This window comes from Haliotis rubra, unplaced genomic scaffold (assembly GCF_003918875.1).
Source record: "Haliotis rubra isolate DU_JTF1 unplaced genomic scaffold, ASM391887v1 Scf813, whole genome shotgun sequence".
NCBI classification, from domain to species: Eukaryota; Metazoa; Mollusca; class Gastropoda; order Lepetellida; family Haliotidae; genus Haliotis; species Haliotis rubra.
In genome coordinates, this window is record NW_025767539.1 from 384,187 (window position 1) to 456,275 (window position 72,089).

The 72,089-nt window shown below is 41.7% G+C and overlaps 1 protein-coding gene across 2 annotated transcripts; it reads right to left on the reverse strand.

The window, feature by feature from the left end:
• Window positions 1–2,961: 2,961 nt before the first annotated feature.
• LOC124261881 (synaptic vesicle glycoprotein 2C-like) lies at window positions 2,962–39,884 on the reverse strand. 2 transcript variants are annotated; one of them, XM_046696249.1, is made up of 12 exons: window positions 39,688–39,884; window positions 23,530–23,598; window positions 22,345–22,506; window positions 17,835–17,997; window positions 16,953–17,074; window positions 15,325–15,485; window positions 13,794–13,868; window positions 12,778–12,876; window positions 10,205–10,293; window positions 7,951–8,201; window positions 4,913–5,072; window positions 2,962–3,771 (listed from the first exon to the last, which is right to left on the reverse strand). In XM_046696249.1, the coding sequence occupies exons 1-12, from the start codon at window positions 39,827–39,829 to the stop codon at window positions 3,588–3,590; spliced, it is 1,677 nt and encodes a 558-aa protein (XP_046552205.1). In that variant the 5' UTR covers window positions 39,830–39,884; the 3' UTR covers window positions 2,962–3,587. The 2 variants fall into 2 exon arrangements, with proteins under 2 accessions (XP_046552205.1, XP_046552206.1); XM_046696250.1 differs by lacking the exon at window positions 39,688–39,884 and adding an exon at window positions 25,226–25,406.
• Between the last annotated feature and the right edge of the window lie 32,205 nt (window positions 39,885–72,089).

Sequence of the window (72,089 nt, forward strand, 5' to 3'; positions counted from 1 at the left end):
CCTACTTGCATTATGTGATGTAATGTGAACAGACAGTATGTTATACGGGGCCTACTTGCATTATGTGATGTAATGTGAACAGAGAGTATGTGATACGGGCCTACTTGCATTATGTGATGTAACGTGAACAGAGAGTATGTGATACGGGGCCTACTTGCATTATGTGATGTAACGGGAACAGACAGTACGTGATATGGGGCCTACTTGCATTATGTGATGTAACTGAACAGAGAGTATGTGATACGGGGCCTACTTGCATTATGGGATGTAACGCGAACAGAGAGTATGTGATACGGGGCCTACTTGCATTATGTGATGTAACGTGAACAGACAGTACGTGATACGGGGCCTACTTGCATTATGTGATGTAACGTGAACAGAGAGTATGTGATAGGGGGCCTACTTGCAGTTTGGGATCGGTCTAGTCAGGAAGGGACAATCCAGTGATTGACGTTATTAGCGGCCATCAGTTGGGACACGAATACATGAACCAACCAAGTCAGCAGGTCCATCGATCCCGTTTGTTTCATCTTACCACAAACAGTTAACTCCAGTCGAGCTGGTTGGAGGCACCAGTTGTGTAGAGCAGTAAGGATGTGGATGTAAGGACGAGGGGTGTAAGGATGAGGGGTGTATGGACAAGGGGTGTAAGGATGAGAGGTGGATGGACAAGGGGTGTAAGGACGAGGGGTGTAAGGACGAGGGGTGTATGGACGAGGGGTGTAAGGACGAGTGGTGTATGGACGAGGGGTGTATGGACGAGGGGTGTAAGGACGAGGGGTGTAAAGACGAGGGGTGTATGGACGAGGGGTGTATAGAGAAGGGGTGTAAGGACGAGGAGAATAAGGATGAGGGGAGTAAGGATGGGGTGTAGAGGCGAGGGGTGTAAGGACGAGGGGTGTAAGGACGAGGGTGTATGGACGAGGGGTGTAAGGACGAGGGTGTATGGACGAGGGGTGTAAGGACGAGGGATGTAAATACAAGGGGTGTATGGACGAGGGGTGTAAGGACGAGGGGTGTAAAGACGAGGGGTGTATGGACGAGGGGTGTATAGAGAAGGGGTGTAAGGACGAGGAGAATAAGGATGAGGGGAGTAAGGATGGGGTGTAAGGTCGAGGGAAGTAGTGATGGGGTCAAGGAGGGGAGTAAGGACGTGTTCAGTAGAGACAACGGGCGTAGGGACGAGGGAAATGCTCAGGGTTCAAATCCAGCTGCAAGGTTTAACTTGGGGAAACCCAGATATACAAATACTATCTTCCTACAACTGAATGTCAGTAATGTCAGCTTGTCACAACTCATTCCATCACAGTAAAACAAGATCCTGTTAATTCTGGCAGTAATATCCAGTGAAATCACATCTATTTACATTTCTGAATTAATGCCTCATATTTATGAAATAATGTCATGAACAAAATATATGGATATTCCTTGTAGTAGTTGTCAAGGAAACAGTATTCAAAATCTGCATGTTGTCAGCGTACAACAGATCATATTCATGACAATCCACTCCCATGAAATAGGTCAAGGATAACACACAAGTAAGCTTTCATTCTTTACAAATTATGTACAAACTAGGACACACTTTACTATTATCTGACATTGTCAGACTTTAAACACAACCTGAGAGTTAAAATATTAAAATTGAAACGAAATACCCTAACCCGAAGTATGAAATTTTCATGTTTCATGTGTCCTTTTTGGTAACCTATGTTTCAAGGTTACCTCTTCACGAGGGAGTGAGGGATTTATTTTACACTGCTTTTAGAAATATTCCCGCAATATCACAGCGGGGGGACACCAGAAACAGGCTCCACACATTGTACCCATGTGGGGAATCGAACCCGGGTCTTCGGCGTGACGAGCGAACGCTTTAACCACTAGGCTACCCCACCCGCCCCTGTCTTCAGGTGAATGATATAGAGTGGTTATATATACTCTTGGAATTCTTTGAGTGGCATTTTAGAAGTTGGGAAGTACAATATAGAACAAACTTTATGGATAACAACTTCTTTTTATTCGTGAGTGCGACGTTTCGATACAGATTCTTGTACCGTTGTCAAGCATAATGTAACAAAGAAAACAACATAATTAACATAATTGGCTAGGCAGAAAGCTGATGAAGCCAGAGAGTAGACAGAGGACAGACGTGGAAGCCAATGACGTACAAATAATATGAGATGTTTATACAGCAGAGTTTATACAGTAGATTGGGCTTGGTGGATGAGTGCATCATAAGCGGATGGAATGAAGTATCCTTGGTCTCTGTTGATGGTGGGCTTTTGGCGTTTGATGTGGATGGCTCACGAATAAAAAGAAGTTGTTATCCATAAAGTTTGTTCTATATTATACTCTTGGAAAATTATTTGGCTTATTCGCCTACTAAATTCTTCTTGTTTATTGCTATTATCAGTGTAGGAAACTTAACAGAAAATTCTACCAGACACAAGGACTGGTAACTCTGAAACCTTACCAGCCCGTCCAAAAAGTTGCCAGACCAACTTTAATTTCACATTTCAGCTCAGCAATAATAAAAGAAAACTATTAAGTATATTTGCTTTCATATTTATTTAAAAATGCCCATAAAGAGAAACAGTTTTATCACAGTGCTTTCTGCTGGCAATCCGAGAAATAGGGGCAACATGTTACACAGCCACTTTACAGGGCGCAGCCATTTTACATTACTGCCGCTGTTCCAAGCCTTGCTACGATTGACTCACTCACTAACACTGACCAATAGACGTTCGCCTTACATCAGTGTCATCAACTTGACACGAATTCCACGAAATTGAACCAGCTTGACACGAATCTCGGCTAATACATCTCAAGTGTTTTTGTTACAAAAACAGTCTCACATCTAAGATTCTCATGATGCCATCCCTCCGTAGAATTAACCTGTCTCGGGCGTTCGGGTGGGCAGTAGTTTCCTACACTGTTATTTTCCATTGTTTTAAAAAAATTTTGGCTTGTGTACATTGCTCAGAGAGTATATCTATGTATATATACATATATATATCCATATCAGCTCTGTGTCATTCAACTGAAGAAGGAGTTTTTGTTTTGACAAGTTTGTTTCTTGTTAAACGCCACACTCAGCAATATTCCAGCTATTTCGTGATGGTCTGTAAATAATCCAGTCTGGACCAGACCATTCGATGACTGACATCACGAGCATCGATCTAAGCAATTAGGATATGATGTGACCTGTGTCTACCAGGCGTGACCCGTTAATCACCTTTTACGACAAGCATGGGTTGTTGAAGATCAATTCTAACCCAGATCTTGAAAAAGGGGTAAGACTCTGAAACGTTACAAAATCAAAACATTAACATCCAAAAATATTTTTGACTCATCATTTCTAAGGATGCTCCTTAAATTATTCTGAGCTGTAAAATACCTTGTGGACAGTAGGCATCAAGAAAACAGTATTCCTGATTTATAGGGTTTCCCTGAAGAAACGAAAACCTTACACATGACTACTCTAAAAAAAATAGCGCTTGCAAAAAGCTCCGTACAGAGTCTCTGAACACTGTCCCAATGCAATCCCTGTACACAGATGTGGAGTATGTGATGTTGGGAGATTCTGCACATCAATGAATGTCAATGCCGGTGGTGTTTGGGAGTTTGATGGCCGTCAGGCCACCCAAACACAGCAGCACGGCCACCATGATCATTGGTACCGCGAAGTGGATGTCTACCAGTTCACCGAACACCACGTTGCCGAGGATAGCGCCGATACGAGCCATGCCCGTTTGGACACCGAATGCTGTAGTTCTGTAATGCAGATTTAGGCAGTTTGGATCATGGTGTATTCCACAAAGAGTGAGACAGTGAGTTTAGTTTTACGCCACTTATAGTAATATTCCTGTTATATTACAGCGGAGTACATCAGAAATGGGCTTCACATATTGTACCCATGTAAGGAATCAAACCTAGGGATTCAGCATGATGGGCAGATACTTTAACCATTAGGCCACCACACCACCATCCAATGCTTTTTCTGGTCCTTAAAATTCGGCCTATCTGTGGTCATATACAGTACATAAAGTGGGTTCAAAAATCCCATCGGCCGACGCCCTCTACAAATCATTTTTTATTTTGGGCGATCAAATAATGGTATCTTACTGGTCCGTGGGCTACCAGATAATTTCTGGAATGTTTACGGTTCCAAACTGAAAATAAACTCGGATTTCATTTCATATCTGCTCAAAATGTAGCTATTAAAACTTCACACGTTATAATAAAGAAATGAAGTAACTTTCACAATGATAATAATCTTCAGTTATCTTTCTTTGCTATTTATCACTCCTCGATCGGGGCCTCACAGTAAAGCTATAGAAACCAAAGCAAGCATTTCTATAAATAACTGACCAATCATTGACGAGAAAGCCGGCATGCACTCGCGTCGACAGTGAGGCTGAGACAGATTAGCTGACGACTGAGTTTCACATTTTGTTGTTAGAAAAATGTCACAAAAACTCATCAACAGCCTTTTACAATCAGTCAGTTACATTCTTCTAACCATTATTCATCACAACATAACTTTATTTTTCACTTTGGGTGTAAAACTATTTGAAGTTTTTGACCTCAAGTTGGACATATCCAAAAGAGTACAATAATGTAATTCAAATCTAACTTATTGAATGTACTTTCAGTAGAATTTGATTGGTTGGTTTGTTGTTTAATGCCGCATTCAGCAATATTCCAGCTATATGGCGGCGTTATGTAAATAATCAAGTCTGGACTAGGCAATCCAGTGATCAACAGCATGAGCAATCAACGCAATTAGGATATGATAACATGTGTCAACCAAGCCAGCAAGTCTGAACAACTGATCCCGTTAGTCGCCTTTTGCGACAAGCATGGGTTACTGAAGACCACGGGTTTTTTTTGGAAGAGCTGGAGTACAACATACCTGACGTTGGTTGGAAAGAGCTCTGTGGAGAGAACGTCAAGTGCGTTCCAGCCGACGGTGGAGACGGCTCCGAACACGCACGATATTGCTACATTCTGTACCCTGGTTTGTACGAACCATATGAAGAACACCGCCAGCCCTGATATACACATGCTGGATGCTGTAAGAACAGAGAAGAGTCAACAAGGGGAGGTAACCATGAACACCGCCAGTCCTGATATACACATGCTGGATGCTGCAATAACAGAGAAGAGTCAACAAGGGGAGGTAACCATGAACACCGCCAGCCCTGATATACACATGCTGGATGCTGCAAGAACAGAGAAGAGTCAACAAGGGGAGGTAACCATGAACACCGCCAGCCCTGATATACACATGCTGGATGCTGCAATAACAGAGAAGAGTCAACAAGGGGAGGTAACCATGAACACCGCCAGCCCTGATATACACATGCTGGATGCTGCAATAACAGAGAAGAGTCAACAAGGGGAGGTAACCATGAACACCGCCAGCCCTGATATACACATGCTGGATGCTGCAAGAACAGAGAAGAGTCAACAAGGAGGTAACCATGAACACCGCCAGTCCTGATATACACATGCTGGATGCTGCAATAACAGAGAAGAGTCAACAAGGAGGTAACCATGAACACCGCCAGCCCTGATATACACATGCTGGATGCTGCAATAACAGAGAAGAGTCAACAAGGGAGGTAACCATGAACACCGCCAGTCCTGATATACACATGCTGGATGCTGCAAGAACAGAGAAGAGTCAACAAGGGGAGGTAACCATGAACACCGCCAGCCCTGATATACACATGCTGGATGCTGCAAGAACAGAGAAGAGTCAACAAGGGAGGTAACCATGAACACCGCCAGCCCTGATATACACATGCTGGATGCTGCAATAACAGAGAAGAGTCAACAAGGGAGGTAACCATGAACACCGCCAGTCCTGATATACACATGCTGGATGCTGCAAGAACAGAGAAGAGTCAACAAGGGAGGTAACCATGAACACCGCCAGCCCTGATATACACATGCTGGATGCTGCAAGAACAGAGAAGAGTCAACAAGGGGAGGTAACCATGAACACCGCCAGCCCTGATATACACATGCTGGATGCTGCAATAACAGAGAAGAGTCAACAAGGGGAGGTAACCATGAACACCGCCAGCCCTGATATACACATGCTGGATGCTGCAAGAACAGAGAAGAGTCAACAAGGGGAGGTAACCATGAACACCGCCAGTCCTGATATACACATGCTGGATGCTGTAAGAACAGAGAAGAGTCAACAAGGGGAGGTAACCATGAACACCGCCAGCCCTGATATACACATGCTGGATGCTGCAATAACAGAGAAGAGTCAACAAGGGAGGTAACCATGAACACCGCCAGTCCTGATATACACATGCTGGATGCTGCAATAACAGAGAAGAGTCAACAAGGGAGGTAACCATGAACACCGCCAGCCCTGATATACACATGCTGGATGCTGCAAGAACAGAGAAGAGTCAACAAGGGGAGGTAACCATGAACACAGCCAGCCCTGATATACACATGCTGGATGCTGCAAGAACAGAGAAGAGTCAGCAAGGGGAGGTAACCATGAACACCGCCAGTCCTGATATACACATGCTGGATGCTGCAAGAACAGAGAAGAGTCAACAAGGGGAGGTAACCATGAACACCGCCAGCCCTGATATACACATGCTGGATGCTGTAAGAACAGAGAAGAGTCAACAAGGGGAGGTAACCATGAACACCACCAGCCCTGATATACACATGCTGGATGCTGCAAGAACAGAGAAGAGTCAACAAGGGGAGGTAACCATGAACACCGCCAGTCCTGTTATACACATGCTGGATGCTGTAAGAACAGAGAAGAGTCAACAAGGGGAGGTAACCATGAACACCGCCAGTCCTGATATACACATGCTGGATGCTGCAAGAACAGAGAAGAGTCAACAAGGAGGTAACCATGAACACCGCCAGCCCTGATATACACATGCTGGATGCTGTAAGAACAGAGAAGAGTCAACAAGGGGAGGTAACCATGAACACCACCAGCCCTGATATACACATGCTGGATGCTGCAAGAACAGAGAAGAGTCAACAAGGGGAGGTAACCATGAACACCGCCAGTCCTGTTATACACATGCTGGATGCTGCAAGAACAGAGAAGAGTCAGCAAGGGGAGGTAACCATGAACACAGCCAGCCCTGATATACACATGCTGGATGCTGTAAGAACAGAGAAGAGTCAACAAGGGGAGGTAACCATGAACACCGCCAGTCCTGATATACACATGCTGGATGCTGCAAGAACAGGGGAAGGGGAGGTAACCAAAAGCCGCGGTGTGGTGTGGTGTGATGAGGCATGGTGCGGTTGTGGTGTAATAATGTGTGGTGTGGCTTGGTGTGACATGGTGTGGTGCAGGTGGCGTGGTGACATGGGACATGGTGCAGCTGCGTGGTGTGGTGCGCTTGCGATGCGGGCGCAGTGTGGAGCGGTGTGGAGTGGCGTGGCGTGGCGTGGTTTGTTTGGATGGTGTCTGGCTTGGCTTCGTGTTCCTTCAGTCATTTATTAAGCTGTTCATCAGAATTTACTTGCAAAATGCTAACCGACATCCATCAATGAACTAACAAGTCTATATCAAATCATATAGAGCGAGCAGCAAAGACATACATGTGTGCATGCAGGCACAAAAGAGGTGGTGTCATGAATCAAAAGGAAGTATGGCTTTAGGCGTGATATTTTGGAAACAATATTCCCGTTATATCCGCTCCTGTCAACTTGAGGGAGAGGATTATCACTATTTACATCCTACAGGAGGGTAGGACTCGAACTTGAGACCATCACAGAGTCACAGGTTACTGGCACACCAAAGGGAGATAACTCTACACAGCAATAATGCTGCCATAGATGACCAGGCCCCTTGCATGACATTTTGTTTGGCATTTTTTAAATAAATAAGAACATTACTATTATGATCATTAATATGAATTCCATCTTCTCACAAAAGACACTCACAAAGAAGTAGTTTTCTTCCAAGTCTGTCCATAAGGAAAATGGTGAACAAGTTTCCAGGAAGGTTGGATGCTGCTGTTAGGAAACCTTCCAAAAAGATGGTGTTACTCGGCGACTCACACATGGTCGAGTTGCTTTGGTCGTCGGTGGAGTTGCTGATAGTTGTGTTGACGGGGCCGGGATCGCATGGTGTCCCTCCGAACTTCTCAATCCGACTGAACAGCTCGGGGAACCACATGAACAATCCGTAGTACCTGGTGGGGAGAGAGCAGGGAGTGAAGGTTGAACAACTCAAAGGTATTGAGGGACGAGGAGGAAGACAGGGAGGTAGGAGGGTGTTGAATGATGGAGGTAGGGAGGGAGAGTAGGAGGGTGCTGAATGATGGAGAAAGGCAGGGAGAGGAGGATGTTGAATGATGGAGGTAGGGAGGGAGACAGAGAAGGAAGGAGGGTGTTGAATGATGGAGAAAGGCAGGGCGAGGAGGGTGTTGAATGATGGAGGTAGGGAGTGAGACAGGGAAGGAAGGAGGGTGTTGAATGATGGAGGTAGGGAGGGAGACAGGGAGGAAGGAGGGTGGTGAATGATGGAGGGAGAGGAGGGTGTTGAATGATGGAGAAAGGCAGGGAGAGGAGGGTGTTGAATGATGGAGGAAGGCAGGGAGAGGAGGGTGTTGAATGATGGAGGAAGGCAGGGAGAGGAGGGTGTTGAATGATGGAGGAAGGGAGGGAGAGTAGGAGGGTGCTGAATGATGGAGAAAGGCAGGGAGAGGAGGGTGTTGAATGATGGAGGAAGGCAGGGAGAGGAGGGTGTTGAATGATGGAGGTAGGGAGGGAGACAGGGAAGGTAGGAGGGTGTTGAATGATGGAGGTAGGGAGGGAGACAGGGAAGACAGGAGGGTGGTGAATGATGGAGGTATGGAGGGAGACAGGGAGGAAGGAGTGTGTTGAATGATGGAGGGAGGGAGAGGGTGTTGAATGATGGAAGAAGGCAGGGAGAGGAGGGTGTTGAATTATGGAGGAAGGCAGGGAGAGGAAGGTGTTGAAATGATGGAGTAGGGATGAGACAGGGAAGGTAGGAGGGTGTCGAATGATGGAGGGAGGGAGACAGGGAAGGTAGGAGAGTGTTGAATGACGGAGGTATGGAGGGAGACAGGAGGGAGGGTGTTGAATCATGGAGTGAGGGAGGGAGACAGGGAGGGTGTTGAATAATGGAGGGAGGGTGTTGAATGTTGGAGGGAGGGAGGGAGACAGGGAGGGTGTTCAATGATGGAGGGAGGGAGGGAGACAGGAAGGAAGAGTGCGAGGAATGATGGAGGGAGGGAGGGAGACAGGAAGGAAAGAGTGTGTTGAATGATGGAGGGAGGGAGGGAGACAGGAAGGAAGAGTGTGTTGAATGATGGAGGTAGGGAGAGGAGACAGGAAGGAAGAGTGTGTTGAATGATGGAGGTAGGCAGGGAGACAGCGAAGGAAGGAGGGTGTTCAATGTTGGAGCGAGGGAGGGTGTTCAATGATGGAGGGAGGGAGGGAGGGAGACAGGAAGGAAGAGGGTGTTGAATGATGGGGGAAGGGAGGGAGACAGGGAGGGTGTTGAATAATTGAGGGAGGGTGTTGAATGTTGGAGCGGGAAGGGAGGCAAGGAGGGTGTTGAATGATGGAGGGACGGAGACAGGGAGGGTGTTGAATGATGGAGGGACGGAGACAGGGATGGTGTTGAATGATTGAGGGAGGGAGACAGGGAGGGTGTTGAATGATGGAAAGAGGGAGGGCAGGTGAGTGAAGCAGAGAAGGTGATCTGAGGAGGGAGTTGAGTGAAGGGAAGAGAAGGAGATACAAATTATTGTCCCCTGCTTTACTTTGTCAGTGTTTTACCTTCACTTACAGAGGTGATTGCTGCTAATTGCTGCTAACTGCTGTAAAGTATTGAATTTTAGTGATGTGTACTGTACGTTCAGATAATTACTTCAAAGCCTGGCATGAATCAGTGGTCATGTGGACAGTGGTCATGACTGATAGGTGAAATATGTGACACAGATAACTACTCCTTCAGACACTGTATTTTGAGTTTCTGCATCCATTCTCCACATTTGTGCGAACAGAATGCAGATTTGTGCACCACGTAAAACCCTGCTTTGTGCATGTTGTACACAAGGAAAGAAAACAAACGTCTTTTAGTTCTGACCTAACTTACATGGAAAGGATATTGATATTACTCCTGGTATTTGTCTCACAGGACTCAAAGTAACTAACAACAACTTACCCAAACGCAAGCGTGAAGTTGATCACAAGTAGGACGACATTACTTCTGAGCAGCGGGGGACGGAACAGCGCCACAGTAGTGTCCAGCAGCTGTAACAGTGGTCAGTGAGGGAGTCAATGTTGGATTGTATACTCCTCAAGGAGTTGAGAATGAAAATTAAGTACTAGGGCAATGACAGGAGTAAAAAGTTGAATTCAGTGGATCAGAACCTACATTCAACAAGTGAATGTATTTAGTACGTTCCAAGTCTCAGTAACTCTTTACATTACCCATAGTCCTTTCTCCGAAACAAATCTGAGCATCCTGCTCAGAAGTGGAGACATCTGCTTAGTCCCTGGATGAACATCGTACCATCAAATAATTCTTACATCACGAGTGAGGGAGTTTAGATTTATGCCAAATTTTAGTAACATTCCAGTGATATCACATCGGGGGACACGATATATGTGGGGCTGTAATGATGCATCAATATGTGACTATTAGTGGTGTTCCGATTAATTGAAATAATCGAAGATTGGTCGCAGTGACCAAACGACCAAGCAATCGATCACATTTTCTCATAATCGAACATAAACGATTTTGGAACTACTGTTTTAGTCTTTGAAATACTTGAGAATGGAACATATCGTAGAAGTTGTCAGGGCCTGAATACGTGTTTATTTCTTAGAAAACGCACTTCGCTAACTGAAAAGCCATGACTGAATATATATTTTGAAGACTCCGGGAAGTTTATGTTCATGATATATTAGTCATCACTATAAAGTAGCAAGTTGCAACATGTTATACATATCTGCAATAACAACCTGGATAGGAAAATCTGAAAAATGAAGCTAACCAATTTTTTATGATGATTGTTCGTTGGTAATGAAGCAATCATCAATTGTGATATTTCAACCAATTCCCAACACTAGCGACTATACACAGTTTAGTAATCTACTTCGGTTGATAAATGTGCAGCCCAAAGTACAGGAAGTACCAGATTTGTTCACTTTATAGGAGCTAGAGAAACCAATTTAACACTAAAGTAGTTGAATACTCATGAGGTTGGTTAAATGTGGGACTGACCATCAGAGGGAGATAACTCTCTGCCACATCGCTGCACGAGGAAAGTTTTACTTTGTGATGGACATTAATTAACTCCCACTGTCATTGCAAGGTATGCTTCATTATGTAAATCATAACTTGACAAGTTTTGCTAAATGTGGGATCTTTTTAGGGCAAATAAATGGGGATTAGAGCCGTTTGTAAGGCTAAAACAAATTTAGGGCCTTTTAAGAGTCAAATGTCCAAATTTCAGACTTTTTAAAGCGTGGGCAAACCCTGTCAAAGGAGAAGTTGAGTCGCATGGTTATTTTGCTGTACGCTAGGACCCGCGAAGATCCAGGTTAGAATTGAACTTCAGTAACCCGTGCTTGGCGTAAGAGGCAAGTTGAAGGGTGGTCAGTCTCGCTGACTTGGTTGACACGTCATCATATCCCAATTGTGTGGATCGATGCTCATGCTGTTGATCACTGAACTGTCTGGTCAAGATCTGATTATTTATGGACTGCTACAATATAGCCGGAATACTGCTGTAACTAAACTCACTCACTCACTCAGGACTGTACACAAGGAGCAATGACAACACTGGGATCATCGTTGGTCCAACAACAACCTGGACACATGAGGGTTTCGATCTCAGAACTTTGTGCTTGCAAGCCTGGAGTGTTACGTAAAGGATCAAAACCGACTCCGAGGTTTTGTTTGGAAAAGTAAGCCCGTGGCAGAAGGAAATTGGGGAGGATCGACAGGCCTGACCCGATTTCCCGAGCCCGAGGGCTTACTTTTTCAAACAAAACCGAGGAGGAGGTTTTGATCCAATTTATGAACCGAACACAGATAAACTTAGATATAATTTTAATATTTGGTATTTATTGTTTAAATCATCTGGGATGCGACTGGCATCCGACACCTTGCCTTGCACGCGCAATGCACGTGTTCAGCACACGCTACCCGTGTTCTGCACATCTGCGGCACGGACTACCCGTCTTGTGAGGAACACATGGTTCATACTGACAAACAATCTTATTCTTCACAGCGATCCTTCGTAGCCTAGTGGATAAAACCGTCAACCTAGTAAGCGACTGGTTGTACGTTCGAAACCAGGTATCGGCAATATATGTTTTCAATAATGTGATAATTCATGAATCTGTTCAATGATAGCAAGACGAAGTTATATCAATCATCAAAACAAGTAATAATTCAAAGTCAAGGGATTTCATGGAGAATGTCCACGAAACTGCCTGTAGAGGTTTACTCGGTAAAAGGAGAACCTGGCGAGACAACAACTTGGGGTTTAAACTACTTGCTCACATGTAAATTAAGTGAGTATGGTTTGATGCCAATGGAAGCAATATTCCAGCAATATTCCAGCAATATCACGTCGGGAGACACCAGATATGGTCATCATGCATTGTACCCATTTAGGAATCAAACCCAGGTTTTCAGCATGATGAGCTAACCCTAGCCACTGGGCTACCCAACCATCCCCATAGGTATAACAGAAAGGATTCCAAATCACGTGACATACATACATGGGCACACTTGGCCTTCATGGTTTGAACCTTGTGCTGGCTGTCAGAAACAGACGTGTGGCCATGTTTCTCCTCCTCGGACAGCACCAGCGCTTCCACCTAAGGGAGATAACCACGGCAGGTCAAGTCAATATCTGGATCAAGTCCAATCACATCAAAGGCCAATATTATTTCAAGGTGCATGGAGTGATCTAGGAAAATATTAAGAGAGTGAGTCTAGTTTTACGCTACTTTTTGCATTATTCCTCTGAAGGATATCACAAAGGTGTTTCACATATTGTACCCATGTGGGAAATCGGACCCCGAGCCTTCAGCGTGATGAGTGAACACTTTAACCACCAGCCTACCCCACTGCCCTGAATATATAAGCAGACATATGATACAATCACTTAATTTCCAAAATGTCTCTATACAAATATATAAGTGTGTAGCACTTACTATTTCATCTAGATTACTATTACAGCAGGGCTCAATGTAAGAGATGTTAACCCACTTGCACAAGGTGCAATGTAAGATAAAAACTAGTTGCACCAGTCAAATTCCAGTTGTACAGTTTTTATTGCAATATGTAATATCAGAAATATGCTATTGAATTATTGAGATGTTTTATTCAGAATTTTCCCTCTCAAAAATTTACTTGCACCTGGTGCAAGTTAGACTAACAACTAGGTTGCACTTTGTAATATTGGGTTGCACCAGTGCAGGTAACAAAGCACTAAATTGAGCCCTGTTACAACTTTGTAAAAAAGATTAAGAAAATAAGTCTGCATTTGCATTCCAGCGCCTTGAGCATGCACTAGTGTGTGGATATGTGCGCTATGTAAATATCCAATAATAATAAAATAATAAAAAATAAATTTTATGAAACATAAAGCAGTCTTTGAATTTTTATACTTCCAATGCAGAATCTGTGAAATAATTTTTAAAATGCTGTCGCAAACATTATGAAACCATATTAAGTATGATCATTATGATTATTACTTGTTACAGCAATGTTTCATTTATATTCGGCTTACCTTAAAAGGTTCTCTTTCTCTGTTTCTCTCGTGGACTTGCTTAAGGACGTAGATAGCATCTGTCTCTCGCCGAACCTGTAGTCAAACAATAGTCAAACATCACACAGATAGTAGCTATCTATCTCTTATGCTGCAGTCAAACAACAGTCAAACATCACACAGATAGTACCTATCTATCTCTTATGCTGCAGTCAAACAACAGTCAAACATTACACAGATAGTACCTATCTATCTCTTATGGTGTAGTCAAACAACAGTCAAATACTCAAAACACCCAATCAACCAATCACCATCCTGGACACCCAATCAACCAATCACCATCCCGACCTCCCAATCAACCCAACCAGATCAACCTGAGCACCCAATCAATCAAGCACCAATTTGGACCACCCAATCAACCCAACCAGATCAACCTGACCACCCAATCAAACAAGCACCAATTTGGACCACCCAATCAACCCAACCAGATCAACCTCAGCACCCAACCAATCAAGCACCCAACCAATTTGGACCACCCAATCAACCCAACCAGATCAACCTGACCACCCAATCAATCAAGCACCAATTTGGACCACCCAATCAACCCAACCAGATCAACCTGACCACCCAATCAATCAAGCACCAATTTGGACCACCCAATCAACCCAACCAGATCAACCTGACCACCCAATCAAACAAGCACCAATTTGGACCACCCAATCAACCCAACCAGATCAACCTCAGCACCCAACCAATCAAGCACCCAACCAATTTGGACCACCCAATCAACCCAACCAGATCAACCTGACCACCCAATCAATCAAGCACCAATTTGGACCACCCAATCAACCCAACCAGATCAACCTGACCACCCAATCAATCAAGCACCAATTTGGACCACCCAATCAACCCAACCAGATCAACCTGACCACCCCATCAACCAATTCACATCCCGACCACTCAATCAAACTGGGGCCCACTCTACTTGACTTGGATTCTTAACATGACATGTTATACTCAGCAATATGGCGTCAGTCTGTAGAGGAGTCTGTACCAGGTAATCCAGTGATCAACATCATCATCATTAATCTAAGCATGACACAGCAGGGGACACCAGAAATGGGCTTCACACATTGTACCCATGTGGGGAATCGAACCCAGGTCTTCAGCATGACGAGCGAATGCTTTAACCACTTGGCTACCAACCGCCCCTCTGCCCAGTGACCCCTAAGGGCTGCATGCTTCATTGTGAGCAGGCCACAGAGGATGTTACCGTGAGCACGCTACACAGAGGATGTTACCGTGAGCACGCTACACAGAGGATGTTACCGTGAGCACGCTACACAGAGGATGTTACCCTGAGCACGATACACAGGGGATGTGACCGTAAGCACGCTACACAGAGGATGTGACTGTGAGCACGCTACACAGAGGATGTTACAGTGGGCATGGTACACAAAGGATGTTACCGTGAGCACACTACACAGAAGATGTTACCGTGAGCACGCTACACAGGGATGTTACCGTAAGCACGCTACACAAAGGATGTTACCGTGAGCAGGTACTTGGGGCTCTCAGGCATCAGGAAGAAAAGAACGGCAGAAGACAGCGCAGGGATGGTGCAGACAGCGATGAAGATACGCCAGCTGGAGTAGGTGAACTCGGGGGAGAAGTAGCCCCACATCTCCTGGGGGATGATGATCCATGCCAGCCCTGCAACAACAGCAGCAGCAGCAACATCACATACACGGCAGCACAGACATAGTGTACCAGTATATCAGCATGTACCAGTATATCGGTGTGTACCAGTATATCAGTGTGTACCAGTATATCGGTGTGTACCAGTATATCAGTGTGTACCTGTATATCGGTGTGTACCAGTATATCGGTGTGTACCAGTATATCAGTGTTTACCAGTATATCAGCCTGTACCAGTATATCAGCCTGTACCAGTATACCAGTGTGTACCAGTATATCAGCATGTACCAGTATATCAGCCTGTACCAGCATATCAGCATGTACCAGTATATCAGCCTGTACCAGTATATCAGTGTGTACCAGTATATCAGTATGTACCAGTATATCAGTGTGTACCAGTATATCAGTGTGTACCAGTATGTCAGTGTGTACCAGTATATCAGCATGTAACAGTGCATCAGTATGTACCAGTATACCAGTGTGTACCAGTATGTCAGCCTGTACCAGTATATCAGCCTGTACCAGTATATCAGTATGTACCAGTATATCAGCATGTACCAGTATATCAGCCTGTACCAGCATATCAGCCTGTACCAGTATATCAGCCTGTACCAGTATATCAGCCTGTACCAGCATATCAGCCTGTACCAGCATATCAGTGTACCAGTATACCAGCGTGTACCAGTATGTCAGCCTGTACCAGTATATCAGTATGTACCAGTATATCAGCATGTACCAGTATATCAGCCTGTACCAGTATATCAGCCTGTACCAGTATATCAGTATGTACCAGTATATCAGCATGTACCAGTATATCAGCCTGTACCAGCATATCAGCCTGTACCAGTATATCAGCCTGTACCAGTATATCAGCCTGTACCAGCATATCAGCATGTACCAGTATACCAGTGTGTACCAGTATGTCAGCCTGTACCAGTATATCAGTATGTACCAGTATATCAGCATGTACCAGTATATCAGCCTGTACCAGTATATCAGCCTGTACCAGTATATCAGTATGTACCAGTATATCAGCATGTACCAGTATATCAGCATGTACCAGTATATCAGCCTGTACCAGTATATCAGCCTGTACCAGTATATCAGCCTGTACCAGTATATCAGCCTGTACCAGCATATCAGCATGTACCAGTATACCAGTGTGTACCAGTATGTCAGCCTGTACCAGTATATCAGTATGTACCAGTATATCAGCATGTACCAGTATATCAGCCTGTACCAGTATATCAGTGTGTACCAGTATATCAGTATGTACCAGTATATCAGCATGTACCAGTATATCAGCATGTACCAGTATTTCAGCATGTACCAGTATATCAGTATGTACCAGTATATCAGCATGTACCAGTATATCAGCATGTACCAGTATATCAGCATGTACCAGTATTTCAGCATGTACCAGTATATCAGTATGTACCAGTATATCAGCATGTAACAGCAATGATTAACAGTAATGATTACCTGCGGCCAGTATGTTGCCTCCCATCCAGAATGTTGCCAGGACTGAGATCATGGAGCCTCGCCGGTCCTTGGGTTGAAACTCACAGAAGTAGGAGAAGATGACTGGCATACTGCCGCCAACACTGAAACATTCGCACTAACGTTTAAGAAAAGTTAAATGTACAATCTGTTGCTCTCTTTTCAATACCAACGATGAACAGGATACAAGACACAACACAGAGTCACCCAACACCGCTGATAAAGGGGAGACAACTACAACACAGAGTCACCCAACAACACTGATAAAGGAGAGACAACTACAACACAGACTCACCCAACACCACTGATAAAGGGGAGACAACTACAACACAGACTCACCCAACACCACTGATAAAGGGGAGACAACTACAACACTGACTCACTAAACACCGCTGATGAAGGGGAGACAACTACAACACAGACTCAACCAACACCGCTGATAAAGGGGAGACAACTACAACACTGACTCACCCCACACCACTGATAAGGGGAGACAACTACAACACAGACTCACTAAACACCGCTGATGAAGGGGAGACAACTACAACACAGACTCACTAAACACCGCTGATGAAGGGGAGACAACTACAACACAGACTCACCCAACATCGCTGATAAAGGGGAGACAACTACAACACAGACTCACCCAACACCGCTGATAAGGGGAGACAACTACAACACTGACTCACCCCACACCACTGATAAGGGGAGACAACTACAACACAGACTCAACCAACACCACTGATAAAGGAGAGACAACTACAACACTGACTCACCCCACACCACTGATAAAGGGGAGACAACTACAACACCGACTCACCCCACACCACTGATGAAGGGGAGACAAGTACAACACCGACTTACCCAACACCACTGATGAAGCGCATGAGGAGGAAGAGCCAGAAGACTTGGGACACACTGGACAGCAGCCCTCCGATACCGTTGACCATCAGTGACCACAGCAGGATCGAACGACGTCCACCCTTGTCGGCCAGGGAGCCCCAGAAATAGCCACCAACCATCATACCTGAAACACGTGAGTGAGTGAGTGAGTGAGTGAGTGAGTGAGTGAGTGAGAGTGAGTGAGTGAGTGAGTGAGTGAGTGAGTGAGTGAGTGAGTGAGTGAGTGAGTGAGTGAGTGAGTGAATACCCAATTGTACCAATTGAATACCTCAGTTGAGATGTTTGGATCAGTTTAACTGAAGCTTATGACAACACATGAGTATATTGGTATTGGAATTCTAATCAAAACCGACCTTTCCAGTACACATAATATCCCATATAACACACCATGTTGTACCAAACATTAAAAAAACACACATAACCCTAAAGAAGAAAACAATATAAACCATCCCAAACTCCTGGCAAATATTGAAACAATGAATTAATGCAAAAACAAAAAAATGAAATATACAGCCCTCACTTTTCAGTAATAATCAGCCCCTGTTCAATCTAACACTAAATGGCCTGGCCCTGATTTCTCGAGAAGTTTTTATTCAAATTTCAAACTGAGTTTGACAGTTTGAAACAGCTGAATTTTAACTCAGCTGCATTTTTAAAATAAAAAAGCCCAAACAACATAAGTAATCTATCCACCAAACTAAAATTGTCTATACTACGCCTGAGTTTAATATCGATTTTATTTTATTATGAGAAATGTGTTTTCTCCAATTTCAGTAAAAACTTTAAGTCAAAACTCAGACTTAACTTTGTTTTGAGAAATCAGGGCCTGATGGGATTGCACATGAAATATGCTTGGTCTTGGAAAGTGCACATAAAACTCCAAATCATCATCGACAGTTAAAGGTGGTGCTATTATCAAGCCCTGAAATTTCAGCCTATTTAGGCAAGGGAGGAAACTTGACTTGGGTTACCTCCCTTGCATCAGGAACATGCAAAATACCCCAAAACATCAACACAATGATCTCAAGCCAAAACATCACCCTTAGCTGCTACAGGTGATTCAAGCCTGGTAAACAAAGGGAGGTAACCAGTATTGAGTTAACTCCCTTGCATAAGGAACCTCAAAAACTATGCAGTGATCTCAAGCTAAGTCATTTATCCACTTGAGACAGAGATGTAAATAACAAAGATGTGTGACTGACATGCCCTGCATTGAAAAAACACTGTGATCTTATTCATTATAGATTAGATATTGAAGAGCATTGTTTTCCTGTTAACCACAGATGTTTTCAGTGAAGTGTATTTCAAAGCGCTGTTGTCAGTGTCCAGTGGAGCGTGACAAATGACTGAACAGATGTAGATAAACTCACAATACCCTCACTGTTCTGTGTTGCTGAATTCATTGACGGCTTTTGTCAAATGCTGTTTGTGTACACAATACACAATCACAACAAGTTCGATGGGGAAGGTGAAATCTGGGGTGTGGGTGGGGAGTTGATGGGGAAGGTGAATGGAGGTCTGGGGTGGTGATGGGGACTGGCAGTTGAGGGTGGTGGCGAGGCCAGGGGAGGTGAATGGAGGTCTGGGGTGGCGATGGGGACTGACAGTTGAGGGTGGTGGCGAGGCCAGGGGAGGTGAAATGGAGGTCTGGGGTGGTGATGGGGACTGGCAGTTGAGGGTGGTGGCGAGGCCAGGGGGAGGTGAATGGAGGTCTGGGGGGTGGCGATGGGGACTGACAGTTGAGGGTGTCAGCGAGGCCAGGGGAGGTGAAATGGAGGTCTGGGGTGGTGATGGGGGACTGGCAGTTGAGGGTGTCAGCAAGGCGAGGGGGGAAGGTGAATGGAGGTCTGGGGTGGCGATGGGGGACTGGCAGTTGAGGGCGGTGGCGAGGCCAGGGGGGGAGGTGAATGGTGGTTAGTAGGGCTGCAACGATTCACCCAAACCGCTATTCATTTCGATTTTCGATATTGGACCCTCGACTCGATCATTTTCGATTCGATTCGTCATACAAATAAAAACATCAGATTTCATTTAACTCTGGTCTTTTTTAGCATGAAATCCATCGTCAACTTGGCGATGTCTACTAACAACAATTCTCATTGGAGAATTCGCCCAGCATCAACCAATTAGTTTCGCCTTATTTCAGTGCTCGATACTGCTCGAGTTGGAGTCAAAATTACGTTCTCGCTTTTTGGAAATAATCTAAATAGGTATTCAAATATCGAATCGAATTAGTGATATTGGTTATCGAAAATCGAAACTAAGGTGTCACTTTTGATTTTCGATGAATCGAATCGAATCGTGGCAGCCATAGTGGTTAGGGTGGTGATGGGGGAGAGGCAGCTGGGGAGGGTGTTGACCATGGGGGAGCGGCGATTGGAGGTATTGGGGAGGTGATAGGAAGGTGATGGCGAAGGTGAAATGGTGGATTGGGCAATGGTGGATTGTAATGGGAGTGGTGTATGAGATGGGGTGTTGGCAATGGGGGAGTGGTGCATGAGATGGGGTGTTGGCAATGGGGGAGTGGTGCATGAGATGGGGTGTTGGCAATGGGGGAGTGGTGCATGAGATGTATACTATGTTAAAAGCAATGTATTCAAATGTAAAATCTTGTGTACGATGTGGTTCTGGTGTAACAGATTATTTTGACTGCCCAATGGGACTACGACAAGGATGCATTGTAAGTCCGATTTTGTTCTCATTCTTCATAAACAAATTTTATTATGAGGTTATGCAAAAGGTTAAACATTGTGTACAGATGTTCCCAGATATGACAGAACTGTTTATGCTCCTATTTGCAGACGATGTCATTTTGACATCTGAAACTATTATTGGTTTGCAAAATCAGCTAAATATTCTTGAAAGTTATTCTGAAAACTGGAAACTATCCATAAATTTAGACAAAACTAAAATAGTCATATTCAGGAGGGGTGGCGCTGTTGCATCTAAGGAGAAATGGTTTCTTCACGGAAAATCTGTTGCTATTGTTAATCAATATAAATATCTGGGGATAATTTTTTCAAATACGATGAGTTTAAAAAGTTGTGTCTATGACTTGTTCCTACGTGCAAAGAAAGCAATGATTTCAATTTTATCTATCTCACATGAATGTGGAATTTTAACTCCAAATATATTTTTCAAACTGTTTGATGCCCAGATACAACCCATTTTTTTATATGGATCGGAAGTGTGGGGATTTCAACGCTACGATTACTTGGAGAGATTACATCTTATGGCTTGCAAGAAGTTTTTATGTGTTGGATCCGCTACTCCAAATTGTATGGTTTACGGTGAATGCGGGAGATATCCTGTGTACATTAATTCGCAAATATGATGCCTTAAATATTGGTTTAAGATTCTGCTAATGCATAAAAGTTGTCTACCAAATATGTCTTATAATATGATGGTTCATCTAGATAATATGGGTAAAATATCTTGGGCATCACATATTAGAAATCTTTTGTTTTCTCATGGATATGGGTATATGGATAAGCCAGGGTGTGGGCGATGTCCTAATGTTTTTAAAAGAATTTCGTGATCGAGCGGTAAATATGTTTCATCATTTCACTCTAGAAAGTAGATCTCGTTACGAATTATATAGAACATTTAAAACTCTATTACAACCTGAACTGTATTTATCTAAACTTACTTTAAGTGTAACAGAAATATATTTGGAGGCCGAAAACTGTCCATCCCAAAATCTGAAAGATCTTGTCCTCCATGTAAATCTTCAGTACAAGATGAACTACATTTTACCCTTGACTGTCCATTTTATGAAGATTTACGTTACATGCATATCCCAGAAGGTTATCTGTCAGAACCACCACTGATAGGTTTTACCAGTATATTAACAGCTAATAATGAATCCACCCTACCCAATCTAGCTCTCTATGTTAAATATACATTTATTCGTCGTAACGAGCACTTACAGTTAACCATGTCTTAATGTATGTAACTCGCTTGTATAAGGGCCGGTGACCTAAAATACAATAAACAATTGTCTTGTCTTGTCTTGCATGAGATGGGGTGTTGGCAATGGGGGAGTGGTGCATGAGATGGGGTGTTGGCAATGGGGAGGGTGCATGAGATGGGGTGTTGGCAATGGGGGAGGGTGCATGAGATGGGGTGTTGGCAATGGGGGAGAGGCTATTGGGGAGCAATGGGGTGGTAATGGGGAGTGGGGCGACTTCAGATGACACTTGTCAATGTGGGGTTGGAGATGAGGATGGGGTAATTGGGGGTGGGGTGGCAATGGGGTAGAAGCGATTTAGGGGTTAGGGGGTCAGGGGTGGATATGGAGTAGTTCAAGCAGGGTAGGGACTGGTAAGTGGGGAGCCGTGATTGGGGGTGATGGTGATTGTCTGTCTCTTATACAATGTCCTATCCCACACAATTGGCTTCTTGCCTGGGTGTCATCCCCTTGGTGACATCCCCTGTTCTGATGTTCTGATGGTTACATCTGGCAACTCACCAACAAATACTATAGCACTAAGCCAGCCTTTGTGTGACGATGTCATCTTGAGCTCGCAGGAAGCGGACGGCAGCAGGAACGACACTGACAACACCTCCACAGCATCACTGGACACTGCCCAGCCACACAGCAGCAGCAGGATGATGTGGAACCTGCCATAGCCTGAAACATCATCATCACCATCACCATCACCATCACCACCATCATCACCATCACCATCATCATCATCATCATCATCACCATCATCATCACCATCATCGTCATCATCATCATCATCATCATCATCATCACCGTCATCATGTAACCATCATCATCATTAGTATTCAACAGGTGGCATTGGACCACACGAACAAGCATTCAACAGGAGGCATTAGACCACACAAACAAGTATTCAACAGGTGGCATTAGACCACACGAACAAGCATTCAACAGGAAGCACTGGACCACACAAACAAGTATTCAACAGGTGGCATTAGACCACACAAACAAGTATTCAACAGGGGGCTATAGACCACACAAACAAGTATTCAACAGGGGGCTATAGACCACACAAACAAGTATTCAACAGGGGGCATTAGACCACACAAACAAGTATTCAAGAGGGGGCATTAGACCACACAAACAAGTATTCAAGAGGGGGCATTAGACCACACAAACAAGTATTCAACAGGGGGCATTAGACCACACAAACAAGCATTCAACAGGGGGCATTAGACCACACAAACAAATATTCAAGAGGGGGCATTACACCACACAAACAAGTATTCAACAGGAGGCATTAGACCACACGATCAAGCATTCAAGAGGGGGCATTAGACCACACAAACAAGTATTCAAGAGGTGGCATTAGACCAAACGAACAAGCATTCAACAGGGGGCATTAGACCACACAAACAAGCATTCAACAGGTGGCATTGGACCACACAAACAAGTATTCAACAGGTGGTGTTACAATACACAAACAAGCATTCAACAGATGGTGTTACAACAAGAGTGAGTGAGTGGGTTGGGTTTTACGCCGCTTTTTGCAATATCCCAGCAATCTCACAGCGGGGACACCAAAAATGGGCTTTACACATTGTACCCATGTGGGGAATCGAACCCGAGTCTTTGGCGTTATGAACGAACGCTTTAACCACTAGGCTACCCCAACGCCCCGTTACAAGAAGAGGCATTGCTACCTACCAATACATTTGACAGCCTCTTCATATGTGAAGACATTCTTCCTGTTCTCTGCTGGGGTACGCTCACCGTCTGCAAACAAACACCTGGTGTTATTTCTGCCAATACCAAACACATGTTGTTATTCCTGCCAATACCAAACAAGTCAAGTAATCAACAGCTTGAGCACCCATCTATGTGTTTAAGATACAAGATACAATGATCACCTCTTCTGACAAGCATGGGTTACTGAAGATCAATTCTAACCCAGATCTTCATGGGTCGCAAAAAGGGAGAGAATACGAACTAAGGAAATATAAGTTCTGTATCAGAATATGCACCCATAATATTAGGATACATCTTGTATCACTGCCTCACGGTATCGCTACCTCATGAAATTCTGCAATCTACTTTGAAAGTGAATGGTTGAGTTTTTGGAACTTGTACCAGTAATTAAAAGAGGACAAGTGCCAGTATTGGGAAGAGGACAATGAGGATGAGTGCCAGTAATAGAATAAGGACGAGTGCCAGTTATGTGAACAGGACGAGTGCCAGTATTGGGAAGAGGACAATGAGGATGAGTGCCAGTAATAGAATAAGGACGAGTGCCAGTTATGTGAACAGGACAAGTGCCAGTATTGGGAAGAGGACAATGAGGATGAGTGCCAGTAATAGAATAAGGACGAGTGCCAGTTATGTGAACAGGACGAGTGCCAGTATTGGGAAGAGGACAATGAGGATGACTGCCAGTAATAGAATGAGGGCGAGTGCCAGTTATATGAACAGGACGAGTGCCAGTATTGGGAAGAGGACAATGAGGACGAGTGTCAGAAATAGAATGAGGACGAGTGCTAGCAATAGCACTCCCCCGAAAAACTTTCCCTGAGGAGTGTTTCACCCTAATCTTTGGACTTAATGACTTATATGCATCCCCCTTCTCCAAAATCCTGTATCCAGCCTTGTGCTGCATCAAACTGTGCTACAAATCTGGACATGATCATCAAAGAGCTAATGACAGGTTGGATCAAATAAAACTGAATTGTACATTCATGTCCGTCCAAAAAACAATGCTATGACAGTGAGTATTCACCGACATCACAATAGAAGTTGTAGCACTGTGGTGACGGGTATACCGGGTTGTATGTGCTTGGAGCGTGCACCTTGTGGATGGATACAGCGCTTCATAAATACTCATTATTATTATTATATGCATCACGTGTTAGGTTTTATCCACCGAGCCAGAGGCAAGGTGAATAAAACCTAACGAGGGGTGCATACAACCCTGTATACCCCTCATCACAATGCTACAACAAATTATCTTACCAAATGTTTAAATCTCTCATTATGTAAATATAACATTAAAACAAACAGAAATTCAATCATATATTTTACAATCATGGTATTGACTAGTCGATCCGAACCATTGCTTCACGGTTCACTGACTGCCGTAGATGCATGCTTTTTCCATGGGTGGGGTTTAAATTATTTATTCTCCCTCGCACAGATTTGTACTGCTCTTGGGTTGTGTACGGCCGTACACCAGGCATACATGGTAATTTGTTCAAAGTCACGTGAACCAATCAGAGATGGACATTCTTACATGAGATAGGATAAAACAGGTCAAACCTTGTGTCGTGCAAACTGACCGAAATGGGTCCGAAAAATTCTTTCTACTGACAGTGGTAATGGCTGCTCTAACTCACATGAACAGAGAACATACCTGTTAAATATAAATGTTCATGGCTACCCAGCTCCGATAACTGATCATATTCCACAGTTGGCATAGTCACCAAAGACTCATTCCAAAAAATGGTTCTCACTCATATTCCACTGTCAGAATTGAACACATATTGATAGATACAGAATTATTTTGTAATGCAAGCTTTCACTTTGGCATGACAATACTGAGGTCCTCATTGCTATGTAAACAAAACAGCCAACCTGTTGCAGTCGGTCAATACCACCTCACTATAAAGTTCAGTTTAGAGATCATGCCTCAGTATAACGTGGAATTTAAACTTTGTATGTAAACAAGACCACAAATCAGCACTAATCGTTCATGCGTGACATGGTTGTATCAAGCATCCAGTAATACCATAACGTACAGATTTGTAATTGTTAAAATGGAAAATTATACCTGGGGAATGGAATTGGAGTCTTTTCGACTATTTAAGCAAATTACATGTTGACGGACAATGAACAGAATGAATGCATAAAACATACTTTTAACTGATCAATAACTGGAAAATGGTTACTGAGTAATAATAATGGGACATTGTTACTGTTATTATGAGTATTTAGTCGTTAGTTTCTTCCATGTTACACTGACCCATGAAGATTGGTAAGAATTGATCTTCACTAACCCATGCTTGTCTTAAAGGTGACTAACGGGATCGAGTGGTCAGGCTCACTGACTTGGTTGACACATGTCATTGGTTCCCAGTTGCGTAGATTGATGCTCATGCTGTTGATCACTGGATTGTCTGGTCCAGACTCGATTATTTGCAGACCACCACCATAGCTGGAATATTGCTGAGTGTGTCCTAAAACTAAACTCACTCACTCACTCACTTCCATGTTAATGTGGGTGAAACTGTTTTGTTGGCGGCCATGGTGCAGCCTTCTTGGGTTTGCATCCTACTGGCGAAATGTGTCTTTTTTGTGAAACATTTCTGCCATGTATGAGTGTGGGGATTAAACTTTCACATCGGCAAACAGTTCAACATGGTGGTTGGGTAGCTGGTTGGGTGGGTGGTTGGTTGGGTGGGTGAGTGAGGAGAGGCAAAGCTCACTCACCATAGTTGGGAAAAAAGGATTCACATTTCGAATTTAACTCAGATTCACATATTGTACCCAGATTCACATATCGTAATCAGATTCACATATTGTACCCAGATTCACATATTGTACTCATGTGTGAAATTGAACATGATGAGCATGTCGTAACCACTTGGGAGAGTAATCCATTCTTTTTAATGGTTTTGTTTGGGTTTTTTTGTTTTGTATTGTTTTTTGTTTGTTGTTTGTTTGGGTTTTGGAGGGTGTTTGGGAAGGGGGAGGAGGGGTGTTGATTGGTAGATTTGGGGTTGGGTGGGGTGGGGGGTGGGGGTGGGGGTGGGGGTGTTGTTTAGGTGTTATCAGTGTATGAAATAAGCCAAAAAGCCTGCCAGACATTAGGCTGGTAACCTCAAAATGTTCCCAGGCCAAAATGGATTTAACCAGACGAGACAATTCAAAGAAAATAACTCAATGTTTAGTTACAATGAATAATTTAATAAACCTGAGACGTGTGTATTTACCCGACCATCGATAGGTGTCGCTGTTTTAGTGACAATATATGTCAACACAGTGTTTTGAACTTGCCATACGATAGTTCAATGTTCAAACAGTAATTCGACTAACGTGATCGGGTGGTCAGGCTCGCTGTCTTGGTTGACACATGTCATAGGTTCCCAATTGCGCAGATCGATGCTCATGCTGTTGATCACTGGATTGTCTGGTCCAGACTCGATAATTTACAGACCGCCGCCATATTATTGGAATATTGCTGAGTGTGGCGTAAATCTAAACTCACTCACTCACTCACTCAAACAGTAATTGTCAAGTCTAAATGTAACGCTCAATGTGAAAATTAGATTTTATGATATAGTGAATTTACTCAGATGTATGGAACATGTTATCTAAAATGTTTACCAGACCATCGGGCTGGCTGGTGGTAAATTTAGACCGTCCGTCAGAAATATAGCCCGTCGAGGGCGGTCAGACGGGCCTTATTTCATACACTGGTGTTAAACAACTGATTAATTAAAAAGGCCTAAACCCCATTGTGTGCCATATGGCCAAGCCTATCCACCTCCCAGCAGGAAATGATTCCATCCTATTGTATTGTCCAACCTTGGTCTTTGCCCCATGACCAAACTAACATCCGTACATTCAACGAATAATTATTACCAGCTAGTAATTATTACCAGCAAGTCAATGTTTTCCATGTAAACATCTTAACTTTAATCATATAAATATAGAAGTTGATGACTCTGTAAGTGCCCAGACTCATATTCTGTGTATTGTCAACAACTGAGTGAGCGAATGAGTTCTACACAACTGTAACAAAGCCCACATGTGGTACTCTGATTCACGTATTGTACCCATGTGGGGAATTGAACCCAGATACACATATTATACCCAGATTCACATATCGTACCCAGATTCACATATTGTACTCATATTCACATATTGTACCCATGTGCGGAATCGAACCCAGATTGATATATTGTACCCAGATGCACATATTGTACCCACATGGGGAATTCGAACCCAGATTGATATATTGTACCCAGATCCACATATTGTACCCATGTGGGGAATCGAACCCAGATTCACATATTGTACCCAGATTCACATATTGTACCCATGTGTGGAATTGAGCCCAGATTCACAAATTTCACCCAGGTTCACATATTGTACCCAGAATCACAAATTGAACCCAGATTTACATATTGTACCCAGATTCACAAATTTCACCCAGATTCACATAGTGTCCCCATGTGGACAATTGAGCCCAGATTCACAAATTGCGTCCAGATTCACATATTGTACCCAGAGTCACAAATTGAACCCAGATTCACATAGTGTCCCAATGTGGAGAATTGAGCCCAGATTCACATAGTGTCCCCATGTGGAGAATTGAACCCAGATTCACATAGTGTCCCCATGTGGAGAATTGAGCCCAGATTCACATAGTGTCCCCATGTGGAGAATTGAACCCAGATTCACATAGTGTCCCCATGTGGAGAATTGAACCCAGATTCACAAATTGAACCCAGATTGACATACTGAACCCAGATTCACTAATTGAACCCAGATTCACATACTGTACTAATGTAGTGATATGATCATTATCATAACACAAATATTCAACTGAGCCAAACAGGTTAATTAAAAATATTATTCAACCTCCTTATTCATGTCTTCATCCAATCACTGTTTATTCATCCTGTAAATATCATTAGTTATTACACCGATGGGGACATAATATTAATGCCAAAGCTTTCCATTAGCGTACCATCTGTGACAACAATAATGCTCGAATTGACAATTCACCTGCTCTGCATGCAGGGAGCTGAGAGACGACCTCTGATAGCCATTGTCATATTTCCTGGTCAGTGCTGCCTCAGACCTCACGTCCACGGCTTACAGGACGTCCACGGCTTACAGGACGTGGGCAAACTAGGTCGCCTCACAGCGGATGCTGTTCTTTATCTTCATGAGTAACAACAACTCATAAACTGACGTGCAAAAGAAAGTATACACAAGGTGCTTTTGGATTACTTTCCAAAAGCGACGTAAATGTTTTGAAAAGAGTTTTTACAGTGATATATAAGTCACAGATATTCCTTTTATGTTGCCATAACACCACAGATATCGTACCCAATTGCGAAGTTGCCAGTCAAAATCACAACACTTTTCAAATAAGCCCAAAACACCAGGTGTGTACTTTCTTTGGAACGTCAGTTTATTTTCATTAATACACAATTTACAACTCCAATTATTTATATGAGTGTAGGAATTTATTCGTACCTGCTCCGAGACTGATATTTAGCCCTACATTTCTAATTTGAAATATAAAATTACCAATTCTTCACATTTTATGGAAATCAAAATATTTAAAAATCTAATTTTTAACATTTTTGCAATATTCCAATATTATTACACTCAGATCTAATGCTCACTGCTACACAACGAACTTCCTGTGTGTAATCTCCTAGGGTAGCCTAGTGGTTAAAGCGTTGGCTCGTCACGCCGAAGACCCGGGTTCGATTCCCCACATGGGCACAATGTGTTAAGCCCATTTCTGGTGTCCCCCGCCGTGATATTGCTGGAATATTGCTAAAAGCGGCGTAAAACTAAACTCAGTCAGTAAGTCAGTCCTGTTGACATCAAGGTTAGGATTGCTTCTCTTAGTGGCATTTTGGAAGTTGGTAAGTACAATATAGACAACATCAGGGGTGGAAATAACCCATTGCCCGATGTCCGAGTCCAGTGTTTTTTTCTGTCGGGCAAGCAAATTTGTATATCACACTGTACCATTGTCCATTTGACTTTCCAATGTTAATTATGTTGTTTATTTAAAAAATCAACAAGAAAACGGCCGGTATAGTGGAAAACTTATCGGGGCAAGTGAATTTACATGTGCCACTGTACCGGAGTACACTAGCAATTTTAAAGTTATTTCCACCCCTGAACATTTGTTTTTCGCAAGTGCGATGTTTCGGTACAGTTTTTCGTATCATTGTAAAGCAAGAAGGATCTTCACCAATCCATACTTGTTATAAAAGTCGACTAACAGGATCTGACTAGACAGGTTTGCTGACTTGGTTGACATATGTCAATGTAACCAAACTGTGTAGATCGATGCTCATGATGTCAGTCACTGGATTGTCTGGTCCAGACTCAGTAATTAACAGATTGCCACCACACAACTGTAATGCTGCTGAGTGAGATTTTAAACAGCAAAACAAAACAAAAAATTAATGTTTAAAGAATTTCTGTAATATTTTTATCCATCTAACGCTATAACACACACACGTAGACATTTTCTCAACATATGAATTATTTCAACGGATAACAGATTGATGAGCATAGCTGCGCATCATATGTGCCTAAGGCTATACGTAGGAAAAAATAATAGTCGGGCTAGCAATGCCTGAAAGTTACTAGCCCACAAAATAATTCACTAGCCCCATATTTGAACACAGAAACTAAGCAAAAGATTACAAAAATAGATGAGAATAAGATATTATTGACGAGACATATGATGAATATTTTTATCAGGCCATAATCCTGCATGATTTAAACGTGTATTATACGTTAAAAAGTCAGAGAGAGTGATATATTCACAAAATGACCCCATGAAAATTCACTTGCCAGACGGGCCAGTGACTGTGGAGATTTACTGGCCCGACTTAATTTTTGCTAGCCACGGACTAGCGGGCTATTTCACACACAGGATAAGGGTGATCATTCCAGCATTGTTGGCGCGCTCACCTGTCTTGAATATTTAATTTGTTTTACAAATTCAGGGACACCTGCCAACACCAGCACCTGTCTAATCCGGCACCTTTCTAAACTGGCATTTGATTTCTGTCCCATTGGGTGCCGGTTTAGACAGGATTCACTGTACTGTCTTTGAACTAATGTGCACACGACACAATAATGTTTCAGCGTGATAAATTCCATCCATCAAATGCCATCACGCGTTAATGTATTAATAATGAATAGTGAAGTACCTCTAATCCACAGCTGGTTGGTGAACCATATATGTGCTAATTTTACAGGGATCAGTTTTGTTATATACAGTCATCCCTTGCAATAACGCTCTTCGCATTACCGCAGATTCGGTGAAACCGCGGGGTAATCCGTGACTCCCATAAAAAAAAGTTGCCCAGTGATCACACATATTCACGTCATCGAAAATAGCACATCAACAAATCCACTGTTGAGCTCTGGTTAATCACGTTGTAAATTAGTGAAATTCAGTGCGGATTGCAATTAACAGTGTTTATCGTAGATATCCATGGTTTTTCAGATGCTTAAAACATGCAGGATTTGTTTTTAATAATAATAGATGAACAGTGAAACAACGTAATAACTTTATCATGCCATTTCACTCACGGTTTCTGCGTTGTTATTGTAAACGGTTTTAATGAATGAAAATGGGATTTAATCAAATAAAATGTGTTTTCTGACATCATACATTCTCGGATGCCAGTGTTTACTCGCACAATTACACGGTGTGTTGCATCACAGAAAATGTTGTAAGTACTCGTCTGATGACATGTCTTTATGATAATTTATGATAATAAAGACGTCATCAGACGAGTACTTACAGCTGACACCAGGTCTAATGGATGGGATTCAATCGCCGGCAGGATTACCTGCAGACACTTCTCACGAAATTGTAATGTCTTAGACCAGCGTAGAGTCACGCACATATCCCCCTCTATTGTTGATACATCACACAGTCTTATGTCTCTATCCACACGAAACACAGTTCTGCATAAGACAATGCATACCGTAAAACCCCAGCAGGCAACTCATGACTGTTGATGCCCCAAGCAGAGTGTCCAGTTTCAATCTTGACTGACTGACTGACTGAGTTTGGTTTTACGCCGCTTTTAGCAATATTCCAGCAACATCACGGCGGGGGACACCAGAAATGGGCTTCACACATTGTTCAATCTTGAACGGACTGAGAGCAGCATGTCTGGTGTCACGGGTACAGCCCCTGCTTGTGAATCTCCTAGTTCACGTCTGGCGCCTCGCAAGGCTTGTAATTTGCCAACTATCTTTGACGGGGTCATTGTAGCCATGCCAGAGATGAACATTTGTGACTATACACAAATACTGGCGAACACTTGCATATTTGAAACATTTCACATCAACAAGATACACAATATACTGCAACAAATGAGCTTCCAACACGGGAACTGGTTCTATCTGTAATAATCTACAGAACTCTAGAAAACACTTGAGTTGACTACTGGAGTACATTTTCGACGTTGTCTGTGCTCATCCGTTCATAAGTAGTCTATTAGCCCACACCTTCAGCATGGTCTGCAGACTTTCCCCGCCTAGAAGTGAGGAATTTACTTGACATGTGACACAACAATAAGTCCCTGGAAAAATACATCACCTGCATATTTGGTATTAATTTAAATAATTCAGATAGTTTACCGTTTGTAGTCAAACAGGAAATACAGTCAGCTAGCACATACGTGAGCCTGGTAGGTACTGAGCTTGAAGAGAAAAATTATATGTAGCTTGCAACAAATGGAGATCTAGATGTTTTCTTATTAATAATAGACTTGGCTGTGATATTGTCTGTTTTCACCACAATCTTCTTATTCCGCCATGCTGATGACCACCTTTGTGCAGACAAAATAATTATCATGGCCTCTTTTACATTAATACGTTCTGATTCCATAACAGAAGAAATCTCCATTATAATATGCACCACCTCCGATCATGCACGCATCTGTTTGTAAAGTATTGATAGGCCTTGGGTCAAGGAACTTCTGTTTTCCATTGAAAGTTTTGAAGAACTGTGTCCACCACCAAATGTCTGCCATAAAATCACTGTCTAAGTTAATTTTGTCATTGGAGTCTCGAAGTAGATTCTTTAGATTCAGAATTCTACGAAGAAATGTTCGTTCACCTTGAACAACCATTGCTGCCCAACTCACTTTCCCTACCAATTTCTCCAGCTGTTTCTTGCTTGCCCACTTGCGCTCTTTGTAACTCTGCAACACTTCGGTTAAATCATACACCTTCTCGTCTGGTAATCTCAACACACACTGCACTGCATCAATTTCAACTCCAAGGAAAGTGAGTCTCTTGGTTGGCCCTTCTACCATATTCAGGATTCGAATATGCACGGCATGGCACGGTAAATATCGAAATGGCACATAAAAAAATGTTCTTGGTGCCCTTATGGCACGCCTAATTTTTTAGAGACATAGCACACCTGTAGTCATTTAATCCCCAAACAAAACACTTAAGTAAATGACAAACAAGCAAAAACATTTATTGACTTTTACCAGTGTTGTAAACTCCCCAAAATTTCGGCCAAACAACTGGTCTGGTAACTCTCAAAAGTTACCAGACCGGCTGGAAAGTTACCAGTCCAGAATTTTCAGGATTAAGATAAAATATAGAGGAGGTAAATAGGAGGGAACTGTTTAATGTCAGGTTATTGTCACAATAACATGTTTTTAAATGTTTTTAGTCATTATATACATTACAAAATTACGCTGATTCAACAGCCAGACCATCGGGCGTGCAACTTTTCAAAACTGACCGTCCGGTCGCAAAACAGACCGTCCCGGACGGACGGGCAGGCGGGAGTTTGCAACGCTGCTTTTACGTCCAGGAAATCACTGGAATTATGATGGATCATGTAAAGAAATCTGGTTGTTTTTCCATTTAGAGTATTGTGAGTACTGATAGTTCAGTTAGTGAAGAGTAAATTGTGTATGTTAGACATATTGAAAAAAGTTAACCTCTCACACGATTCTTAGCTATTAAAGGTGTTGGTAAAGCAGAACAAATGTAACATAAGCAAGACATCTTAACAGAAGACCTATCAGTGATAACCGAAAACTGGTTACATTTGTTGTTTTCTGACAATAAATTTCAAAAGATCATCATCCTTGCTACAGTCATTGATTCTAAAAAACATGTGGACACACTTGATTTCTGAAAGGCACACCTAAAATATTTCCTTGTGCCCTAAGGCACACTTAAAAAAAAAAGTATTTCTATCCCTGATATTCCAGTTGATATTGAAACCAAACCGACGTAATAGTTGCACAAGTAATGTACGTGCTTGCACACAAGTATTCATATCATCACACACTATCAGAAAATCATCCAAGTAAGCAATAACATCCAATCCATACCAGTTTTTCATGATTGTACACACAGCTGCTGTTAATGACTGAAAGATCTTGGGACTTTTAGAGGCTCCAAAAGGTAACTTTGCATCATAGAAATAAGTAAGTTCTGTGTCTCCCTTAAACCGCCAGGCCAAACCAGTGTCTTGATAATTAGAAGGATGAATTCTAACTGACCTGTAAGCACTTTTCAAGTCAAGTTTTGCAATATAACTCCCTTCCTTGATTAATTTGGTTGAATGTCGAAGGTCCAAATAATCACAGTCACATGAAGTCATGAAGCTGTTCATTCCTTTACCAGCCGGCAAACTGCCGTCATGAATTAGTCTCACTTTTTCATTGGATTCTGGGATTGTACCAATGGCACTTACAATTTTTGGTTTAGATGACACTTTAACATAATTCCCTAAACTCATTTCTTCTAAAATTTGTTGTTCCACCAACAACTTGCTTTCCATTGCTGATCTATGTTTCTTAGAACTACAATGTTCAATCTCAACGCTCACATCTTCATCATCAACAAGTTTAAAACCATTTGCAACCCCATCAAGTATATAGTCTCTATCCGGATCTGTGAGTGGTAGCAGCTCCTCCCAAGCAGCAACATTTAATGAGTTGAATTCCCTTGTGACATCGACTGGCCGTGTTTTGGATAAAAACGGTCTTCTCTAGGTGATCCACGAAATCCACGGAGGGATCCCTGGTCAGCAGTAAGGTCATGGTCTAACTTGCTGTGCCTTCCAAAACAAACACTACAGACATGCCTCAGTTTGCACAGTTCATCTCGACAAAATGTGAAATTGTACCGCCTACATATTTCTTGACCATCAGGTGTGAAAGGTCCGCGTGGTCTATACGGACGTCTGTTGTTGCGTGATTGCTCATTCTACCTCAACAGTTCTTTAGTTGTACCATCGGATTTTTGGACCAATTGATGGTCCCGGATGTCTTGCGATGGCGTTCCCCAACGAAACCCATCTTTGGCTTGGAGCCTACGATATTCCTTGTACTTGGATTAGTACCTAGCAATGTCCTGCATATACTTGAGATAACTATCAACATCATTGTCGAATGCACCTTTCTGGACCTGGTCACCCAATAATCCCAAATTTGCATACATCCACATGTCCAATGATATCTTAGATAAGTTTGTAGATCGACTGTTTGTCTTGTCGTATCCAGTGAATCGACCCGTAGAAAATTTGTGTTATCTAACTGTTTGTTATTACCATGGGCGCCACCATCTTGACGTCTTTGACCTTCACTTTGGTTGACCTCTCTGTTCACGTGACCGTCCTGTTCACGAGTCAGTTTCACCTTTAATCTGTCAATTTCTCTTCTGAGTTTGGCTTTCTTGTCTTCTAACCTGAGTTGATGTAACTCTTCACTTAATCGTCTATATTCAGAATCAAAGTCATTTTTCTCCACTCCAGCCGGAGTTGTCATGGCGTCTGTCGACAAGGACACAGTAGACACTCGTGTAAGGCTTGATGTTCCTTGTTTGTGCGATACTGGACTTTTCAAAGCCTCCATCACGTCTTGCATCCAGTTACCAGCAGTCTTGCGTTTTACTTCCTGTATACTTTCTGCTATTATGTTTTTCCTTTCCAATTGACTGATTTATCTTCACGATAGACCAAGCATGCGCCATTTCAAACGCTAGGAAGACAAAACTTAGGTCAACGGGATATAACTCTAATTAACATGAAGCCAGCTCGCCCACCGCACCCCCGCGCTACCTACAACACATGAGTGCAGGTAACTTTTATCGTTGAATCATCATCAATGGCCCTAAAAGGCTTCCATATCAACCTGAATTCTGTCAGCGGTTAAACATTGCTGCTATTTCACAAAGCCAGGAATAGCAACTCAGTCAACCTCTCAGGTGGTCTCTAAGCCGGTGGGGTAGCCTAGTGGTTAAAGCATTCACTCGTCATGCCGAAGACCGGGTTCGATTCTCCACATGGGTACAAAGTGTGAAGCCCATTCTTGATGCCCCCGCCGTGATATTGCTGGAATATTGCTAAAAGTGTTGTAAAACTAAACTCACTCACTCACTCAGATGGCCTCTGTGTGAACTGTTATGACAACTGAGGCTCATCATATCCGGGAAGATCAGGGTTAGAACTGGCTAGCTATTATCGAAACATTCGTAGCCCTATGAACTTCTTAAGCCCATTCTTAACACATTGGCTACAATCAAAGTTAAGAACTCTTCCGGCTACGAATGTTTTGAGAATAGGGCCCTGGCTAGCTATTCTCGAAACATTCATAGCCCTACGAACTTCTTAAGCCCATTCTTATAACATTGGCTACGATCAAAGTTAAGAATTCTTAGGGCTACGAACGTTTCAAGAATAAGGGCCCTGGTCATTAGCAACCCATGCTTGTCACAAGAGGTGACAAACGAAATCAAGTGGTCAGGCTCACTGACTTGTAGGGGTGGGTATTGCAGAGTATTTTCATACTGCGGTATATTGTGATGCGAAAGCACGTTTTGCAAGATGTATTGCAATATATTGCAAGAAGTATTTTTAAACAAAAAACTACTTATAATCGAGTTAAAGCTTGATTTATAGAGCAAAAACACAACAAAATAACTTGTCAGAAGGCTTGCAAAATTCCAATCCATGTATGACCATGTATGTTGAATGGGTGAAAGTTAAGTTGATCATTGTAGACTTGTGGACATGTGAACCGACGGTTCGTGAAACACAACAGGTAACAGAAAAACGTATTTCCCCCAAGGAAACAACAAAATAACATAAAAGTTTCTCTCAGCTAGTTTGACATGCAACTGATGATAAAATTACTTGTTTGAGTGGCATTTAAAAGTTGGTGTGATGAACAACGAGGAGAGTTCTATTGATATCCTATCTGTCATATCACTGGCTTCCTCCCAATAATCCCCCATAGCTGACTCTGTTTGTGTAACCATTGCCTTCTTGTGTAAACATCCTCCAACCTTGTACATCAACCTCATTAATTGTACAAACATCAATCACTTCCTGTTCAACTTTATTATGTATATATATATATCTTGCCTCTAGTATTGTACATCATTTGCTTGATAACAGTGTTAGTAGCTACACCGAAACGTCGCTCATATTATATTAAAGAAGTTGTATATCCATAGAACTCTCCTCGTTGTTGATGACAAAATGCTCTGAAGAGCATGGAAATCTCTAAATTTTATGGCGGCTATGCTCCCGGACCCCACTAAAGACCTCGCCACTTCCTGGTTTGGTCGGGCATGCACACGCAAGATTCAAAGGCTATGTGTTTTAGGAATGCAAAGCTTGTTTTCCTACCGCGAACACTGTGTTATACACTTTCACATGTCTCATCTCTGATCACTGCTACAGTCTGTTTGGGTTCAAATGAGAATGATGAACTATTAAATAACTCAAAATAGAGATAAGTGCACAAAACATAAATAACACACATGGTCCTAAAACCTTAGTCTGTCGTACAGACCCTGAAGCAAATATATCCAAGAAAGCCCACGCAAGTCTAGAAAATGTGGCAAGTCTAGAAAATGTGGCAAGTCTAGATTTCCTCAGCTTCTGAAAATGAAGAAAGTCTCAGGGCTCCTTTTCATTATATTATATTTTTCTTACTATCAACTTTTTTCAGTAAAATATGTTCATTTCAGAGACTAGTTGTTAGTCTACTAAAACCTCTGTACAGTATCTGAAATCTGTCGCTTTATGATCGATCACGGAAAAAGTTGTTGAAGAAACTATCATGCAATATTGGGGTTTTCCATACTTCACACCGCCGCCATTTAGCTGGAATATTGCTGAGTGCGGCGTAAAACTAAACTCACTCACTCCATGCTTCACACCGAGCAGCTCTAACTGAGTAAGTAAGTTTAAATTTCCTCAGTAACATATAATGAGGCTAGGATCAGTTATTTAAGACTTGACAAATATGTTTTTTTCATTAAGCATATATCTGTAATTCTGCTGTCTCATCATGACAGACAATGTTGAATATATATGTCATATATTAGTATTTTCTGTGATCAGTAATAATTCAAGTAGCCAGTAGAATGATTAAAGTGTGCAGAACTAATTAATACAGTTGGCTTTTTCATTAAGTATTTATCTGTCTTTCTGCAGTCTCATCATGATATGATGTGAGTGAGTGAGTTTAGTTTTACGCCACACTCAGCAATATTCCAGCTATACAGCGGCTGTCTGTAAATAATCAAGTCTGGACCAGACAATCCAGTGATCAACAGCATGAGCATCGATCTGCGCAATTGGGAACCAATGACATGTGCCAACCAAGTCAGCGAGCCTGACCACCCGATCCTGGTAGTCACCTCTTACGACAAGCATGTGTAACTGAAGATCAATATTCCAACCTGGACCTTCACGGGTTCATCATGATATGCAATGTTGTAAAAATATGGCATAGTACTATCATCATAATTCTTGTGATCAGCAATAACTCAAATAGCCAGTAACCTTCACAGGCCTTTTTTTGTACATGACATGGAGGGGGGTCACTTACATTGTACATATAACTATTTTAGGGCGGTTCATCATCATCCCATAATTTATAGTCTATCTATAACAATATTTAATAATTGACAGTATTACATTTAACAGTACTGTTTTGAGTACACTAAATCTGGCAGGAGTTGGTTAATTATGATGTACACAGCTCTATGAATAGTATTGGTGTGTGTGTACTTTTGTAGTGCATACATTAGGTTTATGTTACTGCTGGAAAGGATGAAAGGATGAGAGAGAAAGTGTGAATGTGTGTGAGAGAGAAAGAGGAGAGAAAGAGAGGGAGGGAGGGAGGGAAGGAGAGGGAGGGAGAAAGAGTGAGGGGAGGGAAGGGGAGGGAGGGGGACGAGAGTGGGAGGAGAGAGACGGGGAAGGACGGAGAGGGAGAGACAGGGGAAGGAGAGAGGGAGGGAAGGAGAGGGAGGGAGGGAGGAAGAGAGGGGAGGGTAGAGAGAGTGAGGGGTTAATTATGATGTACACAGCTCTATGAATAGTATTGATATGTGTATTAATATAGTGCATACATTAGGTTTATGTTACTACTGGAAAGAATGAAAGAATGTATCCATGTGAGAGAAAGTGTGAGAGAAAGTGTGAGAGAGAGAGATCACTACACATTTTAGTCTCAGATGGTTGTTGCAATATCATGGTCCACTGTACTTAAACCCCATTTAAATGGCTTTTAACATATTTATTTTTATTGACAACTGGCTAATTCATAAGTGGGGGCTTGTTGGTTACAGGAACAGGAACTGTACCAAGAGTTTGGTCTCGTAGGTAACAGTTCTGCCCGTGACCCCCGCTTGAAATGTATTCTATTTATTAGGTTTATTTCCAGGGGGTAGGGTTTAGGGTTAGGGTATTTAAAAAAGTGTTTAGGGTTGGGGGAACGGTAGCCGAGAGCCGCATCGCGATGCAGGGTCATGTCTTGACTGTATAGGACCGCATCGCGGCTCTCGGCTAGGGGAACAGAAGAAACTCTTTCCTTACATTTTGGGTATGTTAAGTTGAGGCTTTTTACAAAAATCATAGGCATAGAATGATTAAAAAAATACGGGGGTTACGGGAGGAAATCTTTCCTAGCATCATGACCATGTGACCTAAACAGTCATTACGATGGTTAGGTAACATGCCACTGATTATGAAACTGATATTACCAGAACAGCTGACGATCTTCCAGATTTAGGGCAACTTAAATCTTTACCAACCTCGTCTACCCAGTCCGTCTCCATCGAAGCCGTCTTCCCACTGGATAAGGCGCTTCCTTTCATCGTCCCCGTCCATTGTAAAGGAATGTTCGTCTTGGATACGCCTCAGATCTTCCCCTGACTGCGTTCTGTCCACCGACATTAGTAAACTTCAGTCATAACTTGTGTACATGTTTGCGTTGAGACGGTGTGGATTAAATTACTTTCCTGTGAAATATGAACTACAGTGACGCGGCATATTTTGAAGATTTTTTTTAAATTGATATTTCCCAGGGCTGTAAAACATAGTTATATAGTGTTAGTAAATAAATTACTTTATGTTTACAAATAAAATACAACATGTTGTCCTTTTTTCTGAAATGATGCTGTTTTGGAATGGGAATATTCTGTTCTAAATTGAATGGGGGAGATTTTGCAACTGTTCACCGAAACATTTAGGTCATAATAAACAGTGACAGTTCTCTGTGGACACACGTAGACACTAGGAATTGGGTCACGTTCATCCATTGAGATCTGACATTTCTTTGCTCAGAAGTTACAATACTTGGCGTTTATTTTGTTTTTAACATGATGCAAGGGATCTTAACTGGAATTGTTATTGGTACGCGCAGCTTTTATACCGCATCAATGTGTGTAGACAGTAGCCTAGCCATAAAGCGACGGGCACCTGTTCAAAGCTCCTAACAGCGCTGAAGGCAGTGCGGAGGAGAGAAGCGTTGCTGTTGAGTTGGAGGAGAGACGACTAAATCTGTTTGTATGGTATTAATATATAGGGGATACCAAACGACCTTCTGTGTAATACCATATTTATTAAAAGAGTTAATGATTTGGTTAATGATACTAAATCTTTCACGAGTTTGATAAACATGGTATTTCACGGAAGCGCGTTTAGTTTTCTGTTTTCACCATCAAGCATATTCTGCTTGAATGCGTGGACTTATCGTCTGCAAGGGACTCGCATTATGATGCAACAAACCTAAAACATCTGTTCTCCCGCGTGAGCGCTCATCTGATAGTGAACTACCTGAGGGAAGTTGATCTGTACCATAAATTGTAACTGTGAAATGTCACTAACAAATTGCCTGCCTTTAAATTTGATGCTATGACTTTTTCTGCTTTTAAATGACAATGTAATGAATATATGTTTTTGAAATAAAACTCATTCCGAGTATGTACTTACAATGTTTATTGATGCAAACTTGTTCTCGTCACTATATGGCTGGAATAATGCCGATGTGACGCAAAACCCAACTCAACTCAACTCTACTTGATAGAAGCTGCCTACAGTGTGGTGACTCTCAGCTTTCCGCGAGTTAAACAAGGTGTATTACCATTGTGACAGATGTATTAGCATTGTGATGTCATAACTGTAAACTATTATGGCGTCATGCGTCTATCGGTATTACACTAGAGTAATACTGCCGTAAAAATATTACACTGCAGTATCTTCCACAGTCGAGTAATAGTACTTATTAATTTACATTGTACTGTTTCTCATTTGTTTGTTTTCAATTTTAACCTGTACTTATTTGTCTGAAAACATCCAAATGTATTTTACATCCATATTAATTACAACATAGTGATATTTTACCAAGACATGTTTCTAGACAGTATATAACCAAATGAAAGCCAGATTCTTATTTTCGGTTAAGTTGTAAACCGAAGAGCATTCAATATTGCCACGGAACAAAAGCATGTGCAACTGTTTCTTAAGTGAATATTACGTAAATACACTGTTCAACAGGGGCGGTGGGGTACCACATTCCCATATTGTAACACAGACTTATGATAGTCGTAGCAATAAGGTGATCGTAACTCCCATACTTTAACATAGACTTATGACAGTCGTAGTGCTAACGTTATCGTAACTCCCATACCTTAACAAAGACTTACGAAAGTCGTAGCGCTAAGAGTATCGTAATTCCCATACTTTAACATAGACTTACGACAGTCGTCGCGCTAAGGTGATCGTAACTCCAATACTCCAACATAGACTTACGACAGTCGTAGCGCTACGAACGCTTTGAGAAACGGGCTCCAGTTTCACAAAGCGATCGTAGCTCTACGACTGTAGGAGTTACGACTTGCTTTATGAAACGGTCCCCTTGAGGAGACAATCAAGTGGTAAATATCAGTATGGAAACTGGATAATGTATTCAGCTCCACACAAAACCACACCCTAGATATTTTTTATTTTATTGTATTATTTTTATTCATTATTTTTTGTGGCATGCACCCGAATTTAAATACACACACACACACGCACGCACGCACGCACGCACGCACACACACACACACACACACACACACACACGGTACAGCTGCACAATCCTGACACCAACCCTTGCTTATCTGTAACATTTACACTCAAGCCTCAGGTTACAACTGTTTGCAAATTAATGAAGAAGGAAGACTGTCACACTCGCGTCATTTTTATGTAGACTGTATCAATATTCATTGACAAAATTATAACATTTCTCGACAAGAAACTTAAATCATTTCATATACATGTATATTCGATACGAAAAGACATACTGTACAGGTTGGAGTTTTGTACGAAACACAGTATTACTGATACCAGAAATGCTATTGTCATGCTATGACAAATGAGAAATGTCGCGATAACATGGGAGACCCAGTTTATCAAATTTACCTGTAGACGGCCTGGTAGGTAGAGACCCCCTCCCCACGGCGAATGTATGACGTCATCCTCTTGGACACAAAACACAAAACACAGAGCACTAAACACTTAAACACAAACGAAAACACGAAGCTTCCAATACTAGTCCCAGTTCGTATACTTAAACTCAGCGTGTGATCGCAATCAGATTCAATATACACATTCCGGGCTGTAGTTATTTGACGTAGTGGACAGAACATGTATACGTCGATAATTGTTTCATTGGAGAGACGGGGCGTGTAGAAGATGATTCCTGCGGTTGCAGCTTCACCTGTGTCTCGGGGTGGGATACGCTACTGGTGAACCGTGGATGTGAGTGTTACTACTGAATACCGTCCGAGATATTCGCAGAGGAGATAATATCATATGAGTGATAAAACGTGAACAGATATGGAGTCACTGTGAGACCAAGTACATGTGTGTACCATCGCTTCTGTTTCAGTGAGTGAGTGAGTTGGGTTTAACGCCGCTTTGAGTTGAGTTGAGTTGAGTTTTACGTCACATCGGCATTTTTTCAGCCATATAGCGACGAGAACAAGTCTGCATACATGGACATGTTCAGGACAAAGCCTCTTTAAATACATGTTTATTTATTTAATTATTTTTACAAACAGAAAAGGTCACGGCACCAAATTTGAAGATAAGCGACCCGTCATTCACAGTACATAGTTACAATTTATGGTACATGTCAACTTCCCTCACAAAGCTAACAATGAGATGTCCGCTGACACGGGAAAACAGGTCTTTCAGACTTGTAGCTTCATAATGCGAATCGCTTGCAGTCGAAAAGTCCACGCAATCAAGCAGTATATGCTTGATGGTGAACACTTCGTCGCAAGAGACATATAGGAGGTCCATCTCCATCCGTTTTGAGCAGATGGTTATGAGTAAATCTGTGGCCAATACGACATAGAATTACCTCATCACGTCTTGACTGACAACCCAAGTACGTGTAATCGATTAACTCCCAGGGCCCCGTTTCACAAAGCTCTCGTATGCCTAAGATGTCGTAACATTTCTCGTAGGAATCGTACCTCCTGGGCCTAGATTTTCGAAGCTCTCTTAGCGCTAAGATAGTCGTAAGTGCTATACATTAACATTAGCTTACTGAAGCATATAGACTTATGACAGTCGTGACGCTACGATAGCTTTGTGAAACGGGGCCCAGACGCGTAGCAAGCCATTTTTTTGGGTGTAAGCCCGATGGGTTGCAACGCTTTATATTTAGATAGCATTGCCGGACTGCCCAACTTTCATAGTGATCTTTAGCAAAAATCATGTGTCAACCCGGGCTTTTTAAATAATGGTGGCTACGCCCCTGACGCCGCTTTGACCTGTGTTCAAGTTATATTATCACGTGATGTGGAGGAACGCAGGAATGGTGCAAGTCTCAGACGTTTACCATTCTCGGTGAAACCCACGGGTGATTGGGGCGAACGAAGTTCCTGGCGTGTCCAAGGGACGCAACTCTGCACAGCTAATTGTCTTACATGTCCAGAAACACCGCTATGAACAGTGTTCCAGTAACATGAGGGTGCCATCGTCTTCGGGGAGAAATTCTTTAACATCCTTTATTTGTTGTTTAACGCCACACTCGTCCAACCATATAGTCAAGATTCCACCCAAAACCGAAACATGAGTCTCATTAACCTGTTCAGACAATGACCTACTTTTCAGCCGATCCGATCCGTGTGAAAGTGAAAATAGACATCACAAACAACTATGGTTACACTGAATTCCTATTCCTTCTTTCATAAGAAAATGGTATTTACAGAAGAAGTTTAATGTTAAACTTTAGTAACATCGTATTTCTACATTTTATGGCGAGGTGTAGGCAGCATGACCTTAACTAAGACGTCACAGACTGCCCCTGTTTGATGAGGTCGTAAAATGATTGACAATGCATCTGGCACACTGGTTACACCTGTTATGTGTTTTGTGCACTTATTCAATGTAGTTCTGTAACGCACAATGTGATTGATATAATATCAAGTCCGTACCAGACCGCCACACTTTTCTAGCGGGAGAGACTCGTTTTGAGATTTCCACGATTTCCAGGTTTCCGTTTGTCAGAGTTCCCTGTACCACGTCAGCAAGTCTGACCACCCGAATTCCTTAGTTTCTTTTTTCCGAAGACCAATTCCAACTCGCATCTTCACGGGTCTCTTACAAACGAGCATGTTTTTTTCCATCAGAATGTAGAAAAACGTCAACATGTAAAGATGATACACTATAAGATGTAAAGACTGGCTGGCTTAGTATGGTTTTACGCCGTTTTTAGCAATATTCCAGCAATATCACGGCGGGGGACACCAGAAATAGGCTTCACAAGTTGTACACATGTGGGGAATCGAACCCGGGCCTTCGGCGTGACGAGCAAACGCTTTAACCACTAGGCTACCCCATCGCCCCAAGATGTAAAGATGATAGTGGGATAAGCAAAATATGTAAAATGTGTAACAGTAATAATTTTAAAGATGAATTACATTTTTTACTTGTTTGTGATGCATTTGCAAATTTGAGAAGCAAATACCTCCCCGATTTAATTGTCCATCAGTCTTAAGCAAATATCATAAGTTGTTAACATGCAAAGATAAGAATTTACTTATAAAAAAGTAACTGTTTATCAAACATGCACCAACTGAAAGGAATTCTATCCAATGTTAGAGGAAACGTGTTAGTATATATTCACGTAAATGTTTAAACCATATTGTCTATATATCATATAATCACTTTGCATCTTTTGTACACGATAATCTCACCCAAGTGTCTACTGATATCAATTATATCAAGACGAGTTGATCAAGTTACAAAATCCGAGACTTGCCGAGGATATTTTTACTTTTGTCAACGAGTGTTGATATAATTGATATCAGTAGACACTTGGGTTAGATTCTATTTATCACCAAAAGTGACTCTTCAATAGTTTTCAATGAAAAATGTACATCTCTGCACACGGTACTGCTTGCAATGCAGTGATGTCATGGCATTATGACGTCATCAAGTGTATGAGGTCATATCATTGTGAGTCATGTAATTGGATCTCACAGGAGATATTGTTTGATCTCACACAAGCAATATCTCCAGTGTAACAGTTTTGAGTGATAAATGCAGAATTGTACAATCGACTCTGCTTTTAGTAGCGGTTTACTCTGGACGTGGAAAGGGTTTTGCCACATTCATTTTGACCAACGGTGACACATGTATTTGAAGCGTACATAAAATATATAAGTCACCCTAAAGCTCGGCGCAGGTGTTCCTCATTTTCTTTCTAGTGAGTGAGTCAGTTTAGTTTTTACCCCGCTTTTAGAAATATTCCAGCAATGTCATGGCGGGGAATACCAGAAATGCTTCACGCACTGTACCCACGTGGGGAATCGAACCCGGGTCTTCGGCGCGCTGAGCGAACGACAAGGCTGCCCCACCTCCCCAGGTGATAAGTTATCAAGCGAGTGTGATTGTTTGAGGGATAACGCCGCTCTCAGCACTATACCAGCTGTATGACGACAGTCTGTGAAAGTCGAGAACAATCCAGTGATTGACAGCATGAGCATCGATGTACGCAACTGGGAAACGATGACATGCATCATCCACACCTGTGAGTCTGACCACTAGATCCCGTTAGTCGCCTCTTGCTGGTGACCAATTCTAACCCGGATATTCATGGGTAATACGGAAACTAAAAACACCATAACTGATAATATTGGTTTGACATATTTTCCTTATTCTTGTCTGTTGGATGTATACTGTTGACGACCGCCTTCGTGGTGTAGTGGTTAGAGCGTCCGCCCGGAGAGCGTAAGGTCGCGGGTTCGATCCCCGACCGCGTCATACCAAAAGACGTTTAGATATGGTACTTGTTGGTCCCTGCCTGGCGCTCGGCATTAATGGGTAAAGGACTGGTCGGCTCGGAGTCAGTATAATGTGTCTGAGTGGGGTATTCATGCTTCACTGCGGCATGGTATCTCAGTGGGCTAGCACTATAAAACCAGCTTCAGTCTGGGCTAGTACAAGCAGCCGCACATACACACACACACGCATGCACGTCGTCATATGAGCGAAATATTCTCAAGCACGACGTTTAACCCAATTTCACCTCACCTCACCTATACTGTTGACACTGGCCCAAGGGACATATCCCTGACCCTCTAACGTAATAATGGCCTTGATTTTATTTTCCGTTTGTGTCAGTCCATTCTTCCGCCTGCTTTAGTAACTGAGTAACCGTCCTTCATCCAAGGGAAACTACTCTAACACAATCGATGAGAAGTCATATTTGTTCGGAATCTGCGTGGAATATCAACAGCTGGTCATGATGTTATTATGCGCAGTCACGTGTACCGGTCACATCCGGGGCGGTGGGGTAGCCTAGTGGTTAAAGCGTTCGCTAGTCACGCCGAAGACCCGGGTTCGATTCCCTACATGGACACAGTGTGTGAAGCCCATTTCTGGTGTCCCTCGCCGTGATATTGCTGGAATATGGTTATAAGCGGCGTAAAACTAAACTCACTCACTCGCCACGCCGAAGACCCGGGTTCGATTCCCCACATGGATACAGTGCGCGAAGCCCATTTCTGGTGTCCGTCGCAATGATATTGCCGAATTATTGCTAAAAGCGGCGTAAAACTAAACTCACTCACTCACTAGTCACATCCACAAGATGAACCAAGGTCACCATTCTATGACTGACTTACAAGTCAGTGTGTGCATGTTGCCAAGGCAACACAGATTTCCTTTACAGTGTTGTGTTGGGATATCATGAAAAGCACGATTTTGTGCATGCGCACGTGTATGATATCCGACGACAAACAAACCACAGTCGATGGAGAAATTGTTAGTGCTACACGTGTTAAAGACACAAATTCTATGTCAAAATGTCAAAAATGTTCACCCAGCAGAAAATGGGTACCCGGTGAAAAAAGTCGGGAGACTATCAACTTTCTAGCGCCTAACAGGCAGCTTGGGTCATCCGGGGAAATAGTGATCAGATTTTAGCGCTTTGCGCAGGATGTCTAGCCTGGAAAAGGCGCGTTATAAATATTATCATTATAAATATTCCAATTATAAATATTCTCATTATAAAAATTATCTTTATTATCCTCAGTCGAAGGGGAACGAGCTATTGGAATGTCGCAGACATATTGCCCGAACTTTCGGCTGTACAAGACAGACCAACACCAGGCGAGTGAGTGAGTGAGTGAACTACACGCCCAAACAAGTTTCCATATACACACTTCAACATCCCAATACTATTTACAATTGGAAAGAATGGGTTGTGCAATTTATCTCGTGCAGGAGTTTTGGCAAGAAGAAATATGTGGACTCATCTTTTATATATGTATTGCTTATACCAGAGACCATATAATAGATGGTCTCTGCTTATACACCTGCAGAAATCTCTTGTTTATATGTCATGGCAGAGATCGGTCTCCTTCAAGTACTTAATTATCAGATAACATCAGTCATGGGTAAACAGATCCTTCAGATTTACTGCGGGATAATGTGAATCCCTTGTAAGCCCACACAGTCAAGCAAAATATGCCTGACAGTGAGTCTTTCACAACAAGGAGTACAAACTGGAGGATTGCCCTTATCTGTTTTAAACAAGTGTCGTAGGCACTTTGATGGGGTATGGGCTTATCAGGATGAGTGAGCGAGTGAGTTCAGTTTTACGCCTCACTCAGCAATATTCCAGCTATATGGCGGCGGTCTAACTAAGCAAGTCTGGACCAGACAATGCAGTGACCAACAGAATGAACATCGAATTGGGATACGATGACATGTGTCAACCAAGTCAGCGAGCCTGACCACCCAATCCCGTTAGTCGCCTCTTACGACAAGCATGGATTACTGAAGGTTCATTCTAACCCGGACCTTCACGGGTCGGTTTATCAGGGAATATAGACGTGTTTGTATATTCTCTGAGTTAAGTTATCTAAATCTAAATCACAGTGCTGACAATATACATGAAATATCAGCAGCTTCTTATCATGACCATCAGTACAGCCATGTACAGGTCAGCTGCCTGCGTGTAATTAACCCTAATGAACCTTAAAGTATATGGCCGGTTGGCCACGGAAGTTTAACATTGTGGATGAGGTGCATGCTGGATACTGCAGGTTGACCATACATGTATCGTAATACGATACAGGGCAGCCTGACAGTCAGTAGTATATAGACAATGAATTCTTAATGTAACGGAACCCCAGGCATCCCAAGGAGGGATAGGTCTGCCGACATGCCAACCGGCGAAGGCGACCTCCAAAGCATCTAACTCAGCAACAACAATGTAACGGGACTTGACCCTCGGACAGCGGCTAGGCAGGTGGGCTGACGATCGCCTCTGTGATGCTGCCTGGCCGTTGCTGTACTATCTTGTAAATGTATATTTAGACGGCGAATAAAGTGTTGTGGACCCACTGATGGACTTCTGTGTTTGAAGAGATATCCCAAAACTCCTCTAACACCCCGGGATACAAATATTAAGAGGCCAATACGACATCGTCGCGTAATGACCTTATCATTTCTTGACTGACAACCCAGGTAGGTATAATAGAGTGTTGGTTTCAATCACATTATTACCCACGTGGTCAACGTATGGGTAGTTGCATACTAATCTCGTACGCCACACGTGTGTCGTATCGCGTTGACCTGTGTCGTAACGACTTGACCTGAGATTTTGATTGGATAACCGATGACCTCTCATTTAGGTCACATTCTGACGTAACTATTTTTTCATTCATAACAAACACGTGAATTCATTCATTCTACAACTTAAATGCATTGTGGGAATGTAAACATCGCGAACGTTGCCGTGTCGCTGTTAAATTGTGAGTCGAACTGAGACATTATATCCGTCGAAAAACGTAAACGCAATGTTTCCACCAGTGTTGTTAGCCGAATGTAGCAGCTGCAAACCAAGAAACGGGGTGCTACGGAGTAGTTTACTATAGGAGGCTGTACGAGGCGATGACAACTGACATGCATCGTGACGTCGGTTACCATGGCAGTGACGTCATTAGTGTGACGTCATGCAAATATTGTACTACAGTACAAAACTCTTCCGCAACCTCTTTATGAAACCGGTTTCGGTTTGAAACCAAACCATTAACAAAAATACGCTATTTTGTCAGATTAATGCATGTAAGACGTGGGTAATAAATAAAATACCACACTCGGTCTCTTTCGCTCGGTCAGATACCATGGGAAGGACACTCGTTTCGTATAATTCGTATGTAATGAGACCTCGTGTAGTATTCTCTATAAACGGGATAAGCGATAATGATTTGTCAAGAGCTGATTATCTGCAGCATAGGCTTTTGTGTTACCTGCTATGCCGACGTGACCCGGTAACCAAAAGGAGACAATGTCACATTGGTCAGTAGAGTGATTGAGATTGGTTTTACGCCTCTTTTAGCAATATTCCAGCAATGGGCTTCACACATTGCACCCATGTGGGGAATCGAACCCGGTTTTTCGGCGTGACGAGCAAACGCTTTACCCACTAGGCTACCCCACTGTCCCTTGTCCAGTAGAAGTATGAGTAAAAGTTCCAAAATGTCGAGAATGATAAGATGGATAGACCGTGGCATTATGAAGTGCCTGAAGGCAAGACAATCAATCTGAACAAATATGTTATTATTATAATGGTTTTGTTGTTCAATATTGGTCAAAGCCGTGAAGACAGCTTTTGCCTCAGCTGTGAAGATTGAAATATTAGTCGGGGATTCTAGAGGAGACAGTCTTGGATCCAATGACTGTAGCACTGGCAATTTGGCCATCATCCTTGGATCCGTCTGTAAAAATGGATCTATGGGTGTTATACTTGGAACGTAACTGGTTGCATTCCTGTCGGAATACCAAATAATTGGTTTCGATTTTTGTTAAGTCTGGTGAGGGTAAGGTCTGCAGTTGTATGCAGGGTTTGATTGATTTGAACGTGATTTAGAGACATACTGCAGTGAAAGTTTAATGCGGCGTTGTTCAATGAGGGTCATCAGCCCCCGCATATAGGGCCTGTATATGTCTCGTGAAGCGCTGCTTTCGGTACCAAGCTGGTTTCCGGCTCAATATGCTTACTTCCGGTACCAGATTTCCGGTGACAAGCGTATATTCAAGAACCAGTTCTAGTTCCAAAATGCTCGTGACTTTACTAGACCGGGCCAAGTGTACAACCATGCTTGGCTGTCACAGCTGTTGACAGTCGCAATAGTGAATTTGGGATATTTAGATAGGACATTTGTTATTCCTCCAAGGATTATCGGTTCCTTACTGTCAACTGACGACCATGAGGCCATTCGAAAAGGTGTGAAACGTTGTTTGTCACCGGAAGTACTAAGGTCTCGCGAAGAAAGGTCCTAAAGCTCCAAGACAGAGCCTTGAGTCATGGTAGTGAATAATCGTTATTATTCCTAAATTGATTTGCAAGCGATACCATAGACAATGGAGTCAATCTAGTTTAGAGCGAATTAATGATCTGTACAAGTGTCAACAGCTTTCAGACACTTTGCCTTCAGATATTTTATGTCATCTAACGACACGCGTTAACAACATTCGCCAGACATACGACAGTCCAAGGATGTCATCAACATCGACAACATTTGTTCAGTTGAGTTGAGTTGGGCTTTACGTCACATCGGCATTTTTCCAGCCATATAGTGACGAGAACAGGTTTGCATTAGTAAACATTGTAAGTACATACTCGGAATGAGTTTTAATTCAAAGACATTTATTGATTATATTGTCATTCAAAAACAGAAAAAGTCATAGTATCATATTTAAAGGCAGGCGGTTTGTTACATTTCACAGTTTATGGCTGTTACATTTCACAGACACAATTTATGATACAGATCAACTTCCCTCAGGTAGTTCAGTATCAGATGGGCGCTCACGCGTAAGAACAGATCTTTTAGGTTTGTTGCATCATAATGTGAGTCCCTTTCAGGCGATAAGTCCACGCATTCAAGCAGAATATGCTTGACGGTGAACACCTCATCGCAAGAGACACACATGGGGGGTCCATCCCCATCCGTTTTCAGCAGATAATCATGTGTAAATCGACTGTGGCCAATACAGTCTGCGTTGGGCAAGGAACGCTTGTAACGCCGCGATCACGTATGATATGAACAGGTACAATGTCACAAGGACTTTTCAAGATATTTACGTTGTTTTGTTGGGAAATAATCTCAAGGCATCAGGTGGATAGGTTCTATTCTACGTCAGTATATTTCGGACAAATCCATCTTTTATAAATTAGGCAAAATGATTCAATCCGTCGGCAAGAGTAGATATTGATCTGATATACATGTACATTGATATTGAACGTTTTCCTCACTAATTGCCTCCGCAATCCGTATCTGAAAATTTTCTCGAACTTCTAAATTTTGGCAACATAATTTTCATAGCAACGCAACGGTTAGTAATACTTACAGTATGTTAGACTAGAGTTTCGAAAATAACAATTTAGTAGTTTCTGCATATTCCCGTTAGTTACTCCAGAGTCGATCGCCGATTGACAGGAGAGCCGCCATGTTTGTAAACACTGAAAGTAGTACCTGCCTGACCTTTCATATTTGCATATCAATCCGCATCTGACCCAAACGGATACCGTATTATCAGTTGACTTTATCCTGCCGCGGAACCTACCCATCTTGTGATAAATAGATGCCTCTGTATTCGTGGGTCGGCAACGATGGTATTTGACCTGGTCAGTGTATTGACCAACACCTTGTCAGGGAGGACAGGGATTCGAGTTGTAGTTCATCTAGCTATTCTCGGTACACATGCCTGTGTATTCCAGTGATGCTGCCATGTGTTGCATTCCGGAGTGACGATTACTTTTGTTCAGTTTGTATATCACTATATAAAATTATTATCATGTCCTTCCCGCCTCTACATTTGGCCCACCCCTGCAAAAGTCCATTCTCTTCCCACAGAGGTTACTTGTCATATCTTCCTACGAACCTCTGCTCTTATACGGTCATATTTCCCGGTTCTCGTAAAATCCACTAGCGGCATAAAATCGCAACACGAATTATCTCCCTTCTTTCTGTCCAATCAGAACACGTGTTACATCAACTTGACTAATGCAAGCAATTGTTGGGTCACAAATATCCCTCCTCTGCCAGGAACGTGTGTTGATGTGACACAGAAGACATTTAATGGCTAGCTTGTCCGTTGTCAACGAGGGCGATGGAGACGCCATTGCCATTTACATGATTGAGTTTTGTTTATAACAAACGTTTGCGCATCGCGCAGGGAAAGGGGTTCTAGTTTTCCCGAAGCATGCGGAAATAACCGAGGCCTTGCCACTGATCACTTTTGAAACAACGTCGCTGATTGCACAACTAAATCTGATTGCAACCAATCACAAATCCTGAACACTCGCACCATGAAAGGGCTGTATTAGAACAGAGGTTCGTAGGAAGAACTGACAAGTAACCTCTGTGGGAAGAGAATGGCAAAAGTCCTGCCCCTACAATATCCCCGCCCCTACCATTGGTCCGCCCCTAAAATTTAACGTACATGTATACACATTTGCCACGCCCCTGCAACATATCTATCCCCAAGATTACCACGTCCCTACGATATCTCCGCCCCTATAATTGGCCCACCCCTAAAACTGTCGCATCTCTACACTTGCCACACCATTACAATAGCCCCGTCCCTACATTTGCCTCGCCCCTTCAATTTGCCCACCCTTAAAACTGCCACGTCACTACAATTGCCTACATGCCATTCTGCCTACAGTCTTAAAACAACACATTACAGTCTGTAGGTACTGCATGTGTAGGCACTTTGACAAATAATAATACCCTTCCTCACCCAATAACGACAAATAGACTAGTCCAGAAACCAGTCTAAAATATATACAGTACACTCTATCTATAGACTCTGTCTAATCCGACATAAGAATAGACTAGATACACAGTCGTTTTAAGAATGTTATTTTACTTAGTTGATTAAGAATAGACTAAATACACAGTCGTTTTAAGAATGTTATTTTACTTAGTTGATTAAGAATAGACTAAATACACTTAGTTGATTAAGAATAGACTAAATACACTGTCGTTTTAAGAATGTTATTTTACTTAGTTGATTAAGAATAGACTAAATACACTTAGTTGATTAAGAATAGACTAAATACACAGTCGTTTTAAGAATGTTATTTTACTTAGTTGATTAAGAATAGACTAAATACACTTAGTTGATTAAGAATAGACTAAATACACTGTCGTTTTAAGAATGTTATTTTACTTAGTTGATTAAGAATAGACTAAATACACTGTCGTTTTAAGAATGTTATTTTACTTAGTTGATTAAGAATAGACTAAATACACTTAGTTGATTAAGAATAGACTAAATACACTGTCGTTTTAAGAATGTTATTTTACTTAGTTGATTAAGAATAGACTAGATACACTGTCGTTTTAAGAATGTTATTTTACTTAGTTGATTAAGAATAGACTAAATACACAGTCGTTTTAAGAATGCTATTTTACTTAGTTGATTAAGAATAGACTAAATACACTGTCGTTTTAAGAATGCTATTTTACTTAGTTGATTAAGAATAGACTAAATACACTTAGTTGATTAAGAATAGACTAAATACACTGTCGTTTTAAGAATGTTATTTTACTTAGTTGATTAAGAATAGACTAAATACACTTAGTTGATTAAGAATAGACTAAATACACTGTCGTTTTAAGAATGTTATTTTACTTAGTTGATTAAGAATAGACTAAATACACTTAGTGGATTAAGAATAGACTAAATACACTGTCGTTTTAGGAATGCTATTTTACTCAGTTGATTAAGAATAGACTAGATACACTATCGTTTTAAGAATGTTATTTTACTTAGCTGATTAAGAATAGACTAGATACACTGTCGTTTTAAGAATGTTATTTTACTTAGTTGATTAAGAATAGACAAAATACACAGTCGTTTTAAGAATGTTATTTTACTTAGTTGATTAAGAATAGACAAAATACACAGTCGTTTTAAGAATGCTATTTTACTTAGTTGATTAAGAATAGACTAGATACACTGTCGTTTTAAGAATGTTATTTTACTTAGTTGATTAAGAATAGACTAATGTTATTTTACTTAGTTGATTAAGAATAGACTAATGTTATTTTACTTAGTTGATTAAGAATAGACTAATGTTATTTTACTTAGTTGATTAAGAATAGACTAATGTTATTTTACTTAGTTGATTAGGAATAGACTAATGTTATTTTACTTAGTTGATTAAGAATAGACGAAATAAACACAGTTATCAAGTTACAACTGGCTTCTGGGCTTATGAAGCTGTACTGTCGAAACAAAAAGTAAACAAACCTCATGTATAGAGTTAGATGCTGTTTCTCAGATACACTGTACAATAGCAGACCTGCAGAGAGTAGAGTGTGTTGCTTCTCAGGCCGGAGGTCAGCAGGTTCTCTCTGGAGACTTTAGAAATCGTCTGAATAACCGTCGCCAAACTGCCACACACTTGAAATGCATAATTTCTAACTGTAAAGGTTGCCTTACCACAGCAGGTGACTGTGTGAGAAATGCATCCCCGCACAGTCACCCCAAGATTTTGAGAGTCTCCGCTTCATGATCAAGTCAGGAAACCGTGCCAGAGATGAAGGTACCCCCATGCAGCAGATTTACAATGAGGAGCTGAACGCCCTTGACGACAATGATGCAGCACGCACTCCATCCTTTGCCAGCGTTGGTTCAGGCCTTTACCGACACAGACGAAAGATGTTGCCGAAAATTCCCACATTATTAGCCGAAGTGAAGATTGGTGGTCCTTGGTCCCAGACTAAAGACAGTCAGCCTTTCCTTGTTATTGACGATGGTGGAGACACCAAGCTGTTGGTGTTCTCATCGCCTGACATGCTGAAGATGATGCCAGAGGCTTCTATGCTATTTATGGAAGGTACTTTCTACGCCTGTCCAAGTTTGTGGAATCAACTCTATGCCATCCATTGTATGTCTGGTAATACTATTTTTCCAGTTGCCTTTGCCCTCATGTCAAACAGACAACGAGATACTTATGTAAGACTCGTTAATCATATCAAAGATGTAGACCTGACTACATCTGGAGCTGGACATCGTCCACCTCCTCAAGCTCAATCTATAACATTTATTTTGTGTAGAGATGATGGGTAAGAAAGGTGTCTTTAAATAATGCTATGTTTGATGCTATTATTATCATCTTAATAAATGATGCACTCTGGATGTTGTTCTTTTTGATATGAACATTCACAATTTTCCCGCAACCTAGATTAATCCTTTGAAAACCCAACAGCTCAAAATACGATAACTGTATAACGAAACGTTTCGCAGAAGGCCTCAGCTCTGGGGTAGTCTAGAGGTCAAAGCTTCACCCTGAAGACCTAGGTTCGATTTTCTACATGGGCACAATATGTAAAGCCCATTTCTGGTGTGAAGGGCGTGATTTTGCTGGAATATTTTTAAATTGAGCGTAAAACCATACTAACTCACTTGTTAAAGGTCACAGAAAATATCTAAGTCATAATTTGGAATAAAATATTAGACCCAGAATACTGAATACAAGCATACAAACAGAACTGTTTACTTCAATTTTCTTATAATATAATATTGCAAGCATGAAATAAATTGACGTACAGAAGAGAATAAACATGGTGCCTTGGATCTATTTTTAAAATGACTTATCCTGCTGACGTCATTGAAACTCTCAGGGGTCAAGCCGCAAACCAAGGTCACCAATCCAAGGACGCTCCGTGACCGACGTGGGTTACCTTCACTTGTGACCTGTGACCTGTGACCTGTGTTCTATGCACAAGGTCACACACCACCACACAAAGTAATTAATAAACTGATATAAAGTTTGATACCCAACGACATTTTGGGGGGACATTGTGCGTTGCTTGTTTGTTGTTTAACGTCGCACTCAGCATTATTCCCTCTGCGTGAACCAGACAATCCAGTGATTGACTTATGAACATCGATCTGCGCAATATGAAAACTTTCAGTTCATTGTTTCAGCAAGCAGAATCATGGAACCAAACGCGAAATTGTCAGACAAGGCGGGGTATTCATTTCAACGTTCATGTGAACGACTTCGTTTGGCGGAATCGTGTAATATGAAATAAATTTTATGAAACAAGTCAACTGAATATGTCTAGTATTCCACAGGAAATAAAGTATTTTCTTAAAGGTCACATGCAACGTAAAAACAACTTTGCAGATTCTCGGTATGGACTTACCGAAACAAATCATCAAAATTGCAAATTCAGCTTATAAAGTTGAAAAATAAGGCGATGAAAAAATCCGCGCGAAATCGGAGTTCAAACGATTCACTAATTTTTCCCCAGCACTTGGGGGAAAACTGGTTTCAACAGCTGGGCTGCGCTGCGCTGGGCTGCGCTCATAGCACATGAGCAGTGAAACAGGTTCGCGCAGCTTGGAAGCGGGTTGTCCGTAAATACTCGGTGAAGGCTTTGGTGTGAGCTATTTTTCTAATGTTTTGTTGATATTTCACAGACGCGAGCTTTTTATATGTTATGACAGTAGATTACCGATTTAACTGTTTATAGAATTTCACTTGTCTACTTCACCACACGTTCTTCTTTCCGAGTCACTTTCTCAGTTTGATACTTAAAAGCAATGTCATTATTTAGCGTTGACAGAATTTCTAACTGTGATATATATATGTCGTTGTCACAGAGAAAAGTCAATGTCTGTTTGATTGACACCTATGTGTGTGCCTGCCTGTCTGCTAATGACAATATTCAATACCCAACTTCGATCACTGACAACATGCAATTTGAACTTAACACCAATCAGGCTATACACCATGAACTAAACGCATTGATTTATGGTCCGAGTTCGGTCTCTGTCACATTATGTAATTACACAGACAGGCAGGTGTGATACTTGTACACATGACATGTTATGATGTCTGTTGATTGCAAAATGTTATCCACAAAAAAATGAGCATGTATTTACAAAACCCAACATCTCTATGCATACACACACAATGAGCCGTGAGTGAATCTGCAAATCAACCAGCCGATACACTTGAGTGCACATCCACACGTTTTGACCGGGTTCGGTATCCCGGCTGCTTCGTTTCTTGGGAAGTAAACCCAGGTACAAAATATTGCGCTTTTGATTTGCGATTGTACGCTTATAATTTTGTTCATATGTTTTTTTCATAATCAGCAATGTATATTATATGTCATGAATAAGTGATAATTGTGTTTTAATTATTTTTGATTTTTTGGTTGCATGTGACCTTGAACTTGCTTACCTGTTATAACAAACACTTGACTTTTAGAAAAAAGTGTCCGCAGTTTCTTTGAAAATTAAAACTAAAGAAACAACGTATTTTATATGAGAAACATCTGATTCTTGAAAAAGGTAGGTGTCAAAACAAATCATCCATTTTAATTGTCATTTATTTGCACAAAAAGTAGGACTCTACGCATTGCTAAGAATCAAAAGGAATCAGGTAATAAAAAACGGAATTGGAATCAAGGCACATTTAAGACATCAACGACGTTTGTAGTTGCTACAGACGTCCCCTCTATTATACCAGGTAATGTAGGAGGAAAGCCTGAAAGGATTCAGGGACCACAGTTGGCCGTAAATCCGTTTGCCCCGAAGACGTGAAATGGATCCGTATTAGCGAATACACTTGTCCGTAGTTAATTTCATACGTGGGCCCTGGGGTAGCGAAGTGGTTAAAGCGTTCGCTCGGCACGCCGAAAACCGGGTTCCATTCCCCACATGGGTGCAATGCACGGAGTCATTTCTTGTATCCCCCCGCAGCTTTATTGCTGGAATTGTGCTAATTTGGGACTTATGAGAATAGAATTTTACAATATAATATGACCTCATCCAATTGCTACCCATCCGCAGGTGGATCCGAATCCGAAAAACTCTGGATTCGAAAGAAACATATAAGAGATACGTTCTGATAGGGATAGGGCTTGATGCCATAAGTTATTTTATGCAAAGGATGTTTTTCGTATCTGTAAAGGGGTCAATTTCCACTTCGGTGAAAAATGCACAGGATGTGTTGCGCGCCCATGGGACTCAACTCTGAGAAAGCACACCGTGCCTCCTTGAGCGAATGGGCACCTGTCACAGTTACAACACCATTTCTTGTGAGTGAGTTAAACTTTAATGTCACGTCAGCAATATTTCAATTAATTGTGACTTCACTTCACTTTATTTCCGTAATCAGTCCACCGGCCCATATCTCAATACAAAATACCAGTATAGTTATATTGGCGCACCAATAATTATGTTGGCGGTGTTAACATATCAAAATTTAAACATTAAAAAATTAAGCACGCTTCTTCATAACAAGAAAAATATATTTGTCAAGGCAACAGCAGGATTTTGTGACATGATTAACATTTTACGTGATGAATGATTTTCACAGAAATGTTTAGGTAATTATTACACATCGTCAATTATCACGCATAAATTTCAAACATAAAATGATATTCATTATCTGGTCTTGGTACAAAACCTACTGGACACAACCTTTGTGAAACTGGTATATTTTGCTTTCTACCACCTTTAATTAAATGCAACTGTAACAAAGTATACATTAAGAAAACGTAAACCAAAGTATATAAGGACAGTGCAATGACAAGTGCATCACAGATATATACTGTTAAAACTAGTATCTACATTTAAAATACCACTACTTATAACAGTACATAATAAAGATGCGCTGTAGATCTCCAACAACCAAGGGTAGGCCACCCCACGAGGGATCACTGGGACTTATTGTACTTCTGATAACTGCATGGTTTCCCAAATGGACGCTGTTCCTTGTATAAAATACACGATAAACAGACAATATCTCCATGAATGGTCACAAAAGTGTCATTGTATCTGCCTATATCTGTGTTATATTATGGCTATAAGGACACATGTAGAACGTGTACCTACCTTCCATGTTGACCGTCGTGTCACACAATACTGGTCGTCAGTCCTTGCACGTGACGGAAGCGTGTACGTGACACGTGGAAACTGAAAAATGTGGATCCGCATATCGTCCTGTATAGTGTACTTTAAACACGTGAAAAGTCATTTGTCTTAAAGGCGGACTGTAGTCTAATCTAGTCTTCATTACTATTACTACTGTATACCCCTGCGAAGTTCTGGGACAGAGGGGCGGGGGGGTAGCCTAATGGTTAAAGCGTTGGCTCGTCACGCCGAAGACCCGGGTTCGATTCCCCACATGGGTACAATGTGTGAAGCCCATTTCTGGTGATATAGCTGTAATATTGCTAAAAGCGGCGTAAAACCAAACTCACTCACTCACTCTGTTTTCACAACAGAAATATGATCAACAATTTAATGTGTCGGGATTATAGTTAGTGAGTTTAGTTTTACGCCGCACTCGGCAATATTCCAGCTATATGGCGGCGGTTTGTAAATAATCGAGTCTGGACCAGACAATCCAGTGATCAACAGCATGAGCCTCGATCTGCGTAATTTGGATACGATGACATGTGTCAACAAGACAGCGAGGCTGACCACCCGATCCCGTTAGTCGCCTTTTACAACAAACATGGGTTACTGAAGACCAATTCTAACCCGGATCTTCACAGGTCAGTATAACGGGATCGGGGGGTCATGGATGATATATGTCATCCACAACTGAGTTGATAGACTGTCACGTGATGTCAGTCACTGGATTGTCTGGTCCAGGCTCTATATTTTTACATCATCATGTATCTGGATTGTACGTGAAAAATATGTACGACAAATTTCCGATTCATTATAGTTTTTATATTGATAAAAGGGACTTTTTATGTGTATGAGTGAGTAAGATAGGATTTGCGCCGACTTTAGCAACACAGCAATATCATGGCAGGTGATACCAGAAATGAATTTTATACATTGAACCATGTGGGGAATAGACCCGAGACTTCTGCGTGACGAGCGAACACCCTAACCACCAAGCTATCGCACGGTCCCTGAATGTACATGAACATGATCTAATTGTTATATGGGTGAACTAACACGACGACAAGTTTTAACTCAGTCGCTCACACATATAACTCGAACAGTGTTGAATGTTAAGTTAACCAAACTCCCTAATACCATCCAGCCTCGATAGGGACGTTTGTTGTTTACCGCCGTATTACTCAACATTCAAGCTAAAGGAAGGTGTGAATAATGACAGCTTGACCAAAACAGTGACCGATAGCATGAGCATCAGTCTACGCAGTTGGGAAAAAAGCATTAACTGAGTGCCCAGATGGTCACTCGATCCCGTTAGTCGCCTATAACAAACCGTTAGTCGCCTATTAAAAAACCGTCAGTCGCTTGTTTCAAAACCGTTAGTCGCCGATTACATAACCGTCAGTCGCCTGTTTCAAAAACAGTCGTCTATTACAAAACCGTCAGTCGCCTGTTTCAAAACAGTCGCCTATTAAAAAACCGTTAGTCGCCTATTTCTTAATCGTTAGTCGCCTTTTACAAAACCGTTTGTTGACTATGACATAACCGTTAGTCGCCTATTACGTAACCGTTAGTCGCCTATTACTTAATCGTTAGTCGCCTATTACAAAACCGTTAGTCGACTATGACGTAACCCTTAGTCGCCTATTACAAAAACGTTAGTCGCCTATTACAAAACCGTTAGTCGCCTATCACAAAACCGTTAGTCGCCTATTATTTAATCGTTAGTCGCCTATTACAAAACCGTTAGTGTTCCCGCCGTGATGTTGCTGGAATATTGCTAAAAGCGGTGTAAAACCATATTCACTCACTCACAATTACAAAACCGTTAGTCGCCCATTACAAAACCGTTAGTCGCCTATTACAAATCGTTAGTCCGTCTTTAAGAGAGATGACTTGCAGTTTCCGAAAATATGATGCGTGCTTAACATGCATGTGTACTCAATGAAATCAGTCCTCACATTTTTCAGTTTCCATGTCAAGATAAAACTTGTCGTATCAACTGATATGCAATCAGGCAAGTCCTTGAGCCAGGTCTAGACGGGCCAGGACGTCTCTGTAGGCCATGGGAACCACACGTGAGTGAGTGAGTATGTTTTACGCCGCTTTGAGCAATAGTCTAGAATCACGGGGGCCTGTAACGCTAAAAACTGCCATCAAGGTATATACTGTCACTGACGGGGTCTTAGTACTATAGATCGCCTCCGTGGTGTAGTAGTTAGAGCGTCCGCCCGGAGAGCGGAAGGTCGCGGGTTCGATCCCCGGCCGCGTCATACCAAAAGACGTTAAAATATGGTACTTGTTGGTCCCTGCCTGGCGCTCGGCATTAATGGGTACAGCAAGGACTGGTCGGCTCGGAGTCAGTATAATGTGTCTGAGTGGGGTATTCATGCTTCACTGCGGCATGGTATCTCAGTGGGCTAGCACTATAAAACCAGCTTAAGTCTGGGCTAGTACAAGCAGCTTCACATACACATTCACACGCATGCACGTCGTCATATGAGCAAAATATTATCAAGCACAACGTAAAACCCAATTTCACCTCACCTCTTAGTACTATATAAAAGGATATAGTACTAAGACCCCGTCACTGACAGTATATACCTTGATGGCAGTTTTTAGCGTCACAAGCCCCTGCGTATTAAATAATGGGTTTCAGGAACTGTGAGACATACTCTTGAAGACCAAATGTAACCTTTTCTTTTCCATTGAAGAAGAAGAAGGGTTTATTTTGCATAAAGGCCATACGACCCAGCGTACAAGGTGGTACAATATTGATTTAAGTTACCATTTTCACACAACAAGGCTAACTGGAGCAGAATAGACATGTTCTAAGACCTTGACAAAATTATTTATGACGTTAATGTCTGATGATGTACATATACTGTGGAGGGAATAGGAATATCCGGAATATTTCGGAATCTAACGCCGACGCATATCCTCATAGCGTTTACAAATATAAACAATATGAATTTCATCCTCAATACTTTTACAGTGTTTACATAACACAATATCATCATTGCAACAGGCAATACCTCTTATAATCAGCGTTAGAAATTACCGCCTGCCCGACCGTCAGGAACGGTTTATTTTCATCTCGGACGGTAAAATTTCAAAAGACGCCTGCCCGGTGGTCTGGTAGATATTTTTACCCCTAAATATTTCATAATATCAGACAGGTTCTTTTGTCGTCAGTTTGAGGTGTTTAACCCCCTGGATGCCACAGGGACATATATGTCCTTCCCCTTCAACCCTCAATTTCAAGTCCAATAAAATCAAAATATCCCACGCACACAAATACACTTCAGAGTTTCGTATTCTTCGGGAAATTTCCTGTTTCTTGATACCATCCACTATTATTTTAGACAAAGTTCAAGTGCTGAAAATGACCTTTCAAAATAGGCTTCATCGAAAATGTCGCCATTTTTTGACACAGTACGAAATCGCGATTCACAGCGTTATTTGCTGTATGTTTTGAAATGTGAAAACCGGATAATTACTGGGAGTACTGAATTTCAAAATAACATATTCATGATCACTCATATCAGTTTTACATGAAATCGCTAAGTAAAATTCTGAAACGTTGCCGATGAATCTAGAATCGGTTGGGATGTTTTCGAAAATGCACTTACACGAACGCCGTAGAGCGCTTTCCGCCATATTGATAGTGTTTACAAAATCACGTAACCCTAAACCTGAACCATCGCCCATCCGCATCAACATCCCGTATGTTGGGCCCATCAGCCACCAAGTCAGCAGACTCCTAAAGAAAATGGCCAGCATTGACACCACTTCACTTTCTCGTCTGGCAAAACCCTTAAAACTTTGCTACGTGCAAATGGTAAGGGGTGCAATCACGCTATATCCAACCCTAAAGGCTGTGTGTATAAACTGAAATGTGACTGTGGTGACATCTACATTGGTGAGACAGGCAGATCAGTAGCTACACGTGAAAAAACACAAAACTTCAGTGGACAAATCAGATCTGAAATCTGCAGTTTCTGAACACATTATGATTAATCCCGATCATGAAATTGACTGGGAAACTGAAGTCCTCTCAAAAAACATCAGTGACTGGCGTAAACGCAAGTTGATTGAGGCTATCTTCATCAAACGCACAAAACCAGCAATAAACAGGGACCAGGGTGTCTACCTCCCAAATGCATGGTACATAAAACAATAAGACAATACCCTACCTCGTCACTGTTCCCATGTATAAAGCATAATTTCTATGTATACACTGCTATTACTTTACATTCTATACATTTATAAATACGTCTCTGTACATTTCTAATTCAATCAACAATTTTGTAAAAGTATCTGCACAGTTCTAAATTGATCCATTAATTTTGCAGTAAATGACATCTTATATATTCATAATAACATGTATTCTATTAGCCATGTCATCTGTATCTATTGACCACCACATGTATTGCGTCGTCATAGCATTGTGACGTCATAAGCATTGTGACGTCACGGGCCACAGTTACTGTTCAGTTACTGATGATGGGGCCAGAACAAGTTTACCTGATAAAAGAATGGGAAAAATCTCATGTTCATCAAAAATCATCTTCTAAAATGCCAATCAAGCATCTATAGTTAAACTGTTTTAGATTTAATTACTAGTTTTACGTGTGTACCAATTAATTGTTCTAGTCACGATATGGCTGAAATAATGTGACGATAGATTTTAACTCACTCACTCCTCTGAGGAAATCAAGATCTTAATAATCGAGTCTGGACCCGATCTAACGGTATATATGCTATACATATAAAACACAATTGTTGTTGGTGGTGGTGGTAATAGCTATTTCTGTCTGTTATTTTTTTTCAGTTTGTGTAAGTAAAAACTCTCTTTTGTATCTCACGCGAATACCCAAATACCGAGCTATCTCCTGGACATCACAGTATGTGTTGATAGGCGATGTTTCCGACAGTTTGTCTTTATGCAGGGGTCACTACGCGCTTTATTTGACCGTGCTGGTCAAATACTTGCACACCATGACACAAATCGCCAACTGGTATCCTTGAACGTGTGAAACATATCGACAGCTTGGCGCGTCTACATGCTAAAAACACCTGCACACCTTCAGCGATGCTGACATAAACTGACCTGCATCTACTCCTGGGGCCCGTTTTACAAAGCGATCGTAGCGCTACGACTGTCGTAAGTCTATGTTAAAGTTTGGGAGTTACGATCACCTTTGCGCTGCGATCGCTTTTTGAAACGGGCCCTGGTGCTATGAGATTATTTTTGGGCAACACCTACTCAATGTTTGTGAAAAGTCACAATCAAAACATTCACAATATTTGCGTCGTTTGTTGGAAAATAATCTCATAACAATAGGTGTATATACTTTCTTTGTTGCGTCAGTTTATATACTAAGGAAGTTTTCCTCCTTAATTTAACACTACCGATAAACATCAACACTACCAATAAACAGAGAATCTTACCCGAGTGTCTTTTGATATCAAATATATCACCACGAGTTGACAAAGTAACAAATATCCGAGACTTGCCGAGGATATTTTTACCTTTATCAACGAGTGTTGATATAATTGATATCAGTAGACACGAGGGTGAGATTCTATTTATCATCAAAAATCACTCTTCGTTAGTTTTCAATGATAAATATACATCTCTTAACACAGTACTGCCATTAGATTTGCTGTGCAAAGATGTCATCGCTTTGTTACGTCATCAAGTTCATGACGTCATAACATTGTCAGGGCATTGTACAAAATCTACTGTCAAACCCTATATAGGAGACATCGTCTGATCGAAGAAGCAATATCTCCTGTGGAACACAGTTTTGGATGATAAACTTCAACACTACCGATAAGCTTCGACACTACCGATACACCTCGACACTACCTATAACCTTCAACACTACCTATAAACTTCGACACTGCCGATAAACTTCGACACTGCCGACAAACTCAACACTGACACAAACCTCGAAACTACAGTGAGTTTCTTTTACGCCACTCTTAGCAATATTCCAACAATATCACACCGGGGGGACACCAGAAATGGGCTTCACACATTGTACCCATGTGGGGAATCGAACCCGGTACCTACTAGGCTACCTCACCGCCCCTCGAAACTACAGGTGCACCTCTTGTAATCATGCCTATTTTTCTGACAAGCCCAATAATACAAAATCAGAGCGAAACCAGGGATTCAGACATTGGCAACACGCCAAAGGAGCGCTACTCTAGTTGCACGTGCACCACATGAAACAACAAACCAAAGGACATTTGGGTGACTCCTGGTCAGTGTGTCAGTAGCGTATGTGACCTTCACCTTACCCAGTGATAAGGAAGTTTGGTCACGTTCAACATGTTTACGTTATTCTGTTGTATTGAAGATTATCAACACCCGTCACGTGTCCTGCCCGGTCATACACCCCAGTTAGTTTGTTTTTTTATGCCGCACTCAGAAATATTCCAGCAATATGGCGGCGGTCTGTAAATAATAGGGCTGTGCAATATAACCGGTTTACCGGTATTTACCGGTTCAGACATGAAAACGATACGTATTGCGATACGCTGATCGAAAACCGGTATTTTGACTTGCATTCGGAAAACTTCGTAACACTCGGAAATCTTCTGATATTTCCTTTTTTCATTTGTGCCAAATATTATTCACATTTTTATTTTTAATCATGAATAAAAGTGGTTATTAAAACTTAATCAAGCATAGTGATTTTGCTGTGTATTTGCTCTATAAATCAAGCATTACCTGGATTATAAGCAGTTTTTTGTTTAAAAATACTTCACGCAATATATTGCAATACATATCGCAATACATGCTTTCGCATCGCAATATATCGCAATATGAAAATTCTCTGCAATACCCACCCCTAGTAAATAATCAAGTCTGGACCAGACAGTCCAGTGATTGCCTTCATGACTTGTGTGTTTGTTGTGAATGTTCGTTGTTTAACGCCTTACTGTTCCACCATATGACGTCGGTGTGTAAATGAGAAATATGACCAGTCTTTCTATATGCAAGCGAATAGGAAGACTGGTAATTTTTCTCTGTTGCGCAACCCTATTTACGCTACAGTTTGCCTGTGGTTTTGTCTGACACCGCTTGTAGCAAATATTCCAGCAATATCGAGCGGGGGACACCAGAAATGAGCTTCACACATTGTACACTTTTGGGGAATGGAACCCGGGTCTTCGACATGACGAGCGAACCCTTTAACTTCTAGGCTAATCCCAGATATCCTCTCAGAATACTATCTGGGAGATTTCTAATGCATATTTGCAACAACAAAACCCCTATCTTGGCCAATTCAAAGTTCAAAATCATATTATTTAAGAAATACACTTCGGTCTACCACCATGTATAGTGTAATAAAACACACTTTTGCCCTGAACTATTATAGTTAAAGCACGAGGACGCTTTAATACTTTCTAAAGATAATTACGATTAATTTAAGGCAGAAAACAAACGACGGTGTCGGTGACCTAAATTAAGAATCCTCGCACAGGGCTAACTGGCGCGCTGTTCTATTGATGTGTCTGCCCCCTACGTTAAGACGAACGTTACCAGAAAAAAACAAATGATAACAGTTTGATGACGGTTTACGTTCGGATTAAATATCTTCTCTGAATTATTTTAATTACATCTGTCATTAACGTAAACCATATGGGGCAATATGAACGTTGCATTTCTACTACCAGCGTAAGTTTAGATCAGTACATCCAGAGGAAGTTGAGTAGTCAAGCGACATTCCACAATTGCATTGTGGGAATGTAAACATTACGAACGTTACCCACTCTCCTACCCAGAGTTCCATGCGGCAGGCCAGCATAGTATCTCTGCCACAGGCCAGAAAAATGTGACGATTCGTCACATCTTGCACCGTCCATTCAATATAATGTACAGATTTCTTTTACTCTTTTATTTTGACGAGTCTACACATCTAACTAAACATCTTTAATAGAATGGTTAAGTTTCACTGAGAAAATATCCAAAGGCATGTAACACTATTTCGATTTGCGTAGCGATCCTTTGTTTACATAGGTTTTACATAGGTTGTACGGCTCGACGTGCTGTCATCGAAGCTGGTGGAGAGCAAACGATGCAGCCCGTTTGACTTCTAAATATGTACTGTCATAGACCTTACTGTCGCAGTTGTGGAAGAATATATATGTAACAATGTAAAACAATATGAAGAGAGCTCCGAAAAGCTTTCGTGAGTCCAGTCTCTTCTTATTATGAATATGCGCGTTTGATTACAAACAAGGGAAAAGTCCGGTCACGTGATATGCAAATTAGCCTGTGGCAGTGATGTTATGTTATGTCATCGCTGTGCCGGAGTGTGGAACGTTACCGTGTCGCTGAAAACTTGTGAGTCGAAATGACACATTTTAACCGTCGTAAAACATAAACGTAATGTTTCCACCAGTGATGTTAGCTGCGTGAAGCAACAGCAAACCAAGAAACTGGATGCAACGGTGTAGTTTACTGTAGGAGGCCGTACGAGGCGATGACAACTGACATGCATCGTGACGTCGCTTACATTGTGACGTAATGTAAAATGGTTCGATTACGAGGGGGCACACTAGAATGGCGCAGTGACGGGAAAACGTCATTCAATTGTTACGTCATCAAAAAACTATACCTTTATTATCTGATAATGTATTTTTTGTTCGATTGTTCTAACCGCTAGGCATCTTAGAATTTCTAATAGACTTTAGGGTTGGTTATTTAATCAGGGTGGGAGACGATGCGATTCGTTTCATGACGAAAATATTTTGCTGACACCGAATCGTATGTAACATTCTTTAAAGGTCACATGCAACGTAAAACACAACTTTGCAGATTCTGATACCTTTCGGTATGGACTTACCGAAACAAAGCGTCAAAAATGCAAATTCAACTTATAAAGTTGAAAAATAAGGCGATGAAAAAAACCGCGTGAAATCGGAGTTCAAACGTTTCACTAATTTTCCCCAGACTTTTCTGGGGAATACGGGTTTCAACAGCTGGGCTGCGCTCATAGCACGTGCGCAGTGAAATAGGTTCGCGCAACTTGGAAGCGGGCTGTCTGGTGAATACCGGTGAAGGCTTTGGTGTGAGCTATTTTCATAATGTTTTGTTGATATCTCACAGGCGCGAGCTTTTATATGTTATGACAGTAAATAAACTGTTTATATAATTTCATTTGTCTATTTCACCACACGTTCTTCTTACCGAGTCACTTTCTCAGTTCGATACTTAAAAGCAATGTCATTATTTAGCGTTGACACAATTTCTAACTGTGATATAGATATGTCGCTGTCACAGACAAAACTCAATGTCTTGTTTTATTGACACCTGTGTGTCTGCCTGCCTGTCTGCTAATGACAATATTCAATACACAACTTCGATCACTGACCACATGCAATTTGAACTTAACACCAATCAGGCTATAAACAAAACGCATTGATTTATGGCCCGAGTTCGGTCTCTGTCACATTATGTAATTACACAGACAGGCAGCTTTGCAGGTGTGATACTTGAACACATGACATGTTATGATGTCTGTTGATTGCAAAATGTTATACCACACAAAAATGAGCATGTATTTACAAAACCCAACATCTCTATATATACACACACAATGAGCCGTGAAGGCGGCATCTGCTAATGAACCAGCCGTTACACTTGAGTGAACACCCACCCGCTCTGACTGGGTTCGGTATCCCGGCTGCTTCGTTTCGAGGGAGGTAAACCCAAGTACAAAATATTGCACTTTTGATTTGCGATTATACGCTTATAATTTTGTTTATTTGTTTTTTCATAATCAGCAATGCATATTATATGTCATGAAGAAGTGATAATTGTGTTTTAATTATGTTTGATTTTTTGGTTGCATGTGACCTTTAAGAATGGCAATGGTTACGGTTCATGTTAGCAACTGTTTTCTTATGCCCCTCCCCATATAAACATGTCGCTGTCTTTCTCAGTGTCATCTTATCACGACCCCTCCTCCTTCATAATATATATCACGTTCCCTTATAGTAGTTGTCTGATAAACCCCTGAATGAGATTCATCGTATCTAGGAAGATAGTGCTGGGGTTGTGAAGGACACAACGTGTCACCCAACAAGGTACGAATGTAGTGTACATCTATTTACGTATCAAAGACATCTTGAAGGGTGGACAGTATGCCTCGTCTGTTATCTAAGGTTTAAGAGCGCGGGTATCAGATTTTGGGATCCGAATTTCCTAAGGAATAAAAAAATAAATTACTCAAAGCACGCAATGCTGGACACCTTTTATAAGAACAGAATAATCTGGATAAATTTATGACTTTTTCTGATGACTGATCGACTTTCGTTTTGTGTAAGTGCAAATGAAAAGGATGGACAGAAGGCTTTGATGAGGAATAGCACGGTATATTTGGGATTACACTTTCTCAGTAAAGTAGTGCTTGTCATAAGAGGCGACTAACCGGATCGGGTGATCAGGCTCGCCGACTTGGTTGTCAAATGTCATCGTTTCCCAATTGTGTATAACGATGCTCATGATGTTGACCATTGGATTGTCTGGTGCAGACTCCATTATTTACAGACTGCAGTCACATAGCTGGAATATTGCCGAGTGCGGCGTAAAACAAAACTCACTCGGTAAAGTAGAGATTCTAGTAGTTTTGTTGGGTCCCATCAGCACCATCAGAGTCAAGCACCTAATCGCCAACACAAAGTCTGCCGTCTAACACACTCAGCCACTGCAGCTTCCACAAAAATGGAAGTCGGACAACCGATAGCCCAGACCACGGAGTGATCACCAGCTGATATATGTGAATTGGCACGGCAAATCGGTTATTACTCCTAGTTTAAGTGCACGAGTATTAGATTTTTGGCTCCGAAATTCCTAAAGAATAACAACTAAAATACTCATAGCACTCAATGCCAGAACGAGTGAGTGAGTGAGAATGACTGCTAAAGGCGGCGTAAAACTAAACTCACACTCGCACAATTAACACTATCGATCCATCATGGTGGCCTGTTCAAGGTTGCCGATGTGATGCAGATGTGAGAGTATATCCCGATTTAATGAAGTCCACAGTGGCATATAAATTTTAAATCATAATTGAAATCTGCAATCATTAAAGACATGTCGTGGAGAAATAACACAAACGTTGATTCATATATTGAGTTTGCTCGATTTAATGGATGTTAAGGCTCGTGTAACACCAGAATGACAAATACTTTTCCGTTGTCTTCCCTTTAGCAACTTCTTGCCTCAAGTTGAACAAATTATGCTATTCTAAACAAGCCATAACTACAAAACGGCTCGGCTCGGTTTCGTCCTGACAAACGCTTCCATCGCTTTGACCGTTGAATATACTGCACAATTTATACTCAGTTGACCTCTGTAAAGTACCTTGCGTATCACAAACCTGATGATTTTATTCCAATCTAAAGCTCTCAATATTTTTGTCGTCCATTCTCGGACGAAGTCAGGACATATGCCCGGAAGTAAACAAATCTCAGGCTACAGACCCGCACCGAATAGTAGAGCGAGTTTCTGATTGGATAATATAGTTGCACGTTAAAAGAGGTGGGAATAATAGAAGACGCTATCCAATCAGAGAAGGCGTGAAACGGATCCGTATTAGCGAATACACTTGTCCGTAGTTAATTTCATACGTGGGGGGGCGGTGGGGTAGCCTAGTGGTTAAGGCGTTCGCTCGTCACGCCGAAGACCCGGGTTCGATTCCCCACATGGATACAATGTGTTAAGCCCATTTCTGGTGTCCCCCGCCGTGATATTGCTGGAATATTGCTAAAAGCGTAAAACCAAACTCACTCACTCCCTCATACGTGGGCCCTGGGGTAGCAAAGTGGTTAAAGCGTTCGCTCGGCACGCCGAAAACCGGGTTCCATTCCCCACATGGGTGCAATGCACGGAGCCATTTCTGGTATTCCCCCGCAGCTTTATTGCTGGAATTGTGCTAATTTGGGACTTATAATTATGAGAATAGAATTTTACAATATAATGTGACCTCATCCAATTGCTACCCATCCGCAGGTGGATCCGAATCCGAAAACCTCTGGATTCGAAAGAAACATATGAGAGATACGTTCTGATAGGGATAGGGCTTGATGCCATAAGTTATTTTATACAAAGGATGTTTTTCGTATCTGTAAAGGGGTCAATTTCCACTTCGGTGAAAAACGCACAGGATGTGTTGTGCGCCCAAGCGAACCGTGCCTCCTTGAACCAATGGGCACCTGTCACAGTTACAACACCGTTTCTTGTGAGCGAGTTAAAATTTAATGTCACGTCAGCAATATTTCAATTAATTGTGACTTCACTTCACTTTATTTCCGTAATCAGGTCACCGGCCCATATCTCAATACAAAATACCAGTATAGTTATATTGGCGCACCAATAATTATGTTGGCGGTGTTAACATATCAAAATATAAACATTCAAAAATTTAGCACGCTTCTTCATAACAAGAAAAATATATTTGTCAAGGCAACAGCAGGATTTTGTGACATGATTAACATTTTACGTGATGAATGATTTTCACAGAAATGTTTAGGTAATTATTACACATCGTCAATTATCATACATAAATTTTAAACATAAAATGATATTCATTATCTGGTCTTGGTACAAAACCTACTGGACACAACCTTTGTGAAACTGGTATATTTTGTTTTCTACCTTCTTTAATTAATTGTGACTGCAACAAAATACAAATGTATACATTAAGAAAACGTAAATCAAAGTATA

Excerpts from the sequence above, each read along its gene's own strand:
- LOC124261881 (XM_046696249.1), bottom strand. The coding sequence starts at position 39,829 with ATGTCGGTGGACAGAACGCAGTCAGGGGAAGATCTGAGGCGTATCCAA. Across the intron at positions 12,877-13,793 it reads GAGAAAGAGAACCTTTTAAG|GTGGAAGCGCTGGTGCTGTC; the intron begins GTAAGCCGAATA and ends TATCTCCCTTAG. Across the intron at positions 3,772-4,912 it reads CTCTTTCCAACCAACGTCAG|AACTACAGCATTCGGTGTCC; the intron begins GTATGTTGTACT and ends TCTGCATTACAG.